This window comes from Mauremys mutica, chromosome 1 (genome assembly GCF_020497125.1).
Source record: "Mauremys mutica isolate MM-2020 ecotype Southern chromosome 1, ASM2049712v1, whole genome shotgun sequence".
Taxonomy (NCBI): Eukaryota; Metazoa; Chordata; order Testudines; family Geoemydidae; genus Mauremys; species Mauremys mutica.
In genome coordinates this window covers 203,384,709-203,456,797 of record NC_059072.1, presented here as the reverse complement: position 1 = coordinate 203,456,797, position 72,089 = coordinate 203,384,709, and the positions used below count along the sequence as shown (strand labels likewise).

Below are 72,089 nucleotides of genomic sequence, written 5' to 3'. Positions count from 1 at the left end.
AGATGGAGTCTGCTCTGTAGGCAGCTCTGGCCAAGAGAAGGTGTGCATGCAGGAATACAGCAGTGAAACTCCCTTTCACCCCAGGGGCACCAGTTCCAACCCCCCCTCCCCTCCCAAGTGAACACACACACACTGGAATAGTACAATGAATATAGGAAAAGGAAATATTTGCTTACAGAGGGCTGAATGGAGGAAAAGCAACAGGGGGTGGGGGGAGATAAGGGGTGCGGTAAAATAGGGTTATATCCAAAAAGAGTCCCACAGACCCAGTGGTACCACAGTATGAAAGGGCAGCCACCAAACCTCCCTCCTTATTCCCAGTGCAGAGTCACAAGCCCCAGTACTCACAGCCCCATATAGCTCTGGGCAGCCGTGATACCGGGTCCAGCTCTGGTTTGGCCTTCTCAGGTGATTCCTCCCTGGTTCAATGCGCCTCTTGGCCCTAGCCCTCTCCATCCCAGGCTTCAGGCTGGTTCTCGGCTGCTTCACTCTGTGAAGACCTGCTTGCTGCAGCCCTCTTGACTGGAGCTCCAGAAACGCACACATACCCTGTCACCCTCTCTCTTTCCACTCCCCTGGAACAACCAGCACTTCCTCTGCCTCAGGGCAAAGTTTTAAAGGGGCCAAGCTCATTTAGTAGTTAGTTTAGATATTGGAAAAATCTTTCTAAATATCCCTTGCTGCAGATTAAACTCATTACTTCTTGTCCTACCTTTAGTGCACATGGAGAACAATTGATCGCCGTCCTTTTACATCAGCCCTTAACATGCCCAGTTCTTTTAACCTTTCCTCCTCTGTCACGTTTTCTAAACTTTTAATAATTTTTGTTGCTCTCCTCTGGACATTTGCCAATTTGTTCTCATCTTTCTTAAAGTGTGATGCACAAAAATACTCCTACTGAGGCTTCACCAGTACGGAGTAGAGCAGAACAATTATCTCTGTGTCTTTCATATGACACTTCTGTTAATACACCCTAGAATGATATTAGTCTTTTTTTTTTTTGCAACTGTATCTTATTGTGGGCTTATATGCAATTTGTGATCCACTACAACCCTCCAAAGCCTTTTTGGCAGCAGCACTATCACCTAGACAGTTTTCCCCCATTTTGTAGTTGTGCATTTGGTTTTTCCTTCCTTCATGTAGTACTTTGCGCTAGTCTTTATTGAATTTCATCTTGTTGATTTCAAACCAATTCACCATCCTCTAGATCAGTGGTTCTCAAAGCCAGTCCGCCGCTTGTTCAGGGAAAACCCCTGCCGCGTCTGCAGGTTCGGCCGATTGCGGCTCCCACTGGCTGCCATTCGCCACTCCAGGCCAATGGGGGCTGCGGGAAGGGTGGCCAGCACATCCCTATGCCCACGCCACTTTCCGGCTGAACCTGCGGGCGTGGCAGGTAAACAAACCGGCCCGGCCCGCCAGGGGCTTTCCCTGAACAAGTGGCAGACTGGCTTTGAGAACCACTGCTCTAGATGAATGGTGGGCAACCTGCGGCCTGCACACGGCCCGTCAGGGTAATTCGCTGGTGAGTGACAAGACAGTTTGTTTATATTAACTGTCCACAGGCACAGCCGCCCACAGCTCCCAGTGGCTGTGGTTCACCATTCCCAGCCAATGGGAGCTGCGGGAAGCAGTGCTGGCAGGGACATGCTGGCCGCCACTTCCCGCAGCTCCCATTGGCCAGGAACGGCGAACTGCAGCCACTGGGAGAGCTGCAGACAGTCAGTGTAAAGAAATGGTCTTGTGGCCCGCCAGCGGATTACCCTGACGGGCTGTGTGGGGCCTGCAGACTGCAGGTTATCCACCACTGATCTAGATACCTACAAACAGATTGTTTAATAATTTGTTCCTGTATCTTTCCAGGTATGGAAGTTAGGCTGACTGGTGTTTTGTGGTGGGTTAGGCGTGCTCTGAGCCTGCCTACTGGATCACACCTCACAGGCAAGATAGGTGGAGGAACTCCTATCTATCTTGCATAGGTTTGTGAAGCACACTGGGGCTTAATCAAGAGATAAAAATCCGGGTGCCTAGAGTGAGGCAGCAGTGCACGGTGCTCAGAAGCAGAAACATAGGTGCCTAGGGAACTTTTACTGCAAAAACTTAGGTGCCAGGTGAGTTTCGGTGCCTACAGAGTTCGGCAGCAGCTAAGTGGGGTTTTTGTGCATACCAATAGTGCCTATAGCAATTAGGTATCTAAATCCTTTTGTGAATCTAAACCAGTGCCTCTAATATATGCACAGAGTGGAGATTCTTGTTCTGGAAAGGTCAGTGTTCAGATAACTCTAAATTTCTGCTACATCTACTAAAGTCCCATATTATATCCTATCGGAACTTTTACAAGTCACGTGATTTTATGTTTCCTCTATTAACAGTTCACTAAATGAAAACCATGAAAATCATAATCATATAATAAATCTTATTCTATTGCCAGTGTTTAACAGAGAGGGAGGCTACCGTGATTCACAAACATAATGAAAAGAATAAAAAGTATACATGCAAATGGTTCATGTTTCAACAATGCACTGAAACATAAGAACACATTTAAAAATGATTGAGGGAAAAAGCAAAACCTTCTTCACGGTGTAATTGGGCACAGAGTGTAGTCTATGTGCTGAAGGGAATGAAAATTTAATTACTGCATCAACTATTGAAATGAATGATAAAGCCTCCCATGCCTATAGAACAAAGTTGATGGGCCAGATTCACTGTTGGCATGGCACAATTCCATTGACTTCAGTGGAGCTGAGTTCACTTAATTCAATAGTGTATTTGGCTCACAATCTCCAAAGCCCTTTGAAATCTGTGGAAAGGCTTCTTTTGCATTTAGTGAGTTTTGGATCATGCCATAAATGTGGTTTGCCAACAATTGTATTAAATTTATGGTATAGACCACCATGTTGACCAGACATAGTACAGCCCAGACCAGTATAGGAGTGGGAATGGAGTACCCAGTAGTTAGTGGTTCTATTTCTGTATCTCAGGGACAGGTCAATAACCAGTCAATGCACATTTAGAGTAATTCCATTTAGTAATTAGACCATCCATTTGCTTGCATTATAGTTACTGCCAAAGTGTTGTCCCATCACCTAACACATTGCTCACCACCAGCCACACAAAAATTAAGGCTATTTTGAATCACGCTTCATCGGGAAAGACATGATTATGAGCCAATGCATTCTTGCACTGCACCAGCTCTCTATTCTTTAAGCCTATTCAAGAAAATAATTTTCCAAAACAAGTTCTTAGGTAGAAGCTAGGATTGAAAAAAAACTGAGAGAGAGAGAGAGAGAGAGAATGTATTTTTAACTACCAGTTAACACCTTTTATTTGTAGATCTCATTGTTATAAAATATTGCTAGAGGTTTACAGTCACTGGCTTGTGTGACTAAAGCAGTTACTCTAATTGTAGCTGATAAAGAAATGCAGCCAGAACCCAGTGCAATGTGAAGCTTTACAAAAACTGTACTTTAAGATGTTTTGGAATGGATCCCAAAATCACATTATGGGAATCACATATGGGTTCCGAATAGCTCTGCTAGAGAATGTCAGCAAGCCACATCCCCAGTCAGTCTTCTAGCTGAAGAATTTCACAGGGAGCCACAACAGCTCCCTTAGCCCTGCAGTGTTTGCAAGAGGAGGGAGAGAGTGTCTCTTCTCCTGCCTGCCTCTGTGCAGCTTAGTGTGTGTGGAAGGGAGCTCAGGGACGAGGGCTGACCAGGAACATGTGGAAGAAGAATGGCAAAAGAAGAATGGCAGGTGAGCAGTGATGATAGAAATGATGCAAAACAAAATAAGTATTTAATAGAGACATATCCCTGCTTACAAGGACTGGAAGAGATAGATCCAGAGCTACTGATAGAGCACATTCCAGAGGTGTGCAGTATGGACAGTAGCAACAATGTCACATACCTACCATGGCCTAACTGATAGAGTACTGAACTGGGAGCTAGAAACTTGGGTTCTAATCCTAGTTCTGCCACTGGCCTATTAGGTGACCTTGGACAAGTCACGTCTCTCTGTGCCTCAGTTTCCTCTTCTGTAAAAGTGGGGATCATTCTATTGACTCCATTAATAAGTGCTTTGAGATCTACTGGTGAAAAATGATATATAAGAAATAGACATTGTTATTAAATAGCAATTGCATTCAGGTATCAACTGGGTACTTGGATAAGATTCTTGGGCTCACAATGGTACTTGGACAACTGGATGCTGATAGCAGATGGTCAGGTTTGAAAATATCACTTGCATTTCATTTCTGGCTACTATCAGACTACAGCAACTCTTGTTTACTCATCTGCTAAATATTAACACTGAAAAGACCTGAATTCAAATTCCAACTAAACATCTGCATTTAAGGCATAAGAGAGAGAATTTAAATAAATCTTTATCTGTGATCAGTTTATCATCATAGGACAGAATTAGAGTTAGGCAAAATATTTGTTATTAAATTCAAAACTATTTGACGTGTATTTCTTATTTAGTTATGATCTCGATTGTGGACTCAGTTTTTGCATAGGATTTCATTAAGGCTTTTTTAAAAAAAAATCAAAACGAGGCCCATTTTCCAGTGGACCCAGGATAGTCTTCATGCTATTTTGATCTATGCCAGGGAAATTCTCAGCTCAACTGTTAAGTTGGCTTTACACCTTTGCACCACCAGAGCAGTGCAAAAGGACCATTGTGAGCCCAAGAATCTGGCCTATTGACTTCAGTGGCATTACACCCAGGAAATTTGATGCTGTATGTTGAGCATATGTCAATTTAATTAATCCTCACAGGCAGGGGATAAGGAACCATTGTTAACAATATCATGCAGTATTAGTGCATCTTTCCTGTGAAGGATCATTTCAATAAAAGGAACTACAACCATTACCAACGATCTGAAAAAGCCTGGGGAACTCAAGGGTTATCTAGAACTGAGGTAATTGGGAAATCACACCGGAAGCAAGTTTTGTTTGATTCCCCTCCCCCCCTCAAATTTAGCTCATTTGTCCAGGTCAGTGGGTTCAGTTCTGTAAGTGAACAGAGAAATCAATGCTTCAGAGGAGAGCCATTTTGGAGATCAGAGCCTTTTAAAACCACCAGTCAGCAGATTTAGTTTTTTTGTTTTGACTGGACTGTTCTTTGTAAACATTTTATTGCTCCAGCCAAGTTTTGTACTCTGCTTTTGTCTCTCAAGTGCTTGGAGAGGAGGAACAATCAACTTAGTGTCTCTCTGTGATTTATTTGTAGAGGTAAGCAAGGGAAATCAAGCCAATAGGTTCCTTAGCTTGAAGGGCTACATTTACAATGGAATTTAGGTCTGGCGATGCTGAGTATCACCACACTCAACATTTAGGTGCCTAGAAAGTCACTGGGATTCACAAAGTCTGGTATAGGTGCCTGGGGTCATATACACTGAATGAAAAGAGATAGGCATCTCAGAATAGGAGTCACAAAAATGAGCACATTAAGTGGCTCCCTGGTTAAACTAGCCAATGGGAGATGCCGAGGCAGGGGATGTGTCCTAAACCTGCCCCCCTTTCAGGGAATTAGGCTCCTAAATCCAGGCAGGTGCCATCCTCTGCTTGGGATTCTCAGCTGCAAACCCTCCCTTGGGGTTCAGCTGCGAGGGCTCCACTGCTTGGGCAATAGGCCTGAGAAGGAGGAGGAACAGCTCCCTCATAACTTTTAGCCCAGTGGGGCTCCCTCAGGCTCCCCTGTTGAAGCTGTTCCTCTGTGAATAAAATATAAAAAAGTCATTGGAGCAGGGGACTGGATCCTAGTTCTTCCACTTCCAAGGTGACCGCGCTAACCACCAAGTGACAGAGCCAATCCCATGCTTGTGCTCACTCTCCTTTCCCCTGCCCCATCGTTCTTTCATGATTTGTCCACAGTGGAACAGCTGCAGTAGGGGAGACAGAGGGAGCCCTCTCAGAACATGCCATAGCCCAGTGGTTAGGGCACTCACCTGAGAGGTAGAAGATCCCTATCAAATCCCTTCTCCTCATCAGGCAGATGGGGGACTTGAACTGCGGGCTTCCCCCATCCCAGGTATGTACCCTAACCATTAGGCTAAAAGGTATGAGGGAACTCCTTCTTGCCCTGCAGCTATTCTGTGTAAGCTGCCCTATAGGGGCCAGATGGGGAAGGTGAAGTCCAAGCATGCTTACTGGACTGGGTAATGCAAGCAAGTAACACCTATCTTCCCCCAGTTTGTACGTTGCTCTGGGGATTAGGCCTGGTCTACACTATGATTTTAGGTTGAATTTAGCAGCGTTATCTCGACTTAAGCCTGAACCCGTCCACACGACAAAGCCCTTTTTTCCGACTTAAAGGGCTCTTTAAATCAATTTCTTTACTCCACCTCCAACGAGAGGATTAGTGCTGAAATCAGCCTTGCTGGGTTGGGATAGTGTGGATGCAAATTGACGGTATTGGCCTCCAGGAGCTATCCCAGAGTGCTCCATTGTGACCGCTCTGGACAGTGCTCTCAGCTCAGAGGCACTGGCCAGGTAGACAGGAAAAGGCCCGCAAAATTTTGAATCTTATTTCCTGTTTGGACAGCGTGGCAAGGTGCAGGTAAGTGCAGATCTCATCAGCAGAGGTGACCATGATGGAGTCCCAGGATCGCAAAAGAGCTCCAGCATGGACCGAACGGGAGGTACGGGATTTGCTCACCATATGGGGAGATGAATCCTGCTAGCTGAACTCCATTCCAGTAAACAAAATGCCAAAACATTAGAAAAAATCTCAAAGGGCATGAAGGACAGAGGCCATAACAGGGACGCACAGCAGTGCCGCGTGAAAATTAAGGAGCTCAGGCAAGCCTACCACAAAACCCGAGAGGCAAACGGCCGCTCCGGATCAGAGCCCCGAACATGCTGCTTCTATGATGAGCTGCATGCCATGCTAGGGGGTGCAGCCACCACTACCCCAACCCTGTGCTTTGACTCTGTCAATGAAGAATCACGCAACACGGAAGCGGGTTTTGGGGACGAGGAAGATGATGATGAAGAGATTGAAGATAGCTCACAGCAAGGAAGCGGAGAAACCGGTTTCCCCAACTGCTAAGATATGTTTTTCACCCTGGACCTGGAGCCAGTAACCCCCGAACCTACCCAAGGCGGGCTCCCGGACCCTGAAGGCAGAGAAGGGACCTCTGGTGAGTGTACCTTTGTAAATATTACACATGATTTAGAAGCAAGCGTGTTTAATGATCAATTTGCCCTGGCATTCGTAGCCAGTACAGCTACTGGAAAAGTCTGTTAACGTGTATGGGAATGGAGCAGAAATCCTCCAGGGACATCTCCATAAGTATTATACAGGCCAGTAGCACGTCGTCGGGAATCATTGCATAACAAAGCATGGCAGCGTATGATCCCGGTGTTTGCTGGCATTCAAACAACATCCATTCTTTATCTCTTTGTGCTATCCTCAGGAGAGTGATATCATTCATGGTCACCTGGTTGAAATAGGGTGCTTTTATTAAGGAGACATTCAGAGGTGCCCGTTCCTGCTTGGCTGTTTGGCTGTGGCTGAACAGAAATGTTCCCCACTGTTAGTCACGCAGTGGGGGGAGGGGTGAAGCGTGAGTGATCTCTCACACCAAACCGGCAGGCTCTCAATACAAGAGGCAAAATGTGACCTTGTAACAAAAGCACATGTGCTGTGTAATGTGAGCAGCAAGGTTTAATGTGAAAGAGTGTACCCATTTTTCTCTAAAATGTGTCTTTTTAACCACTCTCCCTTTTCCTCCACCAGCTACAAATGTTTCTCTTTCACAGAGGCTAGTGAAGATTAGAAGGTGAAAAAAATGCACTTGGGATGAAATGTTCTCTGAGCTGCTTCTGTCCTCCCACACTGACAGAGCACAATGCACAGAGAATGAGTGGAGGCAGACAATGTCAGAGTGCAGGAAAGCACAATATGAACGTGAGGAGAGGTGGTGGGCTGAAGAGAGTAAGTGGCGGGATGAAGATTGTAGTAAGTGCAGGCCCTAATAAAGGCCCAGTATGAGGCCTGAGGCCTGAACTAAAGTAATGGTCAAGACTTTGCTAACATAAAGCAAAGTTAAGCTGTAAACCAGAGGTAGGCCCTGCTCACAGAAGCTGGCATGAAAAGGGCTGATGCTGCATAAACATATATTCACCTAGCATAAACACAGCACTAGAACACACTATACTGAAACATTCCATAGATAACAGGAGGACAGGCCGACCCATCCCAATGACAGGGGCAAAAGGGTAAAATAATGGATAGAGTTGTTTTGATCGAACCAACATGTACAAGGTAGAAGGTGGCACCTTAATACGTAGAGGGGTTGTACCTTGCTACGTAGAGGGGTTGCACCTCAATACGTCAGGTGTGATGTGTAACTTGTTTGTATCTGTGTATAAGAATGCATCCCTGGGGAGATGCCTTTGTCTGGCCGAAGGGGGAGTGGAAAGTCCCGCCACTGAGCCGGGTCCATTGCCAAGAGGCACTCTCTCGCAGTACGCCCGGTAGACTAAGTAATCTACGGGGACCCTGCACGGGTGTCCGAGGTCGCAATAAACCTAGCCGACGTGGCTTTGCCTCTTACTGGACTCTGTGGTTATTGGGGGTTCTCGTCGGGTCTGCTGTGTCAGCTATCTGCAGAGCTGGGGCAGCACACAGAGGGAACACACGCACGCAGCCGAGTGATATCAACAAGGAGAAAGCAGAGCACCACACCGGTACCACTCTGACAACAAAGATGATAGGTGGCGTGAGCTTGCTGATAGAAGGCAAGAGTCGATGCTCAGGCTGCTGGAAGATCAAACTCATATGCTCCAGCATATGGTTGAGCTGCTGGAAAGGCAGCAGGAGCACAGACCACTGCTACAGCCTCTGTGTAACCAACAGCCCTCCTCCCCAAGTTCCATTGCCTCCTCGCCCAGGCGCCCAAGAATGCAGTGGGGGGGCCACCGGCCACCCAGCCACTCCACCCCAGAGGATTGCCCAAGCAACAGAAGGCTGGCCTCCAATAAGTTTTTAAGTTTTAAAGTTTTAAAGTGCAGTGTGCCCTTGTCCTTCTCTCCTCCCCTCATCCACCCCTCCCCCCCCGACCCAGTGCTTCCCTCCTCCACCACCCCTCCCAGGCTACCTTGGAAGTTTTCCCCCTATTTGTGTGATGAATTAATAAATAATGCATGAATGTGAAGCAACAATGACTTTATTGCCTCTGAAAGCGGTGATCGAAGGGGGGAGGGGAGGGTGGCTAGCTTACAGGGAAGTAGAGTGAACCGGGGGCGTGGTTCATCGAGGAGAAACAAACAGAACTTTCACACCGTAGCCTGGCCAGTCATGAAACTGGTTTTCAAAGCTTCTCTGATGCACACTGCGCCCTCCTGTACTCTTCTAACTGCCCTGGTGTCTGGCTGCATGTAATCAGCGGCCAAGCGATTTGCCTCAACCTCCCTCCCCACCATAAATGTCTCCCCCTTAGTCTCACAGATATTGTGGAGCGCATAGCAAGCAGTAATAACAATGGGAATATTGGTTTCGCTGAGGTATAGCCAAGTCAGTAAACTGCGTCAGCACGCTTTTAAACGTCCAAATGTACATTCTACCACCATTCTGCACTTGCTCAGCCTATAGTTGAACAGCTCCTGATTACCGTCCAGGCTGCCTGTGTATGGCTTCATGAGCCATGGCATTAAGGGGTAAGCTGGGTCCCCAAGGATAACTATAGGCATTTCAACATCCCCAACGGTTATTTTCTGGTCTGGGAAGAAAGTCCCTTCCTGCAGCTTTTGAAACAGACCAGAGTTCCTGAAGATGCAAACATCATGTACCTTTCCCGGCCATCCCATGTTGATGTTGGTGAAATGGCCCTTGTGATCCACCAGTGCTTGCAGCAGCATTGAAAAGTACCCCTTTCGGATTATGTGGTCACTGGCTTGGTGCTCCGGTGCCAAGATAGGGATATGGGTTCCGTCTAGTGCCCCACCACAGTTAGGGAAATCCCATTGCAGCAAAGCCATCCACTATGACCTGTACATTTCCCAGAGTCACTACCCTTGATATCAGCAGCTCTTTGATTGCATTGGCTACTTGGATCACAGCAGCCCCCACGGTAGTTTTGCCCACTCCAAATTGATGCCTGACTGACCGGTAGCTGTCTGATGTTGCAAGCTTCCAGAGGGCTATCGCCACTCGCTTCTCAAGTGTGAGGGCTGCTCTCATCTTGGTATTCTGGCACTTCAGGGCAGGGGAAAGCAAGTCACAAACTTCCATGAAAGTGCCCTTACGCATGCAAAAGTTTCCCAGACACTGGGAATCGTCCCAGACCCTCAACACTGTGCAGTCCCACTAGTCTGTGCTTGTTTCCCGGGCCCAGAAGCGGCGTTCCACAGTCAAACTCTTAATGGGCACACCTGCCCCATTAACACCATGATCTGCACATTGCCAGGGCCCATACTTTGCGAGAAGTCTATGTCCATGTCTATGTTCTCACCTGTTTCGTCACTGCGCTGCCGCCGCCTCCTCACCTGGTTTTGCTTTGGCAGGTTCTGGTTCTGCATATACTGCAGGATAATGCGTGTGGTGTTTACAGTGCTCATAATCTGAGTGGTAATCTGAGTGGGCTCCATGATCCCAGTGCTATGGCGTCTGGGCTGAAAAATGGCATGAAACGATTGTCTGCCATTGCTCTGATGGAGGGAGGGGCGACTGACAACATGGCTTACAGGGAATTAGTCCACAAAGGGGGCGGCTTTGAATCAAGGAGAAACACAAACCGCTGTCACACAGAATGGCCCCCTCAAGGATCGAACTCAAAACCCTGGGTTTAGCAGGCTGTTGATTTCATTGAGGGAGGGAGGAAGCAAATGAATACAAAACAAATCAGGTCTATTTCTTGTTTTGATCCACTCCATCTATCTTTTACATCTTTAGGGTGGCAGCAGACGATGCAGTTCGACTGCTAGCCATCGTCATCTCCTGGGTGCTCAGCAGAAGATGCTGTATTACGACTGCTAGCCATCATCATCTCCTGGGTGCTCAGCAGAAGATGCTGTATTACGACTGCTAGCCATCGTCATCTCCTGAGTGCTCGGCAGAAGATGCTGTATTACGACTGCTAGCCATCGTCATCTCCTGAGTGCTCGGCAGAAGACGCTGTATTACGACTGCTAGCCATCATCATCTCCTGAGTGCTCGGCAGAAGACGCTGTATTACAACTGCTAGCCATCATCATCTCCTGAGTGCTCGGCAGAAGATAGGAATGACCTGGCTGAGTCACTCCCGTATCTCCCCAGGCGCTCCTGACTGACCTCACTGAGGTCGGCTAAAAGCGCACCCAGGAATACGACGACGATGGCTACCAATCGTAATGCAATGTCTGCTGCCAAAAAGCAATGAGCTGCTGCTGTGTAGCAATGCAGTCCCATGTCTGCCAGCACCCAGGAGACATACGGTGACGGTGAGCTGAGTGGGCTCCATGCTTGTCATGGTATGGCATCTGCACAGGTAACCCAAGAAAAAAGGCGCAAAACGATTGTCTGCTGTTGCTTTCATGGAGGAAGGTGGAGGGGGGGGCCTGACAACATGTACCCAGAACCACCCGCGACACTGTTTTTGCCCCATCAGGCATTGGGATCTCAACCCAGAATTCCAATGGGCGGTGGAGACTGCGGGAACTATGGAATAGCTACCCACAGTGCAACGCTCCGGAAGTCGACGCTAGCCTCGGTACTGTGGATGCAGTCCGACGACTTAATGCACTTAGAACATTTTGTGTGGGGACACACACAATCGACTGTATAAAAATGATTTCTGAAAAACGGACTTCTATAAATTTGACCTAATTTCGTAGTGTAGACATACCCTTAGTCATCTGACTACTGGGGGGTAGTTCACACTCTCAGAGGCAGAAACATAGGTGCTTAGGGAATATGTACTGAAAACATTTAGGCGTTGAGTAAGTTTAGTTGCCTACAGCTGCCTGATTCTGGGATTTAGGCACCTAAAATGGCAGTTAGGTGCCCAAATCCTTTTGTGACTCTAACACTAGATCTTAACCTTTAATTCTTTAACCTTAATATCTTAAGACCTCCTCTCAGAGAAAGGTGTTTCTTTCCTTCTCCTCTTCTGCTCTATATTTTGTTAAGAGTTTGCATTATTATTTGACAAGTAAAAGATGGCACGGTATGTACTGGGGGGTGGAGCTTGTTGATATTTGTGTAGCTTCTCACCCTTCAGGTCTCCCACAAATTACTTCCCGCTATTCTGATCCACAGGACACTCTGTGAAAAAGTAAATCAGGCCAAATGAATTCAGAGAAGAAATCAGAAGAAAAAAGTGTAGGGATCTCTTTTAGAACTATGGTTAATTTTCAGGTCTGTTCTTAGTCAAACTCTTAATGGGCACACATTGAGGCTTTCACAAATAGAGCGATCCTAGCCAAAGGGTATTGGTAGTGAGGCAAGCTAAGGCCAGAGGACATTGTTATTGCAGTTTTCTCAAGAGGAAAACAGTAGTCTACAGACTCACGCTCATTGATAATCTCTTCATGGCACACAACAGGCATCCTTCATTGGTTAGGTGAAACCATTACTATAATATGTATTATTCCTTCCAAGATTTGTCCTAGTGTAGGATAACATAAAGACCTTTACTTAAAGACCTCTCCTACTTAATGCAACATTCTCAGAGAATTGTTAAGGATCTCTGTGAAAATAGCCCTCCCTTTTCTTGCCATAGATCGCAAGGTTAGCAGTTGAGCAGGCATTACATACATTATTCCCGTTTGTGGATTTTCAGATTTATTCTGAGTCATTTCTTAATCTTGAGCACTGCAACAGGTACATTCACGCACACAATTTTACAAGTTTCTTTGATGAAAGGATAAGCAATAATCACCTAACTTTGGTTGTTTTGAGCACTACTGTTAAGTGAAATCTTACTCTTCTCAGTGATTCAAGGGTATATCATCTTAGCAGAGGAAAGTAAGTGAGTTGTGACTCTATCTGAAATCAAACATTTAGATCCGTAGCATGTACAGTATAGGGGGAGAGATTTTGGAATGGAACAATGGGAGGCTAACAATTCGTAGTAGAAAAGCTATACACAAATATTGAAAATATACACGCTTCTTTAAAGCTCCAGGTCTAAGTCTCCACTAGAGGACAGTAGATTTAATGGAGTACAGAATCAGGCCCATAGTATCTTGTTTATGAAAATATTCATCTGAGGTTGGTGTGTCTGCTCCAAACTTCTAGCAGATACCTACGTCTATATACAGAACTTAGTGCCTATCAATTCTAATGATGTCAGACATCATATCACATCTTGTTCAGGCTGATGATAAAGAAGGTAAAATTGAATGAATTTAATACAGCTTATGCAATCTGTTGAGATGTGCAATAATCATCAAAAAGTTTATTATTAAAAATATATACAATATATACAAAATACAGTTGCTGTGCTACTTGTGGATTACATTGTTTTGTTTCTGTTTACCATGTGGTGACTCAGAACAGGATAATTCTAAGTAGCCTCCGCTGACAGACTATATAAAGCACTGGAAATGTTTCAAAAGTTTTTCCAAGCCAGTTAGGTACAGGATGTTCAGCAGAAATCTTCACCATTAAGAAGACCCTGAACTGGTAATCTAATATTTTCACAGAATAGGCTGAAGGTCTGACCAGCCTAGTAAGAGCATAACGTTCCATTATTCATGTAATAATGTACATAAGTGTGACAGATAAATAGTTATATTCCAGCCAGGCAGAATTTTAATATCGAATATGCAAGTTCTACTGCCTACACAATACCTTCTTTTGTGCTGCTTTACATTATGGATCAGACACAATCAATGCACAGTCATACCTGTTTTGAACTGAGAGCAGTCTGTCATAGGAAGTGTTCTCACTGGAGCTGGGCAAATACATACTACCAAATGTAACGGTGGAAATTTGTTTGAATATAAAATCATGAATTCACTCCAGTGCTCACGACCTGTTTTATTTGTCTATGCAAACATGAGAGCCATTTTTGCAAGAAGTTTTGCATTTCTTCAGAAAGCAAATGCATTTGCACAGTGCTATACACTAAGGGTGGGATCCACAAAGGGACTTAGGCTTTGCAAAACTGAGTATCATGGTACCTAACTTTTAGATGTCTAGAAAAATCACAGTCACAACAAAGCTGAGTTAGGTGCCTAGGCTCCCTATACAATGAATGGAGAGAGACAGGCACTTTGCAATGGAATCCACAAAAGCTACCAATGATAGACAGGGAGCCACCTAAGCTAGGTAATAGGGGGACACCGATCAGAGGAGTGTGTGCTAAGCCCATCCCCGCTCTCAGAGATAGGCATCTAGCTCTACTCAGCAATTCACAAACAGGAACCCACCCTTTAGGGTCAGGCAGCTTAGGTGGCTAAGGCATTTCTTGCAGGAATGAGTTAGGCACCTGCCTCCACACAAAATGGCTGGAGGAGGAGGTGGTGGTGCTGCCACCCATGTTAGAACCTTTCACCCAGTGGTTAGAACACTCACCTGGGATGTGGGAGACCTAGGTTCAATTCCTCACTCTCTTCTGGAGGGGAGAAAGAATTTGAACAGGGATCTTCCACCTCTTAGGAGGGTGCTCTAAGCATGAGATATGAGATATTCTGACGTGCGGCTCCTTCAGTCTCTTCTGTTGAAGCTGTTCCACTGGGGATAAATAATGAAAGAGTGATCAGAGCAGGGGGACTGGCCCCTGGTTCTCCCATGTCCCAGAAGCATGCCCTAACCACCAGGCTAGGGAATCGTTCTCTCGCTCTCTAGCCCAATGACTACTATTCCACTGTAGGTAAATCATTAAATAGTTATTGGGCTAAAGAGACCAATGGGACTCGATCCAGTAGACAAGCTCAGAGGCTGCCTGTCAGATTGGGCCCTGCACATGAGATAGGTAACTGAATGCCTATCCTCTCTCAGTTCGTGATTCACTCTGGGGCTTAGGTGGGAGATAGGCATCTGGATTCCAGACACCTAGGGTGAGGCAATGGTGCTTGTGCTCAAAGGCAGTAACGTAGGCACCTACGGAACTTCTACCCTGAAAACTTTGGTGCCAAGTGAGTTTAGCACCTTCAGGGTTTGAAAGGAGTTTTCTGGATCACAATGGAGTGAAAACTGGGATTTTGGCACCTAACCCTGAGACTTAGGTGCCTAAGTCTGGGGGTTTAGGCACTTAAGTACCTTTTGGATCCCACCATAAGTGTTCAAGGCCCTCTCAAAATCTCTTTAATTTCTTTTTTCCTGTTTCTAAGACACCCAGGGACATAGTGGAAGGTAGCCACTTAACAGCATGAAAAACTAGTAACAAGGAGTTGAAGACATTGACGAAGCAAATAGCTCATAAACAACCCATTGGCTGAAATTTCTTCATATTTGTTCACGGGGAGGAAGTGGAGAAGAGGCGGGGCCGGGGCGGGGATTTGGGGAAAGGGTTGGAATAGGGACAGGGAGGGGGCGGAGTTGGGGCGGGGCCTTTGGGGAAGGGGTTGGAATGGGGGTGGGGAAGCGGTGGGAAGAGGCGGGGCAGGGGCGGGGTCTCATGGAAGGGGTGGAGTGGGGCCGGGGCCGGGGCAGGCTTTTGTATCTTTATATGAAAAGGTGTCAGTGATGCAGCCCTCGGGCCAATGTATTAGCCCTCATGTGGCCCTCGTGGTGATTTGAGTTTGAGATCCCTGCTTTAGAGTTTTCACAGCTCTAATTCTGGTCATGTGCAAGTGAGCTAAAATTTTTCTTAGCATAAAATCATAGGAATGTAGGGCTGGAAGGGAACACAAAAATGATTTGCCTAAAGGGAAGGACCCAGTGCTTCACTGACCTAGGCCCAGCCTGCATACACGACACACCCAAAGCTCACACTCAGGTCAACAGGGACTTTTCTATGTACTAGGTTTGCCAGATCAGGGCCTCTGGAGTTCACCACTGCCACTGGCAAAAGCACACATGGGGCTGAAAGGAAACTCATTTCTAAATTATATCAGATTGCTGTTCTTCATGTAGAAAGTATGTTTCCAATTCACCACTGCTCCACAGCTTTCTCCCCATTCCCTGACTAATTAAAGCAAGTCAATCTGTAATCTTTGCTTTTGCTATATGTAAATTAATATGCCAAGCATATCCTAACTACCACACCCTCTGACTGCGCCACAAAGAAATCAGCAATCATTCAAATTACATTCCTTTATTAATAGAATGGTTTCATACACCAAAACCGAAATGGATCAAAGGAATGTTTGTCCATTAATGTGGCCAGAAACAGTAAATATTGGCTACAGATGTCATCAAGATTTCATTTAACAAAAATTAAATATGGCCCATGGCAAAACAAGCAACCTTCAGAAATGTATTGTTAAGGCTGCTAATAGAAATGATTTACACTTTATGAAAACAAAAGTCTTGGCAAAGCCAGTTTTAACGTAGTTAATTACTGTTTTGATTCTGTGTTAACTGCCCTCAGCTCCCTCCCTAGATGTTATATACAAGCCTGCCATTAACATGGTAAAAAAACAAATGAGTGTTCAAGAAACTAATGGTCCCTAATGGAGCTGAGAACACCCTTTTAACAAAGCCCAGCGGGGCTATTAGTGTACAAGTCATTTTCCCTCATTCAAGATAAAAGAATGTGTTTACCAGCTATAGTATGTCTGCACTGATTGAACCACACATCTCTCACATTAACTTAGTTAAGACCACTTAAAGAAAATAAAGCACTGGTATGAAAATAAACATTTTAAAGGAGCCTATTTCCTTCTGGAAGCACTGTGTGGTAACTTTGAGATCCCACTGTTATAATTAAATCATGGCAAATATCTATGTGAAGAAATCTTCTCACGGTATCAAACTCCACTTACCAAATGGAAAGTAGTATGTCTGATCTTACAGCTGGCACAAGGCAGATTCTCAAAATAAATCCAACTCTGTTAAGTCATTATGATAAACAAAGAAATCCCACCTAATTAAAACAAATACTCGATTAACAACTTGACTTCACAAAAGGACAGATTTACTCTATATCAAGGCACTTGCTTAAGAGGTCTCCGCTGCATTTTCTTAAGAGCCATACAGTATATAATGTATGCTTTTGTTTCAGTTTGTAAATAGGTGTTACTAATGTTAAAGTTTGCTCATACAATCACACATTGCTTTGCTGTAACAATATTGTTCTCAGACCTCTCTCTCTTTCATCTTCCTGTCTGTATCTCTCTTCTAGTTTCTGTTTTTCAGAGTCCATGCTATAAAAAGTAGAGTCTACACTTCTTCTGATTTGCTCAAACTGACTAAAATCAGCAACATATTTTCCATTTTGAGAGAGAGAAACCACAGGCACAAACTCATAACCCCAGTGGATCTCCTCTGGTATATAAGAAGTTCTGCTTTGGCAGACGGCACTAGTGGATTCTACTGTGGCATTCAAGAGGACAACCAGTTCAAAATCCTTTTCTTTTAGGTTTTGGGGTGTGAGATCTCTTAAAGGGCTACTCTCATCCAATATATGGTAAAAGGTTAAAGGTAAAATCAGAAAAGGACTTTCTGAAGAGGAGTCAACATGGAATTTGACACTGGCTTGGTTGAGCAGGATCCTTTCCCCTTCTTTGGTTTCATAGGTTTGAAGAAGTTTCCCAGAAAGCTGACACTGAATCAGAAGACTCTTCCTCATATTTGCCACTCTGATCACAAGGCAAAGCTCTCCGTTGTGTTTGGTAATTACAGCACAATGACTGAACTTAATAGTCTCAGCCCGTTTTTTGGGTCTTGCAATTTTGGCCAAGAAGGTACCAGTGATAAAGATCTCAATCAAGGTTGTGATGACCAGCTGAGCAACCAGGAGGAATATGGCATGAGGGCATTCCTCTGTGATGAAACGAAAGCCATAACCAATAGTTGTCTGTGACTCCAAAGAAAAGAGAAATGCCCCAGTTAGTGAATTTACTTCCTTGACACAAGGCATATGTTTGGGGGGGAAATGATCCCTTTCTAAATCTCCATGAAGAAATGCAATGGCATAATAGATAACTCCAAAGAGGAACCAGGTCATCACAAAAGTAGCAGCAAACAGGGTAAGTTTGTATCTCCACTTCATGTCTATAACCGTTGTCCACAAATCTTGAAGGTAAAGTAGGTATATACCATCTACTTTGTCAATCCTCACATTGCTGTGACCACTTTTGGACATCACCCGGGGTCTGTGTGTCTTGAGGTCAGCACTGATGATACCGTTAACGAGTGGGGCACTTGACATATTGATTTGAGTGGTGCCCATTTTCAGTTCCTCAGTTCTAAGAAGAGAAAAAAAGAATTCAGTTACTTAACAAAGTTAAAGTACATGAGCCTTAAAAATCATTTGAAAAACACAGGACAGAAGGTACACAATCATGACCGCATTACATATGTATAATAAAGGAACACCCCTGGGACAAAAAGCTACCATCATATAGTGTCTGATATTAAAGCTAGTTGACTTTTTTTTTTTTGGAAAAAAGGAATACTTTGACTTTAGTGACTGCCATATAAGGAGAACTGGACTATCTTATGGTAGCTTGGAAAATAAATTTGACCAAGCTAAAACTCTATGTTAGTACTGTGTTTTTTAAAAAGGAATGAGGTAAAAATTCTTCTCATATATTGTCGCGAAAACAGGAGAGACTTGTTTTGACTACTACATTTATTCCCACTCATGCACTCAGGAGAAGGCTTTCACTAAAATTAAACACATTTTGATGCTTGATTTAGCACGCCGGACCACCTTTGTCTCGCAAAACAACACAGTCAAAATAAGCAAAACAAATTTTGTTCATGGCTAATTAACTTCCATAAGTGATTTAATCAATCATTTCTAGCTCTTCCCTAAACATATAACTAAGCTACAGGGAAACACCATAGTCCTGTGAACACATAAAGGAGAGTTTTGGAAAGAAATAGTTGCACCTGAAAACTCTTCAAGGCTCTTTGTAACATATAATACTCCAATTTCAAAACAGTCAGTGGAAAACAGGAGGCAATTCACAAATTCAGCATTCTAGCATTAGGCCCTGACCTGTGCAAACACAGGAATCAATGGAGCACAAGACTCAAGAAGTTTGTTTACTGTGAACCAAGTTCAGTCCAGATGGAGATTAAGTGGGAGTACATTCAGGACGGAACAAAACCCACAAAGTGCAGGAGAAGGTTGCCTGTGCCAGTTTGATGAGGCAAATAAAGAAACACTGCTTCCAGGACAAGACAGTGGTTGCGTAGTGCAAGGACAGGGGATGTTACAGTAGTAGTTTCCAATAACAAAACTTCCTGCTCTAAAAAAAGCCCACTGTGCATCCTTTGTGCTTTTGGCAGTTCATACAGCAAACATTGGTTTGTTCCATTGTTTTGCTTAAAAAGAAGCTTTAATAAGTGTTTCTTTTTTATGAACCACAGGAAAAAAAAGTTCTCCCTTGTAACTACTTAAAAGAAACTCACAGGAAACTCAAGACCTATTTGTGGTGGGGGGGGGGACGGGACGGGGGGCGGGGGGGGCTGCCCAGGACAACAACATAATTGTTCAGTGTTGTAACTTTCCTGTTATGTCAATAAAAGAGAGTTTTGTTTACTAAATACACTGATAACCAAATTACTGTTTTTCAGGGGGAAAGTAATTGCAATTTTATTTGTATTGCCACACTGTAATTCATTCAGATTTTGTTTTAATCGTTAAAGCTCATTTTCCTTATTTTAGGCTCAGTTTAAAATATATATATATATATATATATATATATATAATATATATATAATATTATATATAATATATATATATATATAATATATATATATATATATATAAAATAGGACTGCACTGATGATCCCAGTAGGAGACCTTTTATGTGACAATCAAACCACCACACACACTGTGCAGCATGTCGAGATAAACAGGAAAAAAAAAAAGACCAAGTGATCTTAAAAAGAACTACAGGAGGAAGCAGAAAAAGCAAAATAAAACACAGCAGCATATGAGCAGCTGCTGTTTAGACAGGCCCAGAATTCAAATGGTGCTGCCAGAGAAAATACAGCTTATGTAAGTATGTGCAACATGCAATGTAAAACTCATTAGGAAAAAATGCATGCCATACATCAACAGGCTCCATTGCCCACATCAAGCATTACCATGATAAGATATTGACATAAAAAGTGCCTAAAATCCGTCCTGATATCAATCCTATCTCCTCTAAAGCTCACTTCTCCATAGTCTCTGCTTCCATTCATGAGAAGTGACGGCTTACAATTAGTTCCCTGCCACAAGTAGCTTTAATCTTCTAAAGGCCAAATTGTACCTGGACTTGGAGGCCATGCAGCAGAGTAAGGGCCAGCCCCACTCCCCTGTGCAGCCTACCAGCATTGCCGCTTTGTGTGCAGCGGGCAGAGCAGGCTCCCCAGAGCTGCTACCTCCTCCCAGTTGTGCAGTTGTGTGAGGCATGGGTGGAGAGAGCCAAGGACCTGCCCTCTCCCCTCAGTGCACCAGTTAGTGGAGTTGAGCTGTTGGGGGATGGAGAATGCTGGGCCTGTGAGGTGGGAGACCGCAATTAAACAGCCCCTTTGCCTAAGCCCCAGGAGCCCAATGTTTACCCTAATGGGCTATAGCAAACCAGTCTCCTCCAAGAGTTCAGGGAGGAGCCAGGGAAGGAACTGTGATTCTAAGGCATGATTCTTTCTCAGGGTTGCTCGTGGCATGGAACAGTTACAACATGTGCTGCCTCTTCCAAAGACATCAGATTTCAGTTTAGCTGTAACTGACCTACAGAATGTGCCAAGTAACCTCCCATTCACCCCTTTACTCAAGCGATCTGCCATTCTGTCCCCAGCCTTTTCTCCACTTCTGTGGTGGGGACTTACACATCTGTAGGTTGCTGGATCTCCCTTAGCTTATATACGAATTATAATAGCTTCATTCTGGTTTTTGCTAGGCTTCTCTCTTGTTTTGTATTTCTATATTATCTCAAGGCTCTCAGCTCTTCAGATACTTCCTTTGGTATTCTGGAATGGATCCCATCTGATCCTGGACTTTTTTCTGACTTCCTGCATTTTCCCTGTTACATCATCTATTCCTGCGCAATTTTGAATTCCTTTAGTATATTTCTTCCTCTCACGGGAAATTCATGTTGGTTTTCTCTCACTGCAAAAGTACTTCCTCTGTTTGGTGTCATCCTTGCTGCATGATTAGCGGAACAGAGGCATTGCCATACTGTATCAGACTAGCAGCCCACCTAATCCAGTGCCAGATGCTTCAGAGGAATGAACCCTTTAGTAACCAGTTATGGGATAACATGCACCTAAGGTAAATTTTCTCCAAACCCAAATAGTTAGAGATTGGTTTATACCCTGAAGCTTGAGGGGTTTTATCCCTTCCAAAGCTCTTGATTTTTAAAATGTTTTCTATTTTAACAGGATAGTCTTGTTACTCAGATAAATATCTAATACCTTTCTGAACCTGCTTAACTCTTGGCCTCTGTGATATCTTGTGGCAATGAGTTCCACAGGCTCACAGTTAGCTGTCTGGATAAGTATTTCCTTTCTGTATTTGCCACTTTGCAATGTCATTGAATGTCCCCTTGTTATTGTGGAGATTAGAGAGACAGACTGAACAGAAGTTGTCAATCAACCTTCCCTAAGTCATTCATTATTTCATATACTTTTACCTGATCCCCTCTTAGTCAGTTCCTCTCTAAGGTTAACAATCTCAATCTTTTCAATCTCTCTTCATATGAGAGCTTTTCCAAGCCCTGAATAGTTTTCATCACTGGTCTCTGAACCCCCTCTAATTTGGAAAATATCCTTTCTGAGATGAGGTAACCAATACAATATCCCAAATGAGGGAAAGTCACTGAGTTATATAATCTCATTATAATATTTTCCTTAATATTCTCCATCTCATTCCCTATGTATGTTTATATACAGGCACCTTAAAAGATTTCTTCAGGGTGACTTCCTTACATCTGGAATTTTTAGGTCTGTCTTGATTCCCTGCCCAGCTTTTATTCTACTTCTTTTGCTTTCAATTTTTTCCTGAATCAGCAAACATTCCTAAAACAACAAATTTACATTTTTCAAAGAAACATTCTCAATAACATTTGCTAGTTGCAAGGGAGCGAACTAGTTGTTTATCCTGAAGTGAAAACTAGCAGGTTACTTAGCCAAAATACCCTGTTAAAAAAGAAACCAAACCACACCCCACTCTAACTACAGAATTAATTGATAGCTTAAAGAAACAGTAGCATAATAAGGGAAAGGAAGGAGTAGTCTCAGATTTATATTGTACTGTACTGTGCGCCTAGAGGCCGCATGGACCTGGTGGCCACTTTTTTCCTGGAGCCAAGGTAAGTGACGCCAGGACCCTATAACCTCGCCCGCACCCCAAACCCCTCATCCCCGGTCCCACCCCCAGCCAGAGCCCTCACCCCCCCCACACACCCTAACCCCCTGACATAGCCTGGAGTCCCCTTCTACATCTCAAATCCCTCATCCTCGGCCCCACCCTAGAGTCTACACCCCAAGTTGGAGCCCTCACCCCCTCCTGCATCCCAAACCCCTCATCCCCAGACCCATCCCAGAGCCCGCAACCCCAGCTGGAGCCCTCACCCCCCCCACACACCCTAACCCCCTGCCCTAGCCCAGAGTCCCCTTCCACACCCCAAACTCCTCATCCCTGGCCCCACCCCAGAGCCACCCCCAGCCAGAACCCTCACCCGCTCCTGCACCCCAACCCCCTGCCCCAGTCCAGAGCCCCCTCCTGCACCCAAACTCCTCATCCCAGAGCCCGCACCCCCAGCTGGAGCCCTCAAACCCTCCTACATCCCAACCCCCTGCCCTAGCCTGGAGTCCCCTTCCACACCTCAAATCCCTCATCCCTGGCCCCACCCCAGTGCCTACACCCCCAGTTGGAGCCCTCACCCGCTCCTGCACCCCAACCCCCTGCCCCAGCCCAGAGTCCCCTTCCTGCACCCCAAACCCCTCATCCCCAGCCCCACCCAAGATCCTGCACTCCCAGCCCAGAGCCCATACTCCCTCCCGCACCCCAACCCCCTGCCCCAGCCTGGTGAAAGTGACTGCGGGTGGGGGAGAGTGAGGGAGGAATGGGGGATGGAGCGAGCCGGGGCAGGGCCTTGGAGAAGGGGCGGGGCATGGGCAAGGCCTCAGAGAAGTGGGGGTAGGGGGCGGGGCAAGGGTGTTCGGTTTTGTATGATGAGAAAGTTGGCAGCCCTAGTCACGCAAGGTTCAGTGGGTTGTACAAGTGTCTCAGGAATTCTCACAACTTTGTCCACCATCCCTCTGGGCTACACAAGTGCTGCACGGTGGCAGGTTCTGCTCTGTGACAGTTGACCAGCTAGACCCTCCTCCATGTTCCAACACATGGAATCAGAAAGGTGGGCAGTGCCTGAAAATGAGCTCCTCACCTTCCCCAGGCTGCAGCATCCAGTAATAGAGCTTTGTCACCCAAAACCCTGGACACTTCCAGCGACTGTTACTTCTAAGCTCCGGCCTGGGCTCCAGGCTGCAGTAACAGTCTCCTCTACAGCTGGGAGCAGGGAAGGACAGGCTGGTAGCCCATGTGATCAACAATGCCAATATTTTTTTTAAATAAATTGCTTTTTATTTGTAAAGGGGCTGGACCCTCAAGCCTATAAATATATCCAGGGGCGGCTCTAGCAATTGCACCGCCCCAAGCAGGGCGGCACGCTGCGGGGGGCGCTCTGGCGGTCGCCGGTCCCACGGCTCCGGTGGACCTCCTGCAGACGTGCCAGCGGAGGGTCCGCTGGTCCCGCAGCTCCGGTGGAGCATCCGCAGGCATGCCTGCGGGAGGTCCACCCGAGCCGCGGGACCAGCGGACCCTCCGCAGGCATGCCTGCGGCAGGTCCACCGGAGCCGCCGGATGACTGGACCCTCCACAGGCATGCCTGCGGGAGGTCCACCGGAGCCGCCTGCCGCCCTCCCGGCGGCATGCCGCCCCAAGCGCGCGCTTGGCGCGCTGGGGTCTAGAGCCGGCTCTGAATATATCTGCCTGTGGCTGATAGATCAGTTCCTGAAGCTAGCCATTTAATAGCCTGTCCATTTGGCTCTCCCCAACTACCAGTTGATACTAAGGCACATAAAACAGAATCCAATGGATGATATGAATAACTCTCTCTGACTGACCTTAGACATGCATCTCTCAGTGAAGGGAGTAAAACATCCAAATCCAGTCATGGTTTTTCATAAGTTTTTCTCTGCCTGACTGACATTTGGTCAGTGGAGGATGAGGTCAAATCAAAGAAGTCTGGGTGTTCCATTGTGTCCAGCAGAGATTCATATCTCTCCAAGGGCCTGATCAGGACCATTGCTATTGATTTTATGTGTAAGATGCTCAGGTACCACAATGATGGGCCGAAGAATAAAAGAAGAAAGAAAGAAAGAAAGAAAGAAAATCCATCCAAGTCAATGATTCCACTGTTTCCAATGGGCTTTAGATCAGACCCCCCCAACAGGTTTGAGGAACATAGTCCCTGCCACTGCCCATGTCCAGTAGATAAACAGAGGGTTTTGCTGTCCACAGAGCTATGAATCTGGAATCCTTCATGAGCACCATTTTTTTAAACAAACTAAACCGTTACTAAAGTTTGTTTTTCTGTTGTATGAAACAAGTTATAAAATGCTGCTGGAACAGAGACAAACATTTATGCAAAGCGTCACCAAGAACCTGTTATGTTCAAACTTTTTTATGAATGACTTTTCCTCAGTAACAAAATGTTCAGAACTTTTTATGTAGCTCTTCCTGGGATATTATTTTTTCAAATTCCTTAAGTTCAAAGCGCTTTCATCTTTACTCTTTATTAGCATAGCCAGGCATTCTGACTCCTAATTCCTGAGCGGTGCTCTGCCCTCCCATCACCCTTCCCCTAGTTCATGTTGTGCAAACCTTACCTGTCTCTTTAGGAGAGCAAGTCTAAACAGACACTAGGTCACTATGAAGTCACACTTTCCATTTCTGAGGCTCGGAGTGATAGAATTAAACTGCAGGTTACAAAGAGCCATTATCAGCTAAACATGCTTATCATCATCATACTTAGCACTTCCCCACTGTATCACTTACAGCTTCAAAGCACTGTACAAACACTATTTAATGCTCACAACACTGCTGTGAAGCAGGCAAGCATCCCTAGCCTGCTTTATGTAGCCAGAAAGGAGCAGAGAGAGAGGCCAATGTCTTAGCCAAAGCTGCATAACAAGACAGTAGCCGAGTCAGGATTAGAACTCCGGAGATCCTAGAGCCTACACATTTTTTGTCCAGTAGGCTTTGCTGTAGGAGGCTCCCCATTTCTTTTCCCCTTACCTTGTTAGTGTGCCCTCCTGGGGTCCTCCATCCCTGGGCCCTCTCCCTGCTTCCCGCTGGGGTGTGTCTTTTCCCCGTGAGGTATTCCTTGGTGTCCTGTTTTCCCTTGTCCTGGGATGTATCCCCTTCCTGTCCTGCCCTACTTAGCTCTTTGAACTAAAGGGGCTCTACCTATTTACACGTGTTACCACATTCACCCCCACAGTATATTGGTCTCCTACATGTTTTATTTATTGCTTTACAAGTATCTTATGTTAGGCAAGGCTGATAGCACCACCTACAGTGAAGGTGGTCTAACACTTCCCATTATCACACCCTGTTTTCAGTTATAACTTTGCCAAACTTTAACCATTTGGGCTCAAATTTTCCATGCTGAGGGTCTGCTGCAGGGTGAATTATTTATGGGAGTTTCAGCCAAAATGGTTCAACCATTTCCAAGAATGAGGCTAGGGAAAAATATGTTGTTTTATGTAGTGGCAAGTGTCCACAGTTCTGGGGCAGGCCTGTTGTGTGGCTAGCTTTGGGGATAGAGACCTCAGGGCTTCCAGTGTCCATGGTTGCAAGGCACCTCGTCTCTGGCATGGAGCCAGGAGCCTGGAAACGCTGGGAGCCCCCACTCTAATTATGGCTTGGCTCCAGTCTCCATAGCAAGTAGCCTGGAAACCTTGAGGTTCCCAGGGGTTCTAGGATAAAGCTGCGGAGCCATAACCTGGAAACTGTGGGATTCTCAGGACCTCCCGGCACGGAGCCAGGCAGTCTTGGGATGGATTTCCCAAATGCAGCTCCTGGGCAGCCCCATCCTACAGACTGCCCTGGGATGTGGAGACCAGGGCTTCCAGACTCCCAGGCCAGCTGGCTCCCTGGGTTTGGGGAGCCATTTGGCCTGTCTGTCTGGAAGTCCTGGCATCCCCAGCTCAGGTAGTCCGTATAGCAGGGCCGCGCCTAGCCACAAATCCTGTAATCCAGTCCCTGGCAGTTTGTGGTGAAATTGGCAGGATTCTTGTCAGGTTTACTGCTGCTCACTCCTGAATCCTATCAAGATTCCTGTCAAGACAAAAATCCTATCCATTTCATGCAGCCTAGGGGAGCCTTTTTCATTTCAGAAACACTCTGAGTCAGCATTTTCAAAACAAACCATTTCTGGAGTTTCAGGTTCACAGGAAAATGTCAAAACATGGTTTTGGTCCAAGTCAGAATGAAAAATTTTTAAACGTGAACATTTCTTGTGAACTAGAAATGCTCAGTTTAGACCATCGCTAACAAAGAGCTAATTTCTAAGCAGCCACTTCGCTACTGAAGGTGCTTAGCCCTCTTAGCACACTTCACTGTGAGAAACACTGCGGACCAAGGACTTTGCCGCACCAGATAATGCAAAGGACTTTATGGTGTGGGACAGTGAAGTGCAGTTCACTGAATGGACTTTCCTTAGTAAACCTGAATTATTAAAATGGTGGTGGTACCTTCAGGCAGGACCAGGCAAGCTGCTCCTTTGGGACTGGAGGAGACCTGCAAAGAGACACTTGGACTACTGATTCCAACAATGAGTGGGTCTTGGTGGATGGGTGAGGCAGTACAGTCAGGGGACTCCCATAGCAGGGAGGACGGAAGTTAGGCAGACTACCCCCAAAGTTACTGAAATGGTTTGGGTTTATTTGCATATACATTCTGATGCTGCACTTTCCCAACTTTAGCACTGGGTTCTCTTTCCCCTAATAAAGATTTCCATCTGTGTACGCAGTCACAGAGAGCTTGTGCACAAGAAAGTTCAGTCTGTTAAGGGCTAGGGTGCATTTAATTTTCCCAGGTTTCTGGGAGGGGGCTCGAGACATCAGTTTAGTTATTTGGCAAGAGGGACCCTATTTATATTGAACCTGGCCCTTATTGCTGCTGTTAACTTCCTGGCAGAAGGGTTACCTATATATATACCTTAAGAGAAGCTCACACTGTTGCTACTGATGAGGACTAGTACTGGTACCTGCCTCCCCTGCTGTATGCGGCAGAATCAGAGACAAAACTAGAAGAGGAACAGTCCCAATGAGAGGTGGAGGGATACAGTGCGAACAGCCAGACAGATGATGAAGCAGAAAGAAAGGCAGCATTTGTTTCTTAGACAGCTTCTGCACAAAGGGACCCTCTGCTGGCCAGGGCCGGCTCTAGACCCCAGCGCGCCAAGCGCGCGCTTGGGGTGGCCTGTCGCCGGGAGGGCGGCAGGCGGCTCCGGTGGACCTGCCGCAGGCATGCCTGCAGAGGGTCCACTGGTCCCGCGGCTTGGGTGGACCTCCCGCAGGCATGCCTGCGGATGCTCCACCGGAGCCGCGGGACCAGCGGACCCTCCGCAGGCACGTCTGCAGGAGGTCCACCGGAGCCGCGGGACCAGCGACCGGCAGAGCGCCCCCCGCAGCGTGCCGCCCTGCTTGGGGCGGCGCAATTGCTAGAGCCACCCCTGCTGCTGGCACCTGGGGAGCAGCAGCACTAAACCCTCACCCAGGGCTTGTCTTTACTACCGTGCTAGATCAGCGTCGCTGCCTCATGTGCTCTCCCGGGACATAATTACTCCACATAAATGAGAGGCAGAAGCTATGTTGGTGGGAGAGCATCTCCCACCAACGTACCACAGTGTAGACAGCACTTTAAGTGGATGTAAGTCATGTCGCTCGGGGTGGTGGTGTTTTTTTTTCCACATCCCTGAGTGACATAACTTATATCGACTGAAGCGGTAGTGTAGACAAGCCCTCAGCCTCATCTGCCTCAGAACCAGAAATGGGGCAAATCAGGACTCTCCCAGGCAACCTGGGGCAGCTGGTAAGTCAGGCTTGATTTTTGTTAAATGCTGATGCTCAATTTTGCTAAACTGATAAGGATTGTTAATTCTGGATCTCAGCCTCTGTGTAAGCAGAAATATCACTGGTCAAAACCTTTATCCAGGGGCTCAACAACCTGGGGGGCAAGGGAGCGGGGGGTGAGACAGTGGCCTCCAATTGCAGGCAGATTATTCATCCAGTTGTAGGCTGGACACTCCTGTCTTTGTAAAGTTTATCACCCTGTTCAGGACTGATATAAAATCAGGCATGGTTTTGTCCAGTATCATTACGACGTGGATGCACGGAGAACGTCATTTTACAGGGCACGCTGCTCCACCCCTGCCAGCATGGCCTCACCATTGCACCCCAGGATAGAGACTTTTATCAGTGATATTTCCACTTGGTTTATACCATGTTATGTGTTACAGTCGGTGAGCTCCAGAATTAAACATCGTCATCCATTTAGCAAAATTGATCAGCAGCACTTAAACAGCAAGTCGGGCTCACCCTGTGCTGTGACTGTGCATGTGAGGTCATGCTGCTGGGGGCGGGGCAGCAAGCTCTGCAAAATGGCATCCTCTGTGTGGTGTGACTGCGCAGCAGCGGGGTCGTGACAGCAGGGGTGGGCCCACACCACTCCAGAAGTCCATGCAACCAAGCTGGATGTCCTGTATTCTGGGGATGCATCAATGGCCACCCTACCCACTTTGGCCCCTGACCAGAGCAGGACATTTGAGTGGCATTGTGCCCCCACGCACCAGTTTGCAATGCCACTCACTGGACAGCTGGGCCACTTGGAATAACATTGCAACACCCTGTGCCTGCTTGGCCCCCCCAACTTTTGTAGTCTTTCTGGTGCACATGGGCATGGGGGCCTCCCAGCTCCTGGGGAGAAGTGGAGCAGAGGATACCTGGAATTCCCAGCATGGTGGGAGGACTGGAGCTGGGCTTTCAGTACTTTCTGGGGAAGTGGAGATGCAGAAGGAAGATGGGATCTGGGCCTCCCCAAGCTGCCTACCCCCTAGTGAGGATGGTGCTGTTCAGCCTGAGTGTCTCACTGAGTAAGAGCATGGAGCTGGGTGTGGGGGCAGAGAGGCTGCGGGGCTGGGCGCAGGGAGTGCATGGGCTGAGAAAGTCTGGGGCCACAAGAAGGGAGTGCGTGTGGAGCTGGGTGCAGGGGGACGAGCACAGGTCTAGGTGCAGAAGGAGAGAGCTTGGGGGCAGGCTGCAGGGCTGGGGAGGGAGAATCCTGGTCCCCTCCTCAGGAAAAGTCTGGTTGTACCCCCGTCTCTAGCCATCTGCCATACCTATACTGCCCCCATTACCACATTGTCTGAGTACTGTATTTATTAACAACACCTCGGTGAGGTAGGGCAGTGCTATTATCCCCCTTTCCAGGTGGGGAAACTGAGGCAGAGAGAGAGAGAGAGGCTAAGCGACTTGTTCAAAGTCACACAGGGAGTCTGTGACAGAACCCAGGTCTCACAAGCCAGCACCCTAACCATTGGCAATCATTCTTCTCCCCAAACCTTTGAAATCTATTGCACGTTACTTCTCACTATACATGCCTAATGATTTATTAACGTTAACAGGAATAGGCTCTTTGATGTTCACTTCAGCCATTTTCTACTTAGCACCATTTCTCCTCCACACAAGCACATAGTAAGAGACACTCCCTGCTCCAAACTCCTCAGAAGCCATATAGACAAGGCAGATAAAGAGTGAGAAGAAAAACAGTGGCACAGCAAGGTAAAGCGACTTGCCCAAAGTCCCACAGCAGGTCATGGCATTGTCAGAAAGAGAATCCAGGTCTCCTGGCCCACAGAGTTCAATTCACTGGTCAACAATGCATCTAAAATTAACTAGAATACACTCGTTTTTCACACGTTTCCATTTAACTTCTCAATGATTTCAACCCAAACCAGCTTTCCCAATGCAGCATTGTTGCAGAGTGGAGCAAATATATTTTAAAGTGCGCCGCTCTCTGCTGGGAGCATAATTGCTAACAAAATTGACAACTCGGTAACTCACAACAGTATTAACTTATCCTGGGCTTTTCCTAGTCAGGAGTTCAGCAAGTAGATGAGGAAGCAGACCAGAATCTGTCTTAGGCCCCAGCGACACTTAGTGAAATGGAGAGCACAGTTGCACCCATAGGTATCACTTTTAAATGGGCAGGGTTTCTTCATCGTAAATAAATTAGGAATAAACAACAACCTGGATGACTCAGAGAATTCGTATGGGATACAAGCGCTTTTCTTGGTCATTGGTTCAGTACTGGCCCACAGGCACTAGTCGTGATCAATATGTTACCATTTGTTCGGCTTTCTAGGAACTATATACGACCGGAACCTAGCTGGCGTAAATTGGGGCAGGTCCATTTACTTCACTAGAACTTGGACAATTTATAACAGCTGAGCATCTGGCTGATAATTTGTTTAGGTCCCAGAATAATTGATCTGTCGATGCAGGATTTTGCCCAGGGAAGTCTGCCGTGTCCCCTCTGTCACCAATTTCAGTTATTCTTTCTTTCTCTCTTTTAACAGCCCAGACCTTCCCGCTGCTACATCTCTCATGCTTACTCTCTCTCCAGCGGAGGTTACTATATGTGGCCCAGATCATAACTCTCCATGGAAAATGCTAGAAGGGTGCCGGGGCCTCCACAAAGTTCCCCTCACGGATCCTCCTGTCAGTTGGTCAGGGATTTCCATCGAGGAAAGGGGGGCTTGGTCCCCACAACTGAGGATCTTAGGATGTCAGTGGAAGTCAGGACCATGCACTGCCTTTGAAACCCTCCTTAAAGAGGATTCCACAGCCTGGGCTGGGCTTTACTCCCCGCGGGGTTAATTCACTCCTGAGTTTGCTCTCCATGTGCTTGGGGAAGGAGGCAGGAGGAGTAATGCATGACTTGACCAGGCACAATCTGCCCTTAGGAACTAACATAGTAGATCAACCAGACCCAGACTAACACAGCTAACCCTCTGATAGTAAATCGGTTACACAATGCCATGCTATAGGCGGCTTGGCTGTGCTTCCATATATTGGTTTGCTCTGAAGAGCTCTTTCTTTTAGGTAGTTGCAGGAAACTATTTCTAATTCATTTCAATGCTGCCTGCATGTGCTCTATTACAGTCAAGTTGGGGTTTGTTTTTTAATTAGTCTCAATACACTTGCTTTTATAGCAGAGGGTAGGTGTGGCACCAAGGTACGGCTCACTGGAGGGTGTCAAAATTTTGCTATGGCAGCTTTTGTAACAAACTAACTCCTTTATTCAGCACCTAGATGGGCTACACATCATCAGTACTGAACAAAAAGTGGGTGGCTGTACTAATCAGAGGAACCCCCCCACCCCGTTCTCCCCAAACACGCTCTCTCTCTCCAAAATAATTTTACTTGACACACTATAATGAAAATACCAAGCACAGCTCTGAAGAGGGCTCAGTAGAAAGTTTATGATGAAATAAAAACATTGCATCAACCTGGAAACATCTTCACAAAATAAATTTCTTCTGGTATACAGGAAGCACAGCATGCTATTTAAAACCATACTACAGCTTTGTAAGGGAAGAAAAGGGGCAAGGAGTACAAAGTCCTTTATTAAAAGGTCAGTATATTGTTGGGTCTTTTGCTCAGCTCAGATCTAATGTAGATAGAATCTAATCTACTTGGGGAAATACCGCATATTCTTTCCCAGAAATGGGAGGGACCCAGTCACTCTACTAGAGTTTTCCGTCTCTGAGAGCTATAGGCCAGATTCACCTGTACGCTTCAGCTGCTATGCAAAATAGCAATAAATATAACATAACCTGCTAGTTAAATCAGATTTATGGCTGCTTTGAATGACCAGAGCATACCAGTGAATCTGGTCTTATGATTTTACAATATTATAAAGCGTGTTTCCAAGAAAGGACGATACCTCTTGTCAAGGTTTCATCTCAAAACTTGTTATAAGCTGGTTTTCTCAGGAAGTACTTGTGCTATGCAGAAGAATTCCATTGCCTGTGTGAACAAGTTCATGCTGTGGAAGGGCAGATGATAAGACAAAGCATCTTTTTTCCCCATCTAAGTCTATTAGTTTTTAAAGCAAAGCTTTAATTTCATTCTGCTAAACACTAACTCAGGCCAGGTCTACACTACATACTTGCTTTGGTATAACTACCTTGCTCAGGGGTGTGGAAAATTCACACCCCTGTGCGAGGTAGTTATACTGACCTAACTCCCCTCCCTTCCCCATGTAGACAGTGCTTTGTCAGTAGCAGAGCTTCTCTCGCTGACCTAGCTACCACCTCTCACAGAGGTGGAGTTACTAAACCGACAGGAGAGCTCTCTTCTATTGGCTTAGAGCGTCTTCATCAGAAGCGCTACAGCGGATATGTTTGTAGTGTAGACCTGCCCTCATAGTGCCATATGACAGCATTCTGCTCTAAGCTCAGCAACTAAAAAACCCAATTACAGCAGGATTTCACTAATTTGCACAAGCAGCTAGGAAACACACTACAGGTTACTACGGTCTGGGTGAAATTTACTCCTGTATAGTTGGCCAGTACAAGGTCTATGTGCCACTTAAGCTACACAGGCATAAGTGGGAAGTAAATGGTGCCTTAGACTTCATGCTGGTCTTTTGCACAGGGGTGAATTTCATCCTTTGTTAATCAGTAAACAGCCATGATGAAAAAATAAAACTATATTTTCAAAATAAAAAACTGGGACACTTGTGTAGCCATTATTTTTAGGGCTGTGACATAGCCATTCAAAAGATAAAAGTACACAGTGGGTAAAAATGTGGCTGCGCTGAAGTCAATAGCAAAACTCCCACTGTCCTAAAGGGTGAAACCCTTGCACCCTTTATTTTGAAAATGTGTGCTGGTGTCATACTGCCAGCTTCTGATACAGCAGTGACACATGCATGTTACTCAGAGTGGAGGATTTTCTTGCAGCTACTTTGGGTTTTGAATGAGCTGATCATGTATTACTGAATAAGCATGTTGAACACTCACTCCGAGTTAAAGAACAGCTTCAAGGATGGCCACTCTCGTTTGAGTTTTTGCTTTAAGCTCCAAATGTTGTAAAGCACACAACCACTTGTTCCCTTGAATTGTTTGTTTCTAGTAAATATAGAGCAAATTCCACTCTTTAGCTCCTAAACAGACAAACGTGAACTGATGCAATGAAAAACTGGTACTGTCTGGTAAAATCAAGACATGGAGTCACCTTACAGATGATTCATCAGTACATATACTTTGTTCATTTATTCTGACCACCTCAGGTTAGCTTTCACTATGTATAATAGCACTATCAGAAGATAGTACTCTCTTATGACCAGTAGTGTATTTTGTAACAGTAATTTTTGGTGCAGTAGCAGGGTCTACACAGACCTATTAATGTGCAGCACCATTGTGTGCTTTAGAAATTACATCCCTGTAATGTACATTCCCCCACCACATAGACATGTCACTGGTAACATGATTTATCAGTGCGACACTCATTTGCTGCACCTTCATTGAATAGTGGATTGAAAACGAGCAGTTGCAAGTATGAGCAGGTTTGCCTATTAACCAAGTGTTAATTTGTGAGGTGTTGCTTGATCTAGGCTTGGTTTGGAAACATCTGGTTTTGAATACACATTCCTCTGCACTTCTTGCCTACAGAATTGCTGGGTTCAATTAGGAAAAGTTTTCAGATCGTGACACAAATGGAACTTCTGAACTGACTCTTTGTGATACCTTAGCCATATCACTCATGTCCAACAAATACAGGCCTCGGAGTATTCTCTTTGAGCTACATCTTCAAGTTCTTCATCAAAACGCCCACTGAGTTTTGCCAGCAGGCCATACAAACAGGCAGTTCATGTCCCCAAAGAGGCCCCTCTAACCTATGACTGGCTGCTAACTGAAGCAGTGCAAAGGAGCTATAGCAGAATGGAGAATTGGGCCCTAAGCCCAGACAGTCAAAGGTACTGAAGCACCTAACTCCCAATGGGAGTTCCACGTCTAAAGACCTTTGAAGATCTAGGCCTACTGCTCAACTCCGGCAGCAGCTGCTGGTGCATAGGCCACCGAGCCTTCACCATCACCCACGTGGATAATGGCTTAAAGCTACAGTCTGAACTTATAATGAGCACGGAAATAGTTACACTATGAAACTAATGGAATGATATTTAAAATGCCAATGGCACTGTCAAAGTGCTTCTTTTCACTACCAGCTGAGTGTATTATTTCAGGGCAAATTTCTGTTTCTTTCCTCACAGGTCCATGCATGTGATCAATTTATGGTTTAAAAGGCTTTCTCTCATACACACACACACCCATATATGTTTTCCACTGAAGTCTGTGCTTTTTCCTAGACCCACCCAAATTCCAGTACATAACTCACTTGTGTGCCAAGTTTTCATACTCTCCATGCAATGAATGGAAAAAATACCTCCCCCCCGCCACTTCTGCACATTTCTGGGGAGAGGAAGGAAAGGCCTCCAGAGGAATTTGGTTATACCTGTTGTTTCAGAGCAGAAACATGAGAGTTCCACTGTTAATGAGAACATTCTAGTGCTGCCTGTGGAAGGAAGTTTATGGTGTTGGAATCCCAAACTATTTGATTGTGTTTTCAAGCCATAAATATAGAGTGCTACAGAGATTTTTTTAAAAAAATTATTATAAAGTGAAAATAATATAAACTACTAGATTGTGCGGCTCCCTGCTCTGTTTATACAAAGTATTCCAATTACACTCGTGAATGCATTGATGTTTTATGAGGGAGGGTAAACAGAAATCAAAGCTCAATGGGGAGAAATATTAGGGAGCTTTATAAGGAAATGGTAGCTTGCAGCTGTAACCTCAGAGCCTCCCTTTAATCCAATATGGCAGGGGATTAGAGAGGGTTTGTGAAAGGTGCTGGACTGACAGCACTGCTATCCTCTCCTTATCCACAGTGCAGAAAGGAGAAAGGCTGCAGCACTGTGGGCTTCCCCACACTGCCACAATTGCTGCTCTAGAGGGAACCACTTTTAGAGCTGAAGGGGTCCCCTGGCTGCACTCCTTTCCGAGCCCCACACTATCTCCAAAGCTAACTGGAATGCTGTAGTGTTCTGAAAGGCCTGATTCTGTTACCTTCACTCACACTGCATAGTAGCTTACTCCACAAGTGGCCCCACTGAAGCCAGTGTCCCAGCTCATCCCCATGGTGGTAAGGCCCTCAGGACAGGCTCTGGGGGAGGAAATCTCTGCAAGCATTTCCTCATTGGGGGGGAGAGGAGTGTCAGCTTCCCTCCAACCCGAACCTGATGATTCCCAGGCTATCTGCTGGAGGTCAGGGCCATCCACACAGAGCTCCTGGGCAGTATGGCTTCATTGGGCTGGGTTGCAGTGGCCACTGGGATCCCATATGGTGTGGTGCTCTGTGGAAAAGATAATACAGCCCCAGGCTTCTTGTTTTCCAGGTAAATTCCAGGGGAATGGAAGGGAATGTGTGTGTCCCCTTGGTCCTTTGCCCATTTTCCCACTGTAGTCTCTGCCCCCTCCTGCAGCAGAGACACCCCCCTCCCCAGACCTTCAGAAGATCATCATGGATTCCAGAAAGGGAAAGTGCGCTGTGGGCACGTGCAGATAAGGAAAGAGACTGTGAGCACCCCTTCTGCATGGGTCATCTCAGGGGCACGCTCTGAGCCAATGGAACTATTTGTGGAACAAGTTACTACTCATCCTAGGTAAAGGTAGCAGAATCCATGCCTAAGCTCTTTATTTGGGGGGATAACTTTGTGGTATTCAGTCCTAATTTATTTTCTCTTCACTTTATGGCTCCTTAGGAAATCCTTGTAAAATCTGTGCTATGCTGCCCTGCAACATACTTCAGAGAACAATGGTACATTCCCAACAAGATAAATACCAGCCTGTTTTTCAAAGTCAGCATATCTATAACTTCACTGAAGGGAGGTTGTATTGCTTGTTTATTTACACTCCATCTTATCTTTATTATTGTTTCTTTATGATCCTGTCTCAGCTCAAAAGTTCAATGATCTTATGCACTAGGGAACTTGAGAAAGTCTAGCTTTGATCACTGAAGAATTAAACTGGATATTTCTTTCATGTTCTGCTGAGACATAGGTTTGTTCTTTTCTCAGAGCTCCCCAAATTTATTCTTAAAACTCTACAAAATTCAACAACTTGAGTAATTATATTAAATTATTTTTGTCTTAACTTTTCCAGATGCCAAGAAGGTCATAAGTTACACTTTGATGTTTTCCAAGTCATCTGCTTTACCAGAATAGCAAATATGACCCTTCCCCAACTACCTTATTATGTCACTACTAGGTGTTTGGTTGACAAGGATAACTTATCAGGCTTTTAATGGCTTCATAATGTGTATCACAGAAGAGAACAGAGAAACATTTAAATTTAAACATGAGAGCTGGTTGGAAAGTGGGGGTTTTTCTGCTGAAATTTTCAATGAAAACAAATTATAACTTTTCAGTTTTCTCATCAGAAATGCTACTGCAGTGACTCAAAGGAGTTGTAGTCTGAATGCCTCATTTCTGTTCTCTTGTATAGGCCAGGCTTTTTGGTCTCCCTTCTTGGGGAGGGGAAGTGGTGCATCATAGGAGTCCTGGTCCATAGAGAAGAATGGGGTCATGAGAAAACCAAACCACATCCTCACCATGAGACACACAGCAGCACTTCCTGAATCAAAATGTTTCAGATTTCAACTGAAAACATTTTGGTTTCCAGGTGTCTGGTTTTGGATGAAAAATGTACATTTTCCATCAAAATCAGGCACTTTTAATGAAAGATTTTGTTTAATTGAAATCCCTTTTTTTTTTGATCAGCCCTAGTAAACAGCCATATGTAATCTCACTGACTGATAATCTTATATAAAGGTAGCTCTTCTATCATCAATTGTTAAAGAGAAGTGAATCTAACAAGGAGTTCGGAAGCTTTAGTTGAGAGGTACTGTAGGCTAAAATACTACATACTATTACAAATCAATAAATGTAAGGAAATATTTTCGTGTTTTTACTACATAGCACACTATGAGTCACCTACTCTTGGTGATAGATGATAAAAAAAATAACTAAAAAAGACCCATGAGCATTAATTTGCAGTAGTGTATTTCAGCGGAATCTGTTTGTAACCACAGTGATGGATTAAAGACAGATCCAGTCTTCACACTCCAAAGAGGCACAGAGCACTGTGTTTCCATTATGGATTATGCAAATGATACAACATTGTGTCATCTTGATGCAAATATAACATCAATCCAGAGGCCTTCATTTGTCCCTGTGTTAGCAAAGTGGCACCCCTGGGAAACCCATGAGTTACAAAAGGAACATTTTCTGTGTGATACAGCATCCTTTGCTTCATTCATTAAACGAGTGAAACTTCTCCCTTTCTGTTGGCAGCTAGACACTACAACAGAGCCAAAATCCATCCCTTCCTCTGTGAACCCACTGCCAAACTCTGGTTCATTAGCTAGGTGTTTTCTAACTTGCCTTCTGCAACCATGTGTTCTCGGCCCTTCTCCTCTACCTTATGGCCTAGCCATCCAAAGGGCTCCTGCAAAGATAATTTTTCTTTCCCATTATTCTGACCATGACTGCCTCTTTCCTCAGTGCTTGCACAGCCTTCCCTTCCATTACTGCACAAAAGCATAGCTCAGGGTAGCCCAGCGGATTCAGGGGGGCTGGGGCAAAGCAATTTTGGGGGCCCCATCCATAAGAAAAAGTTGCAATACTCTAGAATACTATATTCTCGTGGGGGGCCCTGCAGGGCCCGGGGCCTGGGGCAAATTGCCCCACTTGCCCCCAGCCTCTGGGCGGCCCTGGCATAGCTCACCTTCAAAGTTTCCCATAACTCTGCCTTCATCCACTCCTACCTGGCCTCCCACTTCTTCTGAGTCACTTCTGACTGCTCCTATTGTCTCCTTTGCTGATATATCACCCTGAGATTTCTCTCCTACCACTCCATGTGCCTGGAACAGCCTCCCAATTAACATATGTAAAATCCCATCTCTGGCTGCTTTCAGAACAACTTCTCAAAACACATCTGGTTTGATGAAGTATTCCAGCTATAGTAGCTACATGCCACCCTATGTTTGCCTATAGAGTACCTGTATCTCTTGTTTGTACTGTATCGTATTCCACTTGTGGTGTTAGATCTGAAGTTCTTCAGGGCAGGGATTCTGGTCTTTGACTTCAGCACTGTATAAATAATACATTCAAATTATGGACCACATTCAGAGCTGATATAGATTAGAAGTGGCTTAGTAGTTTGGAGGTATGTGTATTGCTCATGAAGACAAAGGACCCACCTTCAAATCCCACAGAAGCCCCTTCAGGTGGATAGAGATAGGGCTCCTATAGGACGTCAACCTAGATCATCTAAAAGTTTCTTCTGGCCTTCACATCCATGAGTTTAACTTATATATGTGTAAGTTACGCACAGAGGAGGCAGAAGAGAGGGATGTAACAGGAAAACAACTAACTGAAAATATAAGATAAGGTGTGGGGATGTATCTTATGCTTTTCCTGCCCCAGTTCACCCCTTCTTCCATCTCCTCTTCATGTAAACTGTACCACCTTAGACTCTCTTGTACTGACTTACTGATGCATAACTTACATCACTGGGAAGAATGCAAAAAAAGCAAACCAGTGTTGGCACTAACACAGAGTAACAGACAGCAAGACCAGCCTGAATAATTCAGATGGACTTTCAGGACCAAAGAGTCATAGAAATAAGGGATGAAAAAGACCTGTTAAACCATCTAGCTCCATCCGCTACCAAAGTGTGGTCTCACAAATCTAATGCTGTATAGGTCTCGCAGCTCCCTAATCCATGATGAGATCTAGGGCTTGGCTACACTTGCAAGTTAGAGCTCATTAAAGCAGCCTCAGGTGCCCTAACTCCTGACACGTCCACACTGGCAGGGCATGTAGAGCGTCCGGACTCTGCAGCTGGAGCACTCCTGGTAATCCACCTCCACGAGAAACATAACGCTTGCTGTGCCCAGGCTGAAACACCCAGGCATCAGTGTGAACGAGCTGTTGCATTACTGCGCTGTTATTGGCCTCCAGAAATGTCCCATAATCCCTTGAAGTCAAGGGTCCACTCTTGTCATTGTTTTGGAATCGATTGTAGGAATGCGGATATCCGCTTTCAAAGCTCCGTTTCTGACAGTGGACATGCTTATCTGCTCTGGGACAAAGTAACCATTACTGTGGAATGCTGCTGCTGTGAGTGTATGTGTGAGAGAGAGAGACCGGGGGAGGATGGTCTGCTGCTGTCTGAACTTACAAGACAGCATGCTGACATACTCTCAGCACCCCAAAACACACTGTCTCTCCCTCCACATACAGAGAACACATTCCCTGTCACACTCCACACCCCCATTGAAAAGCGTGTTGCAGACACTTGCACGCTGAGATAGCTACCACAATGCACTGCTCTCTGTAGCATTGCAAGAGCTGCTAATGTGGCCACACCAGTGTGCTTGAATCTGTAAACACATGGCAGCGTTTTTCCTGCTGCTGTCTCCAAAGGCTGGTTTAACTCCCAGTGCTCTACATCTGCAAAAGACTGTGATCAATTTTTTCTCTGTGTCTACCGGAGATAGGACATGAAGCAATGGGCTTAATCTTCAGCAAGGGAGATTTAGATTAGGTATTAGGAAAAACTTTCTCAATCTGAGGATAGTTAAGCTCTGGAAGAGGCTTCCAAGGTAGGTTGTGGAATCTCCATCACTGGAGGTTTCTAAAGACAGGTTGGACAAATACGTGTTGGGTATGGCCTACATTTACTTTGACCTCCTTCTGCACAGAGCAGGTAGATTTAATGACTTCTCAAGGTCCCTTCCAGCCCTTATTTCTATGATTCTACATGTATGCAACTCCAAAACTGGTATTGGCTGTTTTCAGTTGCACATTTCATTGCAAACTCATCCAGTTCCCTGTCCACTATCAGCCCTACATCTTTTGTAACATCACTTAGATCTCCCAAAATGATATTTGTTTCTTAATTCTATCATTGCTTCTTAGGCCTGGTCTACACTAGGATCTTAAATCGAATTTAGCAGCGTTAATTCGAACTAATCGCTCAACCGTCCACACCAGGAAGCCATTTAATTCGAACTAGGGGGCTCCTTAGTTCGAATTTGGTACTCCACCCCGACAGGTGGAGTAACGCTAAATTCGCACTTGCTAGCTCGAATTAGGCTAGGTGTGGATGCAAATCGAACTTAGTAGCTCCGGGAGCTATCCCACAGTGCACCACTCTGTTGACGCTCTGGACAGCAGTCGGAGCTTGGATTCTCTGACCAGCCACACAGGAAATGACCCGGGAAAATTTGAATTCATTTTCCTGTCTGGGCACTTTGAATCTGACGTCCTGGCTGGACATCGGGGCGAGCTCCGCAGCACCTGCAACGATGCAGAGCTCTCCAGCAGAGGAGTCAGCCCAATGCAAGAATAGAAAGAGATCCCCAGCATGGACAGACCGGGAAGTCCAGGATCTGATCGCTGTGTGGGGCGAGGAGTCTGTGCTGTCGGAGCTGCGCTCCAACAAGCGTAATGCAAAGACCTTCGAGAAGGTCTCCCAAGCCATGACACAGAAAGGATACAGCCGGGATGCGATGCAGTGCCGCGTGAAAGTCAAGGACCTGAGGCAAGGCTATCAAAAAGTCAGAGCGGCAAACGGACGCTCCGGAGCACAGCCCCAGACATGCCGCTTCTACGAGGCACTGCATGCCATTCTCGGTGGGTCTGCCACCACTGTCCCACCACTGACCGTGGACTCAGTGGATGGCATAGTGAGCCAGGACAGTTCCTACTCGATGTTCGCCGATGGGCAAGACGACGAAGGGTCCGTGGAGGAAGGCGCAGGCGACAGCGAACACAATGCCGCTTTCCCTGACAGCCAGGATCTGTTCCTCACCCTCACAGAGATCCCCTACCAACCCTCACCGGCCGTGAACCCGGACTCAGAGTCAGGGGAAGGATCAGGCGGTAAGTCGTATAAACAAGAAAATATTTATTTGCTCGAAAACATGTATACCAAAAATATAAATTCTATCTATAAATACTATATCTAAAACTTTTTAAAGGGAAACTAAACGAACAGTAGGTCTACACAGATTGGGATGGAACAATAGTCCTCCATGGACAATTCCACAAATGCTTCAAACAGTTCCTCAAATACCCTCCGCAGGAGGTTTCGAGGAAGAGGTGCCCTATTTGGTCCTCCGGTGAAGCTCACTCTTCCACGCCACGACATCCTCAGATACAGGGGAACCATCGCCTCTACCAGCATGGCCGCGTAGGGTCCCGGTCGGTGAAGTGCTTCCCTTAACATCCTTTCTTTCTGCACTCGAGAGACACGCCTCAGGGTAATCTCGTTACTGAAGTGCTGCATCTAATTAGGGCAATTAGCGAATAGTTACTGTTCTTAATGGTTTACTTATACTTTGCATAACAAAGCCCCGCGCTTAGCAGCCATGTGCTGTAGGCCACACAGGAAAAGCATACATTGATCTTTCCCCTGCAGTGTCGGGAGTGGCTGCAAAAGGGTCATAGTATCTGATTTCCAGATTGCCGTTAGCACGACGGCACAGCTATCCGTTAACTGATAAGCATAATGTACTGTAAGGCTTACCAGGACTCTCTGCTAGAGGGATTCTGCTCTCTCTCCCGACTTCTCCGCTCTCCTGTGCAATGGCGCAGCCAATCAGAGCGTAGGCCAAAATGTTGTGCTTCTCTGGAGACCACGTGACACTTGTTGTCCGGTACGGTCTTCTTCATGGAAATTGACTAGACGGTGTTCACTGTTCGCGAAAATGTATCTGTACAAGGAAATCACTAACTTTCCCCATCACACAGCTTCGGGTCCTTCCCGGACTGCCCAGGCATCCCCCTCGCAGAGACTGGCAATGATTAGACGGCGAAAGAAGAAGACTAGGGACGACATGTTCGCTGAACTGATGGTCTGCTCCCGAGCAGAGGCTGCAGAGCAGAAACACTGGAGGGAGACCCTATGTGAGCAGCATCGCACACTCATGGAACGTGAGGATAGGTGGCGGCAGGAAGACCAGCAGACCACCCAAACGCTACTTGGTCTCATGAAGGAACAAACGGACACGCTTCGTCGCCTTGTTGATGTCCTGCAGGACCACAGGCTGGAGGACAGGGCCCCCCTGCAGTGTCTCTGCAATCGCCCTCACCAGCCAAGAAGTCCTGGCCCCCCTCACCCAAAAGTACAAGACGGAGGGGTGGTAGAGGACGTGAGAACTGTCACTGAACCAGAGCAGAGCGGCCGTGTACCCCGCACTTCTCACGTTAGAAATTTGTAGAAGTGCTTCCCTTATAGGCTCAGCCAGTCCCAAATCCAAGGTTCATCCCCCCACTGTTTATTAGATTAATAAAAGCTGTTTGCTGTTAATCACTGTTTCCGTCATGTCTTTCCTGTCAGAGGATTTTTCGGTGTATGGGGTGGACAGGGGTTTCATACTTGCACGGTATAGCCTACAGTACCAGGGTACAGACTTGGGGAAAGGATCAACTGCGGGGCACACACACACTGCAGTCAGTAGGCACCAGGGTCATTCTGTGTTGTGTATGCTGCCCCTGTTCATTTCGTAATGTGTATAATTGTCCAGGGTCCTAGCGCCTGTCACGCCATTACTGTGAAGGCAGGCTGCCCTTACGATGCACTTGCAACGGATCCACGAGCCTATCCGCTGCCCTGAGCCCCAACCAGAGCCCTCATCCACGGACAGATAGTCACCCTTCTCCCACACCCATCACCCCTTCCCACGCAGAAACCCGCAGCCCACTGCCGTCATCCAAACCCCTATGCAAAGAAGGCACCACTCGCCCCTTCCTGCAAACCCTCCCCTTCATGCAGAACCACTGTCATCCGTCCCCCACCCCAGAGACCTATGTAGGAGCAGGAGGATGTCAGTCCTCTATGGAGGAAGCGGTCTGTACGTCAGTGCACACCGTGCCCAGCACAGTATGCGTCCATGTCTCAACACCAGAACAGAAATGCAAAGTAAAAGAAAGATTTATTAATAATGAGTGTAACAATTACTTTGCTTAAAAACGTGCTTTGGAAGTGGGGGAAACTTGGAGAACAAGGCATGTAGCCGCAGATCCAAATCGACACAAACTGACACAGGCCCAGGGTCAGTTTCTCTTGAAAGCAAGTGGAGAGTCATAGGTTACCCTGATCTCCGAGGAAACTTGCTTTCAAAGCCTCCCGGATACAGAGCGCTTCCCGCTGGGATATTCTCTCGGCACGGGTGTCTGGCTGAGCGTAAACTGCAGCCAGGCGATTTGCCTCAACCTCCCATCCGGACAAAAAGGCCTCGCCCTTGCTCTCACACAGATTGTGCAGCACACAGCAAGCAGCAATAACTACGGGGATATTCTTTTCGCTGATGTCCGAGCGAGTGAGTAAGCTCCGCCATCTCCCCTTGAGACGTCCGAAAGCACACTCCACCACCATTCTGCACTTGCTTAGCCGGTAGTTGAAGAGTTCCTTCTCACTGTCCAGGGCGCCTGTATAGGGCTTCATGAGCCAGGGCATTAGCGGGTAGGCTGGGTCCCCGAGGATCACTGTAGGCATCTGCACATCCCCAACCGTTATTTTGTGGTCCGGGAAGAAAGTACCTGCCTGGAGGAGTCTAAAGAGACCAGAGCTCCTGAACACACGCGCGTCATGAACCTTGCCCGCCCACCGACGTTGATGTTGGTAAAACGTCCCCTATGGTCCACTAGTCCTTGCAGCACCATGGAAAAGTAGCCCTTTCGGTTAATGTACTCGCTGGCCTGGTGGGCCGGTGCCAGGATAGGGATGTGAGTCCCATCTATAGCCCCACCGCAGTTTGGGAATCCCATCGCGGCGAAGCCGTCTATGATGACCTGAACGTTTCCCAGGTTCACTACCTTTGAGAGCAGTTGCTCAACGATTGCGTGGGCTACTTGCATCACAGCAACCCCCACGGTAGATTTGCCCACGCCAAAGTGGTTCGCTACTGACCGGTAGCTGTCTGGCGTGGCAAGTTTCCAGAGGGCTATGGCCACTCGCTTCTGCACACTCAGGGCTGCTCGCATCCGGGTGTCCTGGCGCTTCAGGGCAGGGGCCAGCAAGTCACAGAGTTCAAGGAAAGTGCCCTTACGCATCCTGAAGTTTCGCAGCCACTCTGTGTCATCCCAGACCTGCAGCACTATGCGGTCCCACCAGTCCGTGCTTGTTTCCCGGGCCCAGAATCGCCGTTCCACACCATGAACTTGACCCATTGCCACCATGATCTCCACTGCCCGGCGTACCCTGCTTTGTGAGAGGTCTGCGCCACTCTCCTCACCGCGCTGCCGGAGCCTCCTCGCCCGATTTCTCAGTAGCTGACTGTTGCACAGGTGGACGATAAGGTGCGAGGAGTTGACAACGGCCATAAGTGCAGCGATGATCGCAGCGGGCTCCATGCTCGCAGTGCTGTGGCGTCCGCGCTGTAACCGACCAGAAAAGTGCGCGAACAGATTTCCCGCCGGCGCTTTCAGGGAGGGAGGGCGTTTGTGAGTGACGGTTGAATGATGACAGTTACCCAAAACCACCCTCGACACATTTTTCCCCCAGCAGGCATTGCGAGCTCTACCCAGCATTCCAATGGGCAGCGGGGAGTGCGGGAACTGTGGGATAGCTTCCCACAGTGCACCGCTTCCAAAGTCGACGCTGGCCCCGTGAATGTGGACTCAGAAATTCGAATTAGTGTATTTAGTATGGATACACAAATTCGACTTCATAAGGTCGAATCCACAAATTCGAACTAAGTTGATTCGAAATAGTCTTGTAGTGTAGACAAGGCCTTAGTGACATTTGCATTCACTGAGAATTAGCCAATAAGCAATAAGAAAAAGAGACAAAATTAAAGCCAAGCACTGTCATCACAAGCCTCTGACAGATGCTGCTCTGCGTTGTCTGTCTTTGCTTTTCATCTTAAGATTTTCAAAGTTACTGATCACCTACAAGTCTCACTGATTTCAACCTGAGTTCTGGATACTCAGCAGATTCTGAAAATCAGGTCCACTGTTTTCTAAGCCTGAGAAACAGTTGTCTGTCTGTTGTTCAAGCCTTTTTTATATATTCCCATGTTAACATTTCAGCTCCGACAGCCTGTGCTTTTAAGCAATGTACTTTAACTGATGTTTTCAGAGGTTATTGCCCTCTGCGGCACTTTCACCCTTGAACAGTGAAAGTTACTGTAACAGCTTAAAATGATTAACTAGTTTCATAAGACTGTCTAATGTATCTAGAAGTAAACAGTTTGTTTTGTTTTTTGTTTTGTTTTCTAGCCATTACTCAGAAGCATTCCAAGAGAAATGTGTTCTTTAAAATCTACAGAGAACCACTCTTAAAACTGTAAGTCTACAAAATCGTGACTACACTCAGCAAAACCAAAACTCCGTTACAGGATACTCTAGGAGGATACATCATTGGGACTGCTCCACTGAACTGTTTTCTGCTCTCCACTAAAGGACAAACACAGTCAAATGGCATCAGGGTAGTATTTCCAGTTCTCCATCACACGGGAGCACTGAATATGGTGTTGCAAAATTAATGCAAACGTTATTTTGAAGACTTAAAAGTCAAGTCACAACTTGTCTATTTTATATTGGAAAGAAATAAATCAAGACCAAAGGGCAAATTTTCTGTTTCAGGAAATCCAGATTTACCCTGCAGTACATTCTTCAATTGCAACAACACTCCTGGAAAGGGATGAACTCAAAGGGCCACATACCCTCGAATCCTGTAGTGGCGCTCACACTATTGTGTATGGGAGATGCACAAGGGAAGGGAATTGTGTAGCTTTAAGTATGTTGGTAGAGTTAGTTCAAGAAAAGCAAGGATATGAAGAAAAATAAGACAAACTATTGGGGGGGAAGTACGCATAGTAAGCACAACTGCACTATTGTGTTTGCCTTTTAATTTATCTGAAGTTGAGTTTAGTGCTCATGAATTCTATCCAAGGGATCTCAGTGGAGGCAAAGGGCCTGATTCTCACTTGCAACAAGATCTCTTTACACCACTCTGGCAGTGTAAAGGGACCTTGATGGGAATGAAAAAATCAGGCTGAAGAAAATTGTTTATCCGTAGTGTACAGATAACAATGGCAGTGAAAGCTCTATGTTCTTCCACTTTTACTGGTGAAGCAGCACATCACATGCTGTGCCATTTCAGTCTTTGACTCTCTTGTGAGACTGCCAAAGAGGACCAGTGTGGTGGCAGTGGTTTTTATGAGGTAACATCAGTATACCAGGAACTGGTCTGAGGCCAAGGACATGTTCCAGATGGGCCACTAAACAGCTGCCAGATATTAAATCAAAAGTTTCCTGATCAAATATTAATTTCTTGAATCACCCAGTTCCCTGTTTTCACTCAATTCACTGCATGAAATATTATGCAAATGGTGCCTCAGTTAATTTCTTCCTAAGAAAATGAATGAGAATTACACATGTCCTAGAACATCTATGCATAACCACACATACACCAGGGCCAGGGCCTTATTTATATGAGGAACAATCTGACTCACATTTCCACGAAAATAACAGAAATCACATTGGCTTTTCTTTCATTATTTCTCATTTTTTTTCATACACTGCTCCTTTTGTAGTTTTGTGGCATGTTTTTTTGGGGAGGTGGGGGTTTGTTAATAGATTTAGCATCTGGGAAGTTAGGGAGATGCTTTTGAGGATGGCTGCAGGTGGCTAAGGCAGCAGGGAAGTAAGGACTGTTTTCTGGGGCTAGAGAATGACATTGGATTCACCAGCTGAGAGGAAGAGTGAAGATTCTGGGAGTGGGACCAGGCAGTGATGCATTATAATCAGAGCTTGTCAGAAAATTGAGGGGAGGGTTCATGGAAAATGTCAACAAAAACAAATACAATTTAATTTTCATTGAAATTTTCCACAGAAAATGTCAACTTATTGACCCCGACCCCCAAAAAAGAAACAAAAAACCCAATCAGTTTTGGTAAGAAAACAGTTTTGATGAAAAATGTTCAACCGACCTTAGGTACAATATCCATAGCTCTGCCATGACTACATTTGCCTTTATCTCCCATTATCAATTTATCTTGATATGATGAATTATGCCTTTGAAAGAACTTTAACTATTGTCCACAAAGTTATCTATTAACAACAGAGCTGGTTGAAAGATTCGAAAATTTATTTTTTATGAGATTGTCCAATTTTGTGATGGAAAAAGGGGAGAAAGTTTGATGAAATATTTGTGATTTTTTCCCATATTTTTTTCCATCAGCTCACTCTAATCCACTTTTAAGTCAGAAAAGCAAAACATACAGCATTTTTAACGGCATGCATTGAATGAAATGTGTTGTGTTGTACATTGGTCCATTACAAATTACACTCATTGTTTCAACAGATAATCTTTATTATTAAATATCCTTAATAAAAAGTTAAGTTCAGATTTAAAAAAAAGTGTAGATGAAAATAAGACTTGAGAAACTGGATGTTTTGTAAAAGCTCCACTATAAGAATTATTTCGGGGAATTTCTATGTCTAGTGCCATACAGGAGGTCAGACTAGATGATCACAATGGTCCCTTCTGGCCTTGAAATCTATGACACTAGAGAAGAGGAACAAGCTGTGATTTAATCTAGTATGAAGCACTTGAGTTGAAGCGGTGGAAACAAATTGAATCTAACCAGGTCAGAGCAGTGTGCCACTGCTGATCAAAACTTACTGTACTTTACCACTTTTGATTTATAAAGAAAGTTTAAAGCTGCCTAGCCAAAGCTCTGTCTACCTTTTACACTTATTTAAAAACACCAGGCATACAGCAAGTCCAGCTGCCAATCCTTGCTACATAACAAAAGTAAACCAGCCAAGCTTTAAAAAAAACAAAACAGGTGAAATATCTCACCCTTCTCAGCTGCTAATCCTCAGGTGTCCCCCATCCCTCCCTAAAAGCCAGAGGGAGAAAAGAACTTTGTAGCATGTCTTGAAGGTCAACAAATTGGGCTATTTTGAACCAAGTGGGGAGCAAATTCCTAAATTAAGGGACCCTCCAGGAAAGTAACACACTCACAACTCCTTTGCTCCAGCTTGAGCACCTCTGCAGGTTTCAGCTGCAGCAGTTGTGGCATAGGCAAAGGAGGGGGGAGGTGTCTCTCAAGTAGGCATCTCCTAAGCCAGTTAGAGCTACATAGGCCAAAATTAACATCTTCAGCTCCACAAAGAAATCCAAAGAATGCCAGTGTAGTTCCCAGAGCACCAGTGTAATATATGGCATCCCGTGGTGAAATGCACAGGGAGGCAAAAGATATTCTTAAGACTTCGTGACTTTACAGTCACAGAATTTCCATATTATCATGCAGGTGGGAGGATGGGCTTTACCTCATCACTCAGTCTGGTGGGCCCTGGAACATCTCAGGTTATCATCTTGCAGAACTCAGTAAATCTGAGTGGAGCACCTGCCCCTTCATTGTACTCCCTGGCCCCAGCCTACCCAACAGCAGCATTGCTCCACTTCACATCTGAGGTGTAATCATGGCCCCACTGAAATCAATGGGAGTTTTGCCATTGATTTCCTGGAGTCAGGATTTCACCCCGGACCATAACTATTCTCCCTGAGATGGGCAAAAATGAACAGAGCTGATTTTTTCAGAAACTAACTCTGACCCTGCAATTGCACAAGAGTTTCCATTGGCCACTAGGGGGATGATGATAAGTAGAGCCACCCTTTCTAGTTTTGCTCCCTTTCCATCTGGCCATGTCCTCCAACTTAGTGAGCCTCAAAATATGCGCTGTCCATGCAATGGACTTTCACATGTTCCTGGGCAAGGAACGATGCTGCTGATATTCCTTACCTTTCCCATATGAAGAATTTATCAGCTGGTTTGGGCTGGTATGCATTGCATTGAATCCCATGCATGTCTAGATACCGAAAGAATGATTTGGCCTTTCACTTTGAACTCATATGCAACAGTTATAAGAGTGCTGTCTGTTTCAACTGTGCCATTTACTCCGATAGCGCACACTCTTGTCTTAGTTCCAAGCCTTTTAACGTATCAGTAGTATGGATATACAAAACGCTGAGGTGATCCCGGAGTCGGTAGTAACTCATTCAAGTAACTCGTGAATGCTCTTTCATGCCAGTGAGTTAGGGACATCACAGCAGGAAGGCAGCTTTCAAATACTTGACATTTAATGGATTCAACTCAGATTAGAGATTTTGAATTTAACTGTTTGAGGGTCCAGTCAATGTTTTCCCCAGTTACATGTATATTTTTACAGGCAATAAGATAAAGGTTGCCTGACCGCAAACCCCCGTCAAATTAAATACAAACCCATCAACTCACAATTCACTCCAGTTTTTGTAGAAGCTAAAAGAATCCAAGTTTATTTCAAAATGTCCTGAAGTTCAGTGTGCAAAACGATTACATTTGGTTTTTTGGTCTCTACATGTACCCAAATAATACAGCTGGTCTCTGCTAGTTGTGTGTGTCAGGAGAGAGAATAAGGGTCAGAATACTTTTTGTAAAATCTGTGCAAACCCAAATTTCAGCTCCGATCAGCACTACAAGCTGATGACTTGGTTGTTTTTTTATTTTGCATGAGCAGCCGGGGTAAAAATCACTATTTGTTTTCACTTGAAAGGCTATCGAAAGTAACGGGACTGAAGTGTTGAAAGAGTGAAGCCCAAGTCATCTATTGCTGTTTTTGTCTCTAGTCCATGCCTAATTTACCCACATGGAATTATTTTGGAAGTTTTGATCTCCTCAATGCTCCAGTTGGCAACAGTGATGCCAGTCTGTAATATACAACCAACTGCACAAAGTTATATTTTGAGCCTTTCTTCCCTACATAACCTGGTTACCAGAGGGTGCAGAAAGCCCAGAGCAACATTTTACAACAGAGAAAAATAAAGGCATTTCTGTAGCGGCTCTCTGTTTTGAAAATGTCCCTGCTACCTCCCTGCTTTGAAAGAAGGAATCATGAGTGGTGATATCAAATCAGAATTAAAAAACAAAATATGTTGAGGTTTAAGGTGGGCACTCAGATACTAAGATGAAGAGGACTCTAGAAATGCCTATAAATATAAGCAAAGTAAAGTGGAGAAACAATGTTAAGTTATAAAGATAATATAATTTTCCATGGTTCATGTAGAAAAGCTAGTTTTGTTGCATTTTCATAACCTACATAACATGGAAAAAGTAATGTAACTATAAATATGGTCAAAGCATAAATTATACAGGAAAAATAATAGCGGGAAGGTACAAAGCTAAACAGAACTAATGAGGAATTTTCAGCTCAGATCTAAGATTCTGATTGCTGACAGTAAGTCAGACTCGTTATACACTTAAGGAAGAAATATAAAGACACCATCCAGGAGCTGGGGGGAAAGTGCATAATGCTCTCCAAGTCAGAATTGTTTACATTCCTTATACCTACCACAGAAAACTTACAAATCCTTTCTTATCCAGATATGCACCAGAGATTTTAAAATGTTTCGGTCTAGTTTCTCACTGTGGAAACTAAAACTGATTTCTCCACTGAAAAAGGAGAAATAACTGACTGAAAATTAGCAAAAGCAGGTATTTAAAAGAACAAAAATCATTAAAAATGTCTTCAGAAAAACACCATAACAGGAAAAGTCTTGCAAAGATAACTCTTGTATTATCCCCTAACAGACCAAAATATCCCTCCCCCCCTCACACACACATTGTAAACATAATGTTTTGAATACTGCATCAATAGGTAGAATAAAACATGACAGCTTTTGCTGCACCATCAGTAAACTGCTATGTAGTTCTAGTTTTCACATGCAGGCATGATCTAATAAGCAGATTTTCTTTTGCAGATAGTTTCTGGAACCATACATTATTAAAATAGTTAAAATAGGACAAGAATGGACTCATTAAGCTTTACCTGAAACACAAAGTTTTCAAACCTCTCTTAAGCATGTATGCAATTTTTTTAAACCAATGACTTCTTACCTGTGAAAGATCAATGTTCAGATTCCTTACTAGATGTTATCGTCATGACAGGTCAAACAACTGTTTATAAAAGAACGAGTATCCTTTAGGTACAGCACATATGTATGTTTTAAACACTCCCCCTCAATCCCCCTAAAAAGTCTTCCTTAATTCACTGTCAGTCAAAAACAAGTTGGTAAGAGTCTGAATTGGAATTACCTGAAGGAGGAAACCGGAGAGAGAGGGAAAGGAATCTGAGAGGAGATTCAATGATGTCAGAAGTATGTCTTAAGGAAATCTAGAGCTGAGCCCAGCAAACTTTATAACTACAATAGCACTCAACACCCAGTTACGTGGTAAGCAAATACCTGCTTAAAAGGAAACTGATGTACTTTTAAAGAATGTCAGTTAATCTTTGAAGAAACTTTAGTCACACTGAGCAAAGTCCCTCAAAGGCCTTCTTGCCGAAATAAATAGGAGCACAAAGCTTTGCACACATGAAAAAAAGAAAATAGAGATAAAAAAAAAAGTCAACATTATTGATGATCCCCTTCCTTCTGGCAAAAAGGAGACTGAAACCCATCTGAAATGAATTTATACCAGGACTATTTTAGCACACTGAACCATAACAACCATGGTCATAGCTGAAATCCCTGAACATTAATGTTTCCAAGCTGGTTAGCCACGACACTGTTTCTTTTTGATGACTTATTCTGCGCTTTCCTGTGTGCCATTTCCTCTGTTATTTACCAGATGCAGAAAATAAAACGAGGTGGTGCAGATTTGATTTGGGGAAAATTGGGTGCCTCCGAATGTGAAGAGTGAGTGGTGTAAGTGTTTTGCCATCCATAACCCTTCTGAAGTGCCTTAGGCAATACTTTCTTGTTTGATGGGATTCCCAGAAGTAAATCCCAAAAGCAGAAACGAAAGGGAAGACATTACAGCACTGGAAACACTGATCTGCTGGCTCTGGGATATTGTTCTCTGACATACATCCTCCCAGATGCACGGCTTCACGGAATTATGTCACAGCAAGCCGGTCCAATGCAACAGATCATTGAGACAAGTAATCATAGAGACTTCTGATGGTGCACTTGATGCTAGGTTAATCTTGCCCCCTTTGGTGCTGAGGTGCGAGAGGTGTTTTAAGTATGGCTTTTTACTAACAAAATCACAACCATCTCACTTCAAAGAAAATATACTAGCAGAAGCGAAAGCTCTTTTTTCCACAGTGGCATTGGTAAACAAACAATCGTGTCATTGATATGCAACCATAGGAAATAGAGGCCTGGAATTCTGCCTTCATGTGGTCAAGTATGTAGGCATTTAGGCAGTGCCAGCAGGCAACAGCTGTTTTAAATTTAGAAGAAAATAAGTAAGATGTGATTTTATTCTTTGTCAAAGACAAACAAATTTCACAGCACTCACACATGCACTCCTCCCCCAATCCTTAGACCTGTGGCACTGAGTGTCCCTTTATTAATTATTATGAGAGATGGAGCTGGTAGCAACCCTTATATTTAGGTTATCTAGTGCCTTGCATTATAAGAGGAGTCCAGTGACCTTTTTTTGAAATGCTGTAACTTCACCGTTATTTGCAGCAGGCCTTTGGAACTGGGCAGGGATAAAGCCCTTGAGCTAGAGAAATTCCATTCAGGGTTAGCTGAGCTATGAATGATTGAAATTGCTATTTCCCGGCTCTCACTTGTGTTCCTCAGGAAAATGGTGGTAGCTTGCCAACATAATAACTGCATGTGAATATTCAAAAGTGTCAGGCCCACACTGTCACCGATGCAGCACACACTGCACTGGGAAAGCCCGGTAGCTGCCAAACCAGGAATAATGGTGGGTAGGGTGGAGTGGGGGTGGAAAGAGAGGCAGGCTGGGCCCTCACCAGCCCTGGCACATGGTTTCAGCATCCTAGCCCCCCTCTGTGGATATCAAATGGGACAGCAGTTCCTCCAACTCCTAGAGGAGTGGGAAGAGAGACAGAGGTGGCTGAGCTCCATCCTCAATCACACCTTGGACCCAGAACATGCACCAGCAACAGATTTCCTCTGAGAGAAGAGCCTTCTTCTGCTGTTAACTGACGCAGTTAGCCCCAGATCTCAAGTGGCAGTAGTCTGTACTACAGTGCTGAAGGTTCACAGTTCACACCCTGTTAATAATGCATGATGACAGATCTCTACGTTTTCCCTTTTTATTAAAAACCTAGAAAATTACTTGCAAAAAGTTATGTTAAGGTTGCAGAGTTAAGCACTTGAAAATTAGGAAATGCCTGTTTTACAGTTGCCTATGAATACTTATTCAGCCCCTTTGTACATATGTGCTATGATCCAGTCTTTAAGTACATGATCCATTACTATTTTTCCCACAGGGTACCTGCCTCATTCAATGCACAAAGTGGCAGAATTAAGGGTCTATAGGTAAATATAAATCTGACATTGCCCAACTTTTCCGTGCTTGACTTTGCAACTCAAATGCCTTTCTTTTAATGTAGCTTTTTCTGCGTAATTTATTATATGCAGTGCCCATAGCATGCAAGACCCTTTACAGAGAATTGTGAATATAAGGTCCCTGTCTTAAACCACTTACATTGCATATAATCTCTTCTACTGTACCTCAGTACTATGGCTCACATTTAGAACAATGATAGGGAAGAGTATAACATCCCAGAAGTTCAGCTGTTTAGCTGTACTTCTTGGAGCTATAAATTTGGGCAGGAAATCTAATGATAATAATTGACTTTCTTGTGGTATTTCCAACTCTTATACTGTTTTTGGAAAGAGTCAAGTAGGGAAGAGATAGAAGAAGAAAAAAATCTCAGGCAGAAAATGCTCCAGGTAATTCAGACTTGCAAAAAAGTTTTAGTCAAGGTTCAGTTCAACATGTGTCTGCATGCATCCCAAAGGGGGAACAAAAGTCATAATGAACATTTGAGTTTTAGCTCTTCCCTATCACAAATGTGTCAGAAAAATGTTTTACTGTCCCTCTGAAACAAAAATAAAGATACACATTTCATTGCACAATTTCTCTAGGTAAATATATATAGGAAGTAGCAAAAGTTGTGTTATAATTTATAAACATAAACAAGTGCAGAAACATATCTTGACCAAAATGCATCTCTAAGTTCTATTTCCTAACAAATAAAAAAATTCTTACATCTTTAATTATGTGCATTAATTAGAAGTTTCAGGGTCACTGGGTGGGTTAAGCAATGGAAGAAAGAGGCTAAGAAGAGAGAGGCTACTGCCACCTAAATATGATAGATGTGCTTGAGCCATGAAGTTCAGACCTGAAATTATATCTGAGTCTGGATCCAAAACGTCCCCAAAGTTTGAGGGAATTCAGATCTAGGATTTTGGCCCAGAAATAGGAGCCACTCTGCACTGCTCGGATCCTGATCGAAATGTCCTGCAGAGGTATTTGAATCAAGGGGTTTGGGTGAGGTCCACAGCTAATTATTATTGAAGGATTTGGGGAGAAGAAAAAACGAGTTTATGGTGCATCTCAAAAGCTTGGAGCAGCAGAAGGCATTGTTTCCAAGAGACAAGATGTTCTTTTCGAAATGCTAGAGCTATTTTCGGTGAGCTGGTAGACTGAAACCACTGACTCAGCTCGTACATGTCACCTAAGACACCCACCTAAGTAGGTAGAGATCAGTTGGTCAGGCTAACCTCACAGTATGGTTCATTCTCCTGAGAGTTGCTTGTGCTGAAGAGGACAGTTCTTGGGATACTACTGAGCACCTTAGAGGAAAAATCCTAGCTATGTAATATCAAATACGTTTTTAGAAAAAACAACAACTAAATTTTGATATGATTTTACCATTGTTATCCTCTACCATTTGGTGGTTTGAAGGAGAGTATAATTGAGTTCAAGTCCCAGTTCCACCAAAGGATTCTTGTATGACCTTGGGAATGTCACGTAGGGCCAGATTTACAAAGCCATTTAGGTGCTGAAAGATATAGGCGGGTACCTAGTGGAATTTACAATCGCTCCTGAGCAGGTTAGATGCTTAACTCCCATTCAACATCAATAGTTAAGTGCCTATCTCAGATAGGTGACTTTGAAAATGCCAGTAGGCATCTATCTGCATCTTTAGGCACTTAAATACCATTGCAAGTCTGGCCCTTTGTCTCCCTGTGCCTTTCTTCTCCATCTGTAAAATGGGGATAACAGCACTTTTTACTTCACAGGGGTGTTGTGAGGATAAATACATTAAAGATTGTGAGGCCCTCTGATACTGTGGTGATGGGGGCCATATAAATACCTAAGAGACAGAAAAGCTCTCCCTCATAATATTAAATTAATTTTGTCAATCTCTTGACAAAATTTCGACAAAATGTTGAGGTTCAGTGGCTGGGAGTCCTGCCTATCCTAGATCTGGTCCTTGTGGTTTTCTGTGTTCTGTGGTTACTCCAGCTTTTTGTCTTAGAGATTGTATCTATAGCTAAAGAGTAAACTCCAGAATCTTTAACGTTTTCTTTATGTAAAGAAACAAAATACCAGTTGGGTTTCCACTTCAATCACTAAAATATAATTGTTTCTGATTTTATTATTGGCTTTTTAAAATTTCATTTTTAATGTCAAAACATTAGGTCAATAAAACAATGATTGAAAAATTGGCAAGTAGTTTCCCTGAATTGTCAAGGAAAAAATGTAAGCTCATTGCAAACCCCTCAAAATATAGTTTGGTTAGGAAGTACATAGTAGAGAGAACAGCCAATACAACCAAAAACATTCCTTTCAGAATAACAACTTTTCACACACACAAAGAACTAAGCTCAAAATGCATTTTTATCAATCACTCTAGTTAAATAAGACCTGGTTATTTAATATGTAAAATCGACATAAAAAAAGCTGATTTCCATTCCCATTAAAAAAATGGTAAGAAAATACACACAGCACTCTACAAACAATAGTTTTAATTAAAAAAAGAAAAAAGATGCCAGCTGGAAACTTCTTTTTAGATTCCTGGGCTAATTAGAAAAGCCTACAAATCCAGATCCCTACTGACATTCTATTCTGCAAATACTCATGTATTGCTTTCCAAACTATAAAGCTTGATTACAAAAGATCACTAGAAATTTGTCAAACTGCTTTTTCAGTACATCAGTCAGTTACCCTTTTTAAAAAACCTCATTGACAACTGTGTACTCTCTCCTTAGTATATTTTCTTTCATAGTTTTTAAATAACCTTGTATTGTTTGCATACTTTTCCTGAGATCAGAGATTTTATTTGTAACTATATCTAATTTTTAATCAAAATGGTAAATCTGTTTCTTAATGACTGCATTGTTGATAAAGTTAGATAAAGAGGTAGCAAGGACACATGTTTCAACTAAATGCACTGTTTCTTGTGCAGTTGTGGGCAATGTGACCATGAAAGGAAATGAGGCTCCACTTCTGCTCCACTGAAATCAGTGGTAAAGCTGCCATGGAATTCAATAGTACAGGATCAGGTATTGAACGAGAAGACATCCTCTTCAGTGTCACTCCCTCCCATTTAGATGTTATCCTGGTAGTCACTGCTCTCCACTTTTGTGTTTTCATCTTGCCTTTGTCATCTCTTTGAAAATGTCACAGAAGTCCACACTAGGGGGATTGTACCGTGGTATAGTTAAAGCGATAGTTTGTATGTGTAGACAAGCCCTCCTTTGCCTGTATCTTCGTGTAGATGGGGATGGGAGACTCAGGCGCTGGTTAACAGTTGGCAATGACATGCCTGTAAGAGTACACAATTGGAATGGGCTTCTTTTCCACTTGAAGAGCTTCACACTGAAAGATTTGGGTGGGATTGTCAAAAGCATCCACCACTGGCCTAACTCTGCTCCCATTGAAGTAGATGATACATTTTCCATTGACCTTAGTGGGAGGAGAGTTACTCCCACCAACTAATGCCTTTGAAAATTCCTTCCTTTTTATCAAGTAATTTTATTTCACCAAGTGAGTTATTGCTGAGATGGTTCTTATCAGTGCATGGTAAGGAATTTGTTTGTTTTTCCACCTGATTGGTCACATTATCAGAGCAGCAACAGAAGTGATTTCTTGTTAGTTACCTGAAAACTTCCATTGTAAACCCAGTTTAAAAAAGCTTTTCAAAATGGACATTGTAAGTTAGGTATCTACATCCTGAAGTTTTGGTCTCAAATGACAGAACTATTGATATATTTCAGCTCATGATGTCAGGAATCTCAAAAGATTTCACAGGATGGCTGTAACCTCATGATGATAGCTGTTCCTATGAATTTGTGGCTTCATTTTAATTAAATCAGTTAAATTAAACCCTTCTAGTTTTGATTGTGTCCCAGAACCAAGACTGAAGGTCTAGATTTAGACGCAGGAATTCAAATACAAACGGCCTTCAAGCCCCAAACTGGAAATTTTAAAAGGCTCAGGTTCAAGAAAGTTTTTTTTTTTTCCTGATATGTTCATGCAACTTCAAAGCAGCCAAAATTCACTTCACTTGCCTGAAAGTCAAACATGTCCCTTTCCCATCCCAAGACTCTTCTGGTGAGTGACTAACTGGCCCATCTGCTGTATTTTGAGGTGGGAGGACAAAGTGAGCTTATGCTGATTACACACACAATATCGCTTCAGGGGAACAAATTGCCCTACCTGCTTGTAACATACTAACCTACACAGACGCTTCATGCATGCCCCTTCTTTCCCTCCTCTTGGATCAGGAACAGAAGGATCCAAAAGATTCATACAGGTCTGTCAGGCTCTGTGCAATGGTGCTGAAAATGAAAAATTTCTATTGAGGTTTCTTCCCCACAAGGCCATTGTATCTACCTCTCAAACAAGGAAATCGCTTCAGATTGGTGATCCTAAACACTGAGAAATACCTTTATCACTTTTGCAATCCAAGGATGTTCAAAGGAGCCCTGCTTTGGAAAATGAGTGCAAACAATGGATTAATTTAATTAGAAAATGGTTTCCATGGACTAGCAATATGGGACCTGACCCAACATCCACTGAAACAATGGAAATTCTCCCATTGAATTCAATAGAGTTGTGTCAGGCTCATGGGGATTTGAGCACCAAACCATGGAATTAGTACAATCAGTTTCAAATGCCCACACACTAGATTCTTTCTCTGTAAATAGAACTAAAAAAACCCAAACCAAACCAGTGCCTCATTGCATTCCAAATTTGTATTCCTGGAAAATAGCGTCTTGAATAAACATTTGAGAGTTCTTCATCATCCGACTGTAATCAAAGAAAATGAAATCTGTGTTTTTGCAAATACATTACTAAGAAAGGTTTCAGAACTGGGCCTTGAGAAAACTATTGAGGTTGATAGTGCCTATGAAATTTTATGAAAAGTCCAAGAAGTGATGGTAATAAAGAGAAGAGTACACATAACCTGCACCTCAAATCTGGTACGATTATCTCTAGGAATACTATCTCAGAGAGATCTTTTTATTTCTACCATGGAAAAAGTTAAGAAATGCCCTTGGAAGGTCACAGAATACATTTATTTCCAGATGTAGCTAAAATTACTCAATCTTAAGAAATAATCTAAAGAAAAGAGAACTATTATCCTTTGTCCTGCTAAATTCAGGGTTGAGAAGGGGTAAACAAAAATTCTTCCTTCTAATTAAGTTGGTCCAATAAAAGACATTACCTTGCCCACCTCGTCTCTCTAATATCCTGGGACCAGGGCTGCCCAGAGGATTCAGTGGGCCTGGGGTCTTCAGTGGCGGGTGCCCCCCGCCGCCGAATTCCCGCTGAAGACCCGGCACTTCGGCAGCGGGTCCCGGGGCGGAAGGACCCCCCGCAGCAGGTCTTCGGGGCACTTCGGCGGCGGGTCATAGAATCATAGAATCGTAGAATATCAGGGTTGGAAGGGACCTCAGGAGGTCATCTAGTCCAACCCCCTGCTCAAAGCAGGACCAATCCCCAGACACATTTTTTGCCCCAGTTCCTTAAATGACCCCCTCAAGGAGCGGAAGGACCCCCACCGCCGCCAAATTGCCGCCCAAGACCCAGAGCGGAAGACGCTCCGGGGGCCCGGGCCCCGCGAGATTTTTCCGGGGTCCCCGGAGCGAGCGAAGGACCCTGCTCCAGGGGCCCCGAAAAACTCTCATGGGGGCCCCTGAGGGGCCCGGGGCAAATTGCCCCACTTGCCCCCCCCCTCCGGGCAGCCCTGCCTGGGACCCACAGGGCTAAAAAGAACACTGCAAACACTGAGAGACAGTGCTTTTCTTCACAAGAAGATGCGATAGTAGGTCTTGGTCACACCTATTATCACTATAGTTGCAAAATAGTTTCCATTATAACCCTCTGTTTTCACATGCTCAAACATTGCAAAACGTTGACCTTTGGGGCTTCATTTTTCCATAGTTGCTCTCTACCCTGAAGGTGAATTCTTTTAGAAAGTTTGAACAAAATCCCTTCAGAGACAGAGGCTATTGCTTTCAGGCAGTCGCTGGGACAATTTGCCTGAGGAAGATTGTATAGTAAGTGTTTTGTTCCGCTGAGGTAAAGTAAAATCTGCACTAAACCATCTGCAGCTGAAAATTACAGGCATGAAAAATAATCAGGGACTTCCAAATTTTAAGGTCTGCAAGGAATTTTTACATTTTCAGGTGGCTGGGGGTTAAAATGGGGGAATAATTAATTGGAAAAGTTATTTTAAGGATGCTTGTCCCTTTCCCCCCTTCCCCACCCAATGTGCATCTCCTTTAATGCAAATTATATACAGTATTCATCAGGAACGGCTCCAGGGCCCAGCACGCCAAGCGCGTGCTTGGGGCGGCATACCGCGGGGAGCACTCTGCCGGTCGCCGGGAGGGCGGCAGGCGGCTCCGGTGGACCTCCCACAAGCGTGCCTGCGGAGGGTCCGCTGGTCCCGCGGCTCCGGTGGAGCATCCGCAGGTGTGCCTGCGGGAGGTCCACCAGAGCCGCGGGACCAGCGGACCCTCCGCAGGCACGTCTGCAGGAGGTCCACTGGAGCTGCGGGACCGGCGACCAGCAGAGTGCCCCCCGCGGCGTGCCGCCGTGCTTGGGGCGGCGAAATTGCTAGAGCCGCCCCTGGTATTCATATTAGCAGAGTATATTCCTCTCACACTCTTGGTTTGATGGTGCTGATCACTGATATTTGAAACCTGCTAAAAGGTATCAGTTAAAGCAGGGGACAAGGATTTTCTCTGTTTAAGGTGACAGCAACAAGAGGGAATCAGCCAGGTTAGTGGGTCTACAGAAAACAAGGATCAGCTTTTCAAACTTGATGCCTAAAAGGGAAAAAATATGTCACTAATTTTCTCCATGCAGCTAAGCAAGGAGTAAGGCAGTGCCTTTCTCCCCTGGCTGGCCTCTGTGCATTGCCGGGAAGAACAGGCTGCATGGGGTCATTCCTCTATCCCACCCGACACGTACACACAGGCAAGAGGGGACTGGACAGAGGTGAGCAGAGAATGGATGAAGTTTTGGCTCCCACCCCTGCAACACCTAAGCTGGCACACAGAAGTAAGCAATCTACTACTGTTGTAAGCCAGTAGTAGATTAGTTCCTCTCTGGAGCAAGGGGGAACCGGTGAAGGAAGTGTGAGTCTCAAAGCTCCTGGGACAGGGGAGCTACATGTGGTCTCTTACACAGGAGGAGACAATGTCACTGTGTGAAATTCTTACCCTGTTCAAGTCAATGGGAGTTTTGTCATTCACTTCAATGGGGCCAGAATTTCACCTTTAGTTAGACACCTGCATCCAGTAGATGCCTAAGTAAGTGACCTGATTTTCAGGCATGCTGAGCTCACAACCTATACTGATGTCAATGGGAACTGCAGGTGCTTTGCACCTCAGAAAAATCAGGCCACTTATTTAGAACTCTAAATGAGAAAGTGCCTAATGTCAGATACCCAAGTTTGCAAATGTTGGCCTTACAGAATACGGATCGATGTTCATTATCCAGTGCTGTAGCAATTATGGATTAAAGTCTGAGTAAGGAACCAGAAGAGCAGCAACACCCAAATCAAAAGTAAGATATGGCATTAAGCCACAACACTCCAGGAAGTCTGCAGCCTCGTGTGTCCACACTCCTGAATGTGTCATCAACATAAGACATATTAGAAAGAAACTGTACAGACAGGAAAAACAAGTCTCCCTAGAGGCAACAGCAAATACATTTTGTTTCGTTAGGTCTAATTTGTGATGATTCATCTCACGCATATTGCGTGTTATTCAATGCCAATTTGCAGCAGATGAAAGTTGGCATTAGTTCATTACCATTTGGCTAACGCTGCATCTCCAGTGTAAAGCTGGTTGGGAACTTTTGACCAATCTCATTTTTGTCAAAAAATGCCATTTTGTCTCAATCAAAACTTATCACAAAACAGGGGCATGTTTGACAAATTTCCTTATTCAAAAAAAGGCCACAGAAAAGATTTAAAATTGTCAAAATATTTCATTTTGGCAATTTCAAAACTAAAAATTCTGGTTTTCAGTTTCAAAATGACATTGTTTAGAAATGTCAGCTAATTAGAGTGAGAAAATGAAAAAAGATCAAAAGAAAAAAATCAAATGTTTCAATTGACCCAAAACAAACAAGTTTCTGGTTTGTCGGTTTGCAAATATTTTTGAGATTTCAAATTTGCATCTTGATTTGAGAAAGGAAAAAAATGTGGAACTCTTGCAAAAATTCCCAGGATTGGAAAACAATTTTCCACCCAACTCTGCTCCAATGGCAGAGTACCTGCAGGTATTTCTACTTCATCTTAGATTTTAATGCACCTGACATTTTGAGGTAAAACTAAATGATCTACTTTGATCATGATAAAGTTATGCCACCCTTGCCCCAGCACTGCCATCACCCAAAGCCCAACGACAGCCCCTTGAAAAAGCTGCCTCTTTATGAGTCAAACTTTCTGCCTTTTCCTTCACTGGCTTTTTCTGCTACTGCTGACCATCTTCATTTTCTTTTTGCAGTTGGTATGAAAGAGATATTTATCTTGGTCTAACAACTAGGGAATGTGGGCCTGCAAAATATACTTATAAGACACTTAGGGTATGTCTACACTGCAGTTGGAAGGTGAAATTGCAGCTCATGATACCTGAGCAAGATCAAAGAGAGCTTGAGTAATAATCTCAGTGAAGCTGAGGCAGCATGGGCTGGCCGCTCATGTATGTCTCCCGGGTCCTGGGTAAGCAAGGCTAGCTCGTGCTACCTGGATCAAAGCTAGTGCATGTATGTCTACACGTGCAGCAATCACTCCTCCTGATTGCAGTGCGCGCATATCCTTAGAGAGCGAATTAGTAGCTGGACAAAGAAAGGCAAGTAGCATCGGTCTAAGTTTACATGAGCCTGGTCCCTGAACAGAAAATCAGAGCTACACAATAAAAAATACATTATTACAAATGCAAAAAATTATTCTGTCCATCCCTCCCTGGCTAATTGATGATACCAAGACAGTGATTTTGTGTGTGAGAGGTTATTATAAAAGCTACACTATATGCAGTTGCTTTACTCCTGAGAAAAGGTGTGCAAAGATCAGTGAAACAATTTCTCTTTGGGTGTAATTTGCCTATTTGCAGAGGGCAAGCACCAGTCAAATGCCACTTGCAGTCTAGTTACATGCCAGCCCTCTGCACGAGGATGAATTTTACCCTTTACGAACACACAACCACAGCCGGCAATATGGTGCCCCCTTTGACTATATGGAGTTCAGTTGGTTCAGCCAGAGTTCCAAAGAACCTACTATATAACTTACACCAGGGGGTGTTTTGCAATCAACCTGAAATGAACCCATTAAACTTAACCTCTAGACGTTCACATTACTCCAGGCAGAGCAAGGCATTTCACTTCTAATTGTGGCAAGAAGTTTGCAGTCTCAAAAACGATTCACAAGGCACCTTGCTGTCACTGGTCTTGGGTTCACTCTCCAAGGCAGGTGACTGTTTGCATGGCCTTCACTTGCACTGTGAACAAAACATCTCACATGGCCCTAGCCAAGAAGAGACCAGCTGACTGTTAGTGAGAGGAGGTTAAGAAAATGCCCCCTCCCCCCTCCAAGCAGGTGAGGACTTCAGGGCTATTGCACGCTCTGCCAGCAATTTCTGAAGCCAAAAAACAAAGTATTAAATTAATCAAGATCATCAAGCATGAGACTATATATATGCAGATTAAGAGTGAATCATTAAGCCTTCAGAGGGTGCCTGGACACATCTACGGGCTCTCTGTTTCCTTGTACCACGCCCTTTCATAATATTCCCTTGGAGGGAGGAAGAAACCATTTGCTCCTCTGTCCTTAGGTGCTACTTTCATTCCTCTGCCTCCCCCCAGCATATTGACTAATCAAAGCACAGTGCTGCTTCCTTTACTCTCCTTCTCTCATGTTAGGAATAGGCCTGCCATGAAGGACTTTGGCTGTGGAATCTCAAAGATTAACATATGTATATATAGGCTGTCAATGGCAGGTAACGCAAATGATTAATGCAAAACAAATTAACTAGATTTTAAAAACAGTTGTGATTAATCACAGTTTTAATCACACTGTTAAACAATAATAGAATACCAATTTAAATTTATTATAAAAATATTTGTGGATGTTTTTCTACAGTTTCAAATATGTTTGTTTCAATTACAACACAGAATACAAAGTGTACAGTGCTCACTTTATATTATTTTTATTACAAATATTTTCACTGTAAAAAGATAAACAAAAGAAATGGTATTTTTCAATTCACCTCATACAAATACTGCAGTGTAATCTCTATTGTGAAAGTGCAGCTTACATTGTAGAATTTTTTTTTTTTACATAACTGCACTCAAAAACAAACCACCGTAAAACTTTAGAGCCTTCAGGTGCACTCTGTCCTACTTCTTGTTCAGCCAATTGCTAAGACAAACAAGTTTGTTTACATTTACAGGAGACAATGCTGCCCGCTTCTTATTTACAGTGTCACCTGAAAGGGAGAACAGGAGTTTGCATGGCACTGGTATAGTACAAAGTGAGTACTGTACACTTTGTATTCTGTATTGGGTAATTGAAATCAGTATATTTGAAAATGTAGGGAAAAAATCCATAAACATGTATAATAAACTAAAATTGATATTCTATTATTGTTTAATAGTGCAATTAAAATTGCGATTAATTGTGACTATTTTTTAATCTCGTGATTAATTGCGATTTTTAAAAATTGTTTGACAGCCCATATATAGGTGTAGATATAGACACACTGCAAACCCTTTAAGAAGCTTCAGTACAATTTGCATTGTCACACAGTGCTACAAAAACCATAGCAGCTTGTGGAGATTCCAGAGGAGCATCTACATAATATCTGGTAAATAATATTTATTTTCAAAATTGATGTGTGAGCCTGTAAGCTGTTGGTCGGGGCTCAACTCTCCGGCTGGCGGGAGGGGAGCCACACCGACTCGCTCCTTGTCCCCTCTAACTGGTGGGATGGCAAGAAATCAGGGTTAGTACCGTCTCCTGTTCAGGCCCTCTGGATCAGGGGGCCTGGATAACAATAGTTCAATATAAGCCCAGGCCCTCTGGAGCAGGGGCTGGGCGACAGCAGTTCAATATGAGCCCAGGCCCTCCGGAGCAGGGGCTTGGGTAATAGCAATCAGTCTCTGAGGAAGGTTCTCGGGTGCAGGCCCTCAGGCAGGGGCTGCACAGAAGGCACACAGTCAGTCAGTCTAAGCCCAGGCCCTTAACCAGGGCGGGGCAGCACAATAGCAGTCCTAGGCGCAGGTCTGCACAGCAATCAGTCTCAGTAAGTCCCGGCCCTCTGGAGCAGGGGGCTGGATAACCACAGTTCAATATGAGCCCCGGGCTCTCTGGGGCAGGGGCTTGGCTAACAGCAACCAGTCTCAATAGGCCCCGGCCCTCTGGGGCAGGGGTTGGGGTAACAGCAATTTCTATAAGCCCAGGCCCTCTGGAACAGGGGCTGGGGTAACAGCAATCAGCCTCAATAAACCCAGGCCCTCCGGAGCAGGGGTTTGGGTACCAGCGATCAGTCTCAATAGGCCCAGGCCCTCTGGAGCAGGGGGCTGGGCAACAGCGATCAGTCTCAATAGGCCCAGGCCCTCTGGAGCAGGGGTTTGGGTACCAGCAATCAGTCTCAATAGGCCCAGGCCCTCTGGAGCAGGGGTTTGGGTACCAGCAATCAGTCTCAATAGGCCCAGGCCCTCCGGAGCAGGGGTTTGGGTACCAGCGATCAGTCTCAATAGGCCCAGGCCCTCTGGAGCAGGGGGGCTGGGCAACAGCGATCAGTCTCCATTAGAAGGTTCACAGGTTCAGACCCTCAGGCAGGGGCTGAACACAAGGCACCCAGTCAGTTAGTGGAGGCCCAGGCCCACAGTCAGGGCGGGGCAACAGCAGTTCAAGTCTATGAGCCCAAGCCCTAGCTCAGGGCGGGCAGCAACCAACACAGGGCTCAGACCCTCAGACCGGGCTGAGCAGCAGTTCGAGTCTATAAGCCCCGGCCCTAGTCCAGGGCGGGGCAGCAACAAAAGGCAGGGCTCGGACCCTTAGGCAGGGCTGAGCAGCAGTTCAGTTTATAGGCCCAGGCCCTAGCTCAGGGCGGGGCAGCAACACACAGAGGGCTCAGACCCTTAGGCAGGGCTGAGCAGTAGTTCAGTTTATAAGCCCAGGCCCTAGCTCAGGGCGGGCAGCAACACACAGAGGGCTCCTCCGGATAACAGCAGGGCGGAAGCGGCGGCGGCGGCTCCTCTTCGTAGCCGGCGCGAGGGAGTCTCAGCGGCTCCTCAGGGTACCGATCCCGGGGAAGCTCTGCTGGTTCCTCATCGTACCGGGCACGGGGCAGTGGGGGCCAGTCGGGATCGCCGCCTCGGGTCCTGGAGGGTTCCCAGTCTGGAGCTCCCGCCGGCACGTCTGCTCGCGGTGGTGGCTGGCTCCTGACTGAGCTCTGGCGTTCTCCTTTTCTACTTCCTGTCCCGCCCCTTGACTTCCGGGGGGCGGTGACAGGAAGTGGTGGCTCAGCCCAGCTGGGCTTCTGGGAGGGAGCGCCCTCTGCTGGGCAGGAGGGGAGCCACACCGACTCGCTACACCCCCCCCCCTTAAGTCTGGCGCCCGGCGGTCGGGGCCAGGCTCTTCCATTCCCCCAATACGGGACATGAAGTCCGCGTTAGTATGGTCCTTGGCAGCTCGATGCAAGATAGTAAAAGCGTACGGCTGCAGGGCCAAGTACCACCGCATGATGCGGGCATTCTTGTCCTTCATCCGCGTCAGCCAGGTGAGGGGGGCATGGTCCGTGACCAGGATGAAGGGCGCCCCCAAAAGGTAGAACCGGAGGGCTTCGCAGGCCCATTTTATGGCCAGCGCCTCCTTCTCTACCACCGCATAGTTCCTCTCACGGGGGAACAGCTTGCGGCTCAGGTACAGTACGGGGTGGTCCTGCCCATCTATTTCCTGGGACAGGACGGCCCCCAGACCTACCTCGGAGGCGTCGGTCTGCAGGACGAATCCTCTATGGAAGTCCGGGCTGTACAGGACTGGTTCTCGGCAAAGGCATCCCTGGAGGCGCCGGAAAGCTGTCTCGCACTCCTGGGTCCATCTTACCTGCCGAGGGCTGTCCTTCGTGAGCAGGCCGGTGAGGGGTGCCGCTATGGAGGCGAACTGCGGGATAAACCTTCTGTAATATCCGACCAGGCCTAAGAACTGCCGGACATGTCGTTTGGTGGTTGGGGTCGGGCAGTCCATTAGGGCCTGGACTTTTCCCACCAGGGGTTTTACTTGTCCCCTGCCAACGGTGTAACCTAGGTAGGTAGTTTCTTGCCATGCGATTTGGCACTTCTTGGGGTTAGCCGTCAACCCTGCCTGCCTTAGGGACCTCAGGACGGCCGCGACCCGGGGCAGATGGTCTTCCCACCGATGACTATAGATGACTACGTCATCCAGGTACGCGGCAGCATAGTCGTGATGGGTTTGGAGTAGGCGGTCCATCAGCCTCTGGAAGGTCGCGGGGGCCCCATGAAGACCGAAGGGCATCCTGGTAAACTGATACAGCCCTGTCGGGGTGGCAAAAGTGGTCTTCTCCTTCGAGGTCTCTTCCAGGGGGATCTGCCAGTACCCCTTGCTGAGGTCCAAGGTGGTGATAAACCGGGCCTCTCCCAACCGGTCCAACAGCTCGTCCACTCGGGGCATCGGGTACGCGTCAAAGCGCGAGACGGTGTTTACCCACCGGAAATCGATGCAGAACCGACGGGTGCCGTCAGGCTTGGGCACCAGGACCACGGGGCTACGCCATTCACTTCGGGAGGGCTCGATAACGCCTAGGGCCAGCATCGCTTGTACCTCTTATTCAACGGCCTCCCGCATTCTGTAGAGCAGCGGCCGAGTGGTTTCCCGGATCACCCTTCCGGGCTCCGTCTGAATGGAGTGGTAGACCAGTGAGGTGTACCCCGGGACGGCGGTGAAAGTCTTCCGGAAGGCCCTCAGGGGACAATTCGCTTGCTTGCGCTGGTCTTCGGAGAGCGACTCCCCAAGCATGGGGGTCGGGGGGTCCTCTGCCTGGGGTACTTGGGGACCCAGTTCCGGCTCGGGCGGGTATGGGTTGATCAGGAGGCCCTCTCGGTCCCGCCAGGGTTTTAACATATTTATGTGGTAACGCTGCGTTTCTTTACGTCTACCAGGTTGGCGCACCTCATAGTTAACCGCTCCCACCTTTCGGACGACCTCATACGGTCCCTGCCAGCGAGCCAACAATTTGGACTCGCTGGAGGGTAAGAGGAGTAGGACTTGGTCCCCTGGCTTAAACTCCCGAACCTGGGCCCCTCGGTTATAGGTCTGTTCCTGTCGCTCCTGGGCCTTCTTCAAATTTTCCCGTGCTAGGGTCCCCGTCTGAGATAGGTACCCCTGCAGCTGTAGGACATACTCCAGGAGGCCCTGGGCTGGGGAGGCCGCCTGTTCCCAGGTCTCCCGCACGAGATCGAGGAGCCCGCGCGGCCGGCGCCGTATAGCAACTCGAAGGGGGAGAACCTCGTCGAGGACTGAGGGACTTCCCGGACCGCTAGCAGCAAGGCAGGTAGAAACTGGTCCCAGCGGCGGAGCTCCCCTGGTGGGAACTTCCGCATCATCCCCTTGAGGGTTCGATTAAAACGCTCCACCAGCCCGTCAGTCTGGGGATGGTACACAGAGGTGCGGAGTTGTTTTATCCCCAGGAGAGTACATACTCGTTTCAATAGCTGGGAGGTAAAATTGGTTCCCTGGTCCGTTAAAATCTCCCGCGGGAGTCCGACTCTTGCGAAGATTTTTACTAGTTCTCCGGCAATCGTCCGGGCGGTCGTGCTACGTAGCGGGACGGCCTCCGGAAACCAGGTGGCATAGTTGACGAGGACCAGAACATACTGGAACCCCGCTGTGCTCTTCGGGAGGGGCCCCACCAGGTCCAGGGCAACCCTCTCGAAGGGTATCTCCATTAATGGCATAGGGATCAGTGGTGCTCGAGGGACCCCCGGGGGTGCGGCGAGTTGGCACGCCGGGCACGAGGCACAATACTTCTGGACGTCCTGGTGGATCCCTGGCCAGAAGAATCGTCCCAGGATCCGGGCCAGTGTCTTTTCCTGCCCCAGATGCCCGGCAGCCGGTACATCATGCGCCAACTTTAGGACGGCCCGCCTATGACACTGCGGAACTACCAGCTGGGTTTGTGGCTCGCGGGTGCGGGGATCCCGGTCAATCCGATACAGGCGGTCCTGCCGTAGCTCGAAGTGCGGCCATCGGGCGGCTTGTTGGGGGTCCTGGACTACCCCATCCACCGCCGCGAGCTGCTCATAGTAGCGGCCGAGCGTGGGGTCCGCTCGTTGGTCCCTGCAGAAATCGGTGTAGAGGCGGGAGTTCCGGGGGGGTTCCGTGGACTTTTCTGCGTCGGTTGTGACTTCGGGTTCCGCCTCAGTGGCGTCCCCACTGGGCTCGGGTAGGGGCTCCCGGGGTTCCGCTTCGAGGGTCGGCGTAGCGCGTAGCACCTCTTCGAAGGCAGGCCAGTCCCGCCCCAGGACAACGGGATATGCTAAATGAGGAGCTAGGCCGACGATCAAACGCCGGGTGACCCCTGCGACCGTCAGGGAGACGCGAGCACTGGGATAAGGCCGGATATCCCCGTGAATACATTGCAGGCGTATTGGCTGCAACCCGGAGTCCGGCGAGGGTCCCAAACTCTGGCGGATTAGTGTCTGGCCACAGCCGGAGTCGATCAGGGCCTCGACCTCCTGGCCCCCGACGACGGCAGCGACGGTGAGTTTAGGACTCAGGGCGGGCCGAGCTCGATTGTGTCCTGCCCAAACCTGCCCGTAACTGCAGTCCATATCTGGACAGTCCCTCTGGAGGTGTCCTAGCTCCCCGCAACCAAAGCAGGGACCGAGCTCCGGCCGTTTACTTCGGGTGGCCCCTCGGGTTGGACTTCGGGGTGGACTCCGTCGGACCCCCGGGGTTCCTGGACTGGGACCGGCAGGTCTGGTTCGGGTGGCGGCGTCCCGCCACCGGGCTTGAGGTTCCGGCTGCGAGGTAAGTCCGCGGCCGGGATTTCGCACCGCCTTCGTGGGGCTCCCCTTTTTCTCCAGGCGAGCAGTTTCAGGCCTGGGGCTGGGTCGGGGGAGCGTCGGCCCCATCGCCGTCTCGGCGGCGAGGAAATCCTCCATAAGTGTCACTGCTGCCGCGAGCGTCGCCGGTCGATGGCGGAGCACCCAAGCTCGTCCGCGTGAGGGCAGGATGCCGATAAACTGTTCTAGGATGACCTGCTCTGTCACCTGTTCAGCGGTCCGGAGATCGGGGAGGAGCCAGCGTCGGCCGGCCTCCTTTAGCATCTGGGCCACCGCCCGCGGCCGAGCGCCCTGCGGATACGTCTGGCTCCGAAATCTCTGCCTGAACGTCTCAGGGCTGACGTCCAACGCGTCTAGTATAGCGGCTTTAACCCGGTCATAATCGCGTGCGTCCTCAGTCGCGAGGTCTCGATAAGCCGTCTGGGCCGCCCCGGTCAAGTACGGGGCTAACAGCGTAGCCCAATGCTCTCGGGCCCACCCAGCGACTAGGGCTACCCGCTCGAAAGTGACCAGGAAAGCTTCAGGGTCATCATTCGGGCCCATCTTGGTCAAGCGGAGGGGAGCCGCCATCCGGGGGGTTCCGGCCCCCTCACCACCCGATCCTTCGGCGGGGCGAGGGAGGGTAACCAGGAGCTGCTGGAGCTGGGTCCCCAGCTGCTGTAGCAGTTGCTGCTGCTGCTCCAGCTGGGCCGCGTGTAGCTCCTGGGTGAGCCGGAGGTGGGCAGCATCCCGTTGCTGCTGCTGCTCGTGCTGAACAGCCTGCTGCTGTTGTTGCTGTTGCATTTGAGCAGCCTGCTGCCGCTCTTGGCTCTCCACTAGGCGTTGGATTAAGCGCTCCATATCCATGGTGATCTGGGGAGGGGTAGACAAACCCCGCCCCGATCGTTACCCTTTCTCACAGGGTAGGGGTTCGGCAGTCCTCAGAGAAGGCACCAGTGTAAGCTGTTGGTCGGGGCTCAACTCTCCGGCTGGCGGGAGGGGAGCCACACCGACTCGCTCCTTGTCCCCTCTAACTGGTGGGACGGCAAGAAATCAGGGTTAGTACTGTCTCCTGTTCAGGCCCTCTGGATCAGGGGGCCTGGATAACAATAGTTCAATATAAGCCCAGGCCCTCTGGAGCAGGGGCTGGGCGACAGCAGTTCAATATGAGCCCAGGCCCTCCGGAGCAGGGGCTTGGGTAATAGCAATCAGTCTCTGAGGAAGGTTCTCGGGTGCAGGCCCTCAGGCAGGGGCTGCACAGAAGGCACACAGTCAGTCAGTCTAAGCCCAGGCCCTTAACCAGGGCGGGGCAGCACAATAGCAGTCCTAGGCGCAGGTCTGCACAGCAATCAGTCTCAGTAAGTCCCGGCCCTCTGGAGCAGGGGGCTGGATAACCACAGTTCAATATGAGCCCCGGGCTCTCTGGGGCAGGGGCTTAGCTAACAGCAACCAGTCTCAATAGGCCCCGGCCCTCTGGGGCAGGGGTTGGGGTAACAGCAATTTCTATAAGCCCAGGCCCTCTGGAACAGGGGCTGGGGTAACAGCAATCAGCCTCAATAAACCCAGGCCCTCCGGAGCAGGGGTTTGGGTACCAGCGATCAGTCTCAATAGGCCCAGGCCCTCTGGAGCAGGGGGGCTGGGCAACAGCGATCAGTCTCAATAGGCCCAGGCCCTCTGGAGCAGGGGTTTGGGTACCAGCAATCAGTCTCAATAGGCCCAGGCCCTCTGGAGCAGGGGTTTGGGTACCAGCAATCAGTCTCAATAGGCCCAGGCCCTCCGGAGCAGGGGTTTGGGTACCAGCGATCAGTCTCAATAGGCCCAGGCCCTCTGGAGCAGGGGGGCTGGGCAACAGCGATCAGTCTCCATTAGAAGGTTCACAGGTTCAGACCCTCAGGCAGGGGCTGAACACAAGGCACCCAGTCAGTTAGTGGAGGCCCAGGCCCACAGTCAGGGCGGGGCAACAGCAGTTCAAGTCTATGAGCCCAAGCCCTAGCTCAGGGCGGGCAGCAACCAACACAGGGCTCAGACCCTCAGACCGGGCTGAGCAGCAGTTCGAGTCTATAAGCCCCGGCCCTAGTCCAGGGCGGGGCAGCAACAAAAGGCAGGGCTCGGACCCTTAGGCAGGGCTGAGCAGCAGTTCAGTTTATAGGCCCAGGCCCTAGCTCAGGGCGGGGCAGCAACACACAGAGGGCTCCTCCGGATAACAGCAGGGCGGAAGCGGCGGCGGCGGCTCCTCTTCGTAGCCGGCGCGAGGGAGTCTCAGCGGCTCCTCAGGGTACCGATCCCGGGGAAGCTCTGCTGGTTCCTCATCGTACCGGGCACGGGGCAGTGGGGGCCAGTCGGGATCGCCGCCTCGGGTCCTGGAGGGTTCCCAGTCTGGAGCTCCCGCCGGCACGTCTGCTCGCGGTGGTGGCTGGCTCCTGACTGAGCTCTGGCGTTCTCCTTTTCTACTTCCTGTCCCGCCCCTTGACTTCCGGGGGGCGGTGACAGGAAGT

General features: G+C 46.4%; 1 protein-coding gene across 5 annotated transcripts; it reads right to left on the bottom strand.

The window, feature by feature from the left end:
- Window positions 1–15,560: 15,560 nt before the first annotated feature.
- KCNJ15 (potassium inwardly rectifying channel subfamily J member 15) lies at window positions 15,561–51,463 on the bottom strand. 5 transcript variants are annotated; one of them, XM_045013647.1, is made up of 4 exons: window positions 51,325–51,463; window positions 51,127–51,186; window positions 21,929–22,050; window positions 15,561–18,281 (listed from the first exon to the last, which is right to left on the bottom strand). In XM_045013647.1, exon 4 carries the CDS (start codon window positions 18,263–18,265, stop codon window positions 17,138–17,140), a length of 1,128 nt encoding a protein of 375 aa, XP_044869582.1. In that variant the 5' UTR covers window positions 18,266–18,281; window positions 21,929–22,050; window positions 51,127–51,186; window positions 51,325–51,463; the 3' UTR covers window positions 15,561–17,137. The 5 variants fall into 5 exon arrangements, with proteins under 5 accessions (XP_044869582.1, XP_044869571.1, XP_044869591.1 ...); XM_045013636.1 differs by lacking the exon at window positions 21,929–22,050; XM_045013656.1 differs by lacking the exons at window positions 21,929–22,050; window positions 51,127–51,186 and having other exon boundaries at window positions 51,325–51,420.
- Window positions 51,464–72,089: the final 20,626 nt, after the last annotated feature.

What these genes read in the sequence shown, in the direction of transcription:
- KCNJ15 (XM_045013647.1), bottom strand. Translation starts at nt 18,265, where the DNA reads ATGGGCACCACTCAAATCAATATGTCAAGTGCCCCACTCGTTAACGGT.